The sequence below is a fragment of the Maylandia zebra genome, linkage group LG6, assembly GCF_041146795.1.
Source record: "Maylandia zebra isolate NMK-2024a linkage group LG6, Mzebra_GT3a, whole genome shotgun sequence".
NCBI classification, from domain to species: Eukaryota; Metazoa; Chordata; class Actinopteri; order Cichliformes; family Cichlidae; genus Maylandia; species Maylandia zebra.
This window is the reverse complement of record NC_135172.1, coordinates 26,462,182-26,534,270: the sequence shown is the minus strand read 5'-3', so window position 1 is coordinate 26,534,270 and position 72,089 is coordinate 26,462,182. Positions and strand designations below refer to the sequence as shown.

General features: G+C 39.8%; 1 protein-coding gene across 1 annotated transcript; it reads right to left on the bottom strand.

Moving 5' to 3' along the window:
* Positions 1-36,186: 36,186 nt before the first annotated feature.
* On the bottom strand, positions 36,187-42,398 carry LOC143419187 (uncharacterized). The gene is made up of 5 exons (XM_076885472.1): positions 42,347-42,398; positions 41,788-42,225; positions 37,864-38,007; positions 37,575-37,636; positions 36,187-36,443 (listed from the first exon to the last, which is right to left on the bottom strand). Exons 1-5 carry the CDS (start codon positions 42,381-42,383, stop codon positions 36,321-36,323), a joined length of 804 nt encoding a protein of 267 aa, XP_076741587.1. The 5' UTR covers positions 42,384-42,398; the 3' UTR covers positions 36,187-36,320.
* Positions 42,399-72,089: the final 29,691 nt, after the last annotated feature.

Below are 72,089 nucleotides of genomic sequence, written 5' to 3'. Positions count from 1 at the left end.
TTCATGGATTTTTTTTTTTTTTTTCACATTCTGTCTCTCACAGTTGAAGTGTACCTCTGGTGCAAATTACTGACCTCTGTCATCAAGGTTCAAGGTTCAAGGTTCAAGGTTCTTTATTTGTGACATAGGGGGGGGGGGGGGGGGTGTAGAGGAAGAACATTATATATATATATATATACATACATATAGTATATACACTGGGTGAATGTGCAGTAGTAGCAGCAAGCAGGTGAATTCTGTACATTAATATGAATAGACATCTGACTATTTTACAGGATAGACAATATAAACATATTTAAAATTAAAGGAATTGAAATGTACATTGTGCCTTGGTTTAGAGTGTCTGGAAGAGTCCTGTCTCAGTCAGTTATAGATGATGTGAGAGGGCGGGTGTGTGTGTTTAGGGCACGGATGGCTTGGGGATAGAAGCTCCTCTTGAGTCTCTCTGTCCTTGCCCGGAAGATGCGGAACCTTCTACCAGATTGCAGAAGTTGGAACAGTTTGTTGCCAGGATGGGACGGGTCCTTCAGTATCTGCGCTGCTCTAGTCCGGCATCTCCTGGTGTAGGTGTCCTGAAGCGGGGGGAGAGCAATCCTGCAGCAGCGTTCTGCTGTACGGATCACTCTCTGGAGAGCTTTTTGGTCCTTCACACAGCTGTTCCCAAACCACGATGTCATGTTCTGTGTGAGGATGCTCTCCACAGCGCCTGTATAGAAAATCCTGAGGATCTTTGGAGAGACCCTGAACTTCCTCAGTTGTCGTAGGTGATACAGGCTCTGCCTAGCCTTTTTGGCAGCGCCTGTCATCATTTTAGGTGGGGGAACTTGCACAATCGGTGGCTGACTAAATACTTGTTTGCCCCACTGTACATACAGTGCCTTGTCTTAGAACCATGTGGGTGTTGCTTTTGCTGTGATGTGTATTGTGTGAACTGTTTTCCCAATAAAAGGCAGCGAGAGGAGGCCGTCATTGGGGTCATTGTGCGGTAGACACCGACGAGGCCTCCCTTGCAAGTAAATCGATCGATCGCTGACTGTCTTGTTTTCTTCATGATGAATAAGTCTCTAAACCAGCGGGGCTTGTGGAAACACAGACCCAACATACTGTTTATAACGTTGGGGAAACCTGCAGTCAACTGAGACTGAAGAAGTCACTTGGATGAGTGACGAAACGTTTCTCCCACTGAAAACGTTACGTACAGATGAACAGAATCAACTTTTGGAAATTCAGATAAGACAGTTACTGATAGATGATGAGCAGGTAGACACAGAGTAGACGTTGAGTAATCCAGAGATTGTGCCAAAAATTAGGCCAGCTTACATGAGAAAGAGGAATCAAGGTTTTTCCTGATTACCACACTTAGGAGGTAGATTATCTGGCAGAGACTGGAAGGCGCAGCTGGTCCATTTGTACTGAGGATGATGTTGTACATGACAAACAGCTTGTCTGGCTGAAGAATGGAAAAAATCAGAACTCCGACCCAAAAGGGTGCTTTTAGAGTTTAACATTTTAGTTTTGTTTGATATTCTGTTCTTAACTTAGTCTTTTTTGGTTCTTCTGAGAGTTTCATATTCTTTTTTTCATTCATGTTTGAATTTCCATTCCTTTAATTTGAGCTTAGATTGCGGTTTCTTTCACATTTTGTAACTACTTTATGAATTGTCGTTAAGCCCCCCGAGTTTCAGTTTTCCCTACCCTGATATCCCCACTTTAGTTACTTCATGTTTTATTTTGTTAGTCTCATGTCTGGTGTGTGTTGCAGTTTTCCTTCCCCATCTGGTTTTCCCCCATTAGATTTAGACATGTTCCCTAGTGTTGTAAGGGATCACATGCGTATTTAATAGGGCTGGGTATTAATAATAATAATAATAATAATAATAGTGGTTTTTTTTGTTGTTTTTTTTTACTTGAGTGTGAACTTATACAAAAAGCAGCAAAATATTAAAAAAAAACATTTTATTGATTAAAAAACACTATAGCGGTTTCATATCGGTATCGACCGATATCCAAATTTATGATATCGGTATCGGACATAAAAAAAAAGTGGTATCGTGCCATCTCTAATTTATTTATTTAATTTTCGAGACCCTCAAATCGCTTTACAATTCCACTATTCATTCACTCTCACATTCACACACTGGTGGAGGCAAGCTACAGTTGTAGCCACAGCTGCCCTGGGGCAGACTGACAGAAGCGAAGCTGCCATATTGCGCCATCGGCCCCTCTGGTCAACACCAGTAGGTGGTAGGTGAAGTGTCTTGCCCAAGGACACAACGACCGAGACTGTCCGAGCTGGGGCTCAAACCGACAACCTTCTGATTACAGGACGAACTCCCAACTCTTGAGCCACGATCGTATTGTCACTGATTTCTGTAATTGATTTGATTCCAATTCACAAGGTTCTGATTCGATCCCGATTTGATTACATTTTGACTCAGACAGTCAGAAATATTATAATTCTGATCATTTATCAGTACTGACACTTCTGAGACTTTAGAGGTTTAAGCATCACAGCAGATGCCAATGTGTCAAAGTAACTGAGGATAAAACACAAAAAAAAACATGAAAGAGATTTTCCTGGCCTGGGTCTTTAGAAGATAACTTTAAAATATCCTGCAATAGTACAAAAACTGAAGAAAGCCTGATTCTGATGCGTCGTGTACACGCTTTGTGTTTGTGTGTTTTTGCGGAATCCCTGTACTTGCTCTCATTTGCTGTTTTTAGGTGTTTGGTGGCTGTTGAAAGAAAAAAAAAGATATCTATCCATCCATCCTAAATTTTAGGCCAACAGCACTTTGGCACATGCACTTTTTAGGCAACAATGCTATTTATGCCTTTTAAACTACTGTATCCTTTGCAATTTTTGTATGTTTAACAAAAGAAATGTGAACAAATAGGTGTTTTTGTCATGGTCCTGGGTCACTGACCCTGTGTTTTGTGGCTGTTTTATTTGTGTTTATTTGTTATTCTGGGTTGTCACTGTTAATATTTTGGTTTCTGTCCTAGTATTTGTATTTCTCAGGTGATATATAGATAGGTCTATCTTTTTTTTTTTTTGTGCCTGTCCTGTTTGGTTCTTTAGCCGTCAGAATTGTTGTCTGAAGGCCAACAAGTATATCCAATGGATTTACTTTACCAAGTGTTTACCAAGTGGATCATCATGGCTTTGCCGTATTGGTCCATTTGATCGACCTTTGTTGTTATTAGTTATTTTATTTTATTTTCAGTTGTTACAGATGGGACAGACATGGCTGGGAGATAGGAAAAGGAGAAAGAAAGACGAAGGAAAAGAAAAACAGAGGGGAAGAGCGACAGTGAGAAAGGTCTCCCAGATCACCTGTTGAGAGGAAAAAAGAGAGAGCAACATAATAAACACAACACCATTGCATTAATCTAGCTAAGTGTAAATAACAGTAAATATTGAATGTTGTTGTGCAGCACACAGGACTGACAGTGCACAATGTGCTTTGAGATCGCAGCCAAGAAATGTGTAGTTTGTGTTTATGAACAGTGAACACCAGCGTGCACACCTGTGTGGATGAGAGTGCTTGTATTCAAAAGGTTTCTCTATGTAACGGTCTGCTAGAGGGTGTAGGAGGCCATAGCCCTGTCCCCCAGGGCATGAAGCAGGCATGGAGGAGATCCAGGCCCTAGACATCCAGAGGTCCCAGAGTGTAAGAGCCCAAGGAGGTACACCGGAGGGGCATCAGTGCCACCCTCCTGGGAAGAGCTGAGGAGAGCCCCAGATGAGGGGTCACCCAGCAGCCACAGAGCAGAAGCCAGAGGGGGCTGCAGTGGCATGCCCACGGGCTCTGCCGGCAGCCAGCTGTGCACCGAGCCACTGGCCCAGAGGCCTGAGGGCCCCCCACCCCCAGGAAGAGGCCCGAACGAGCAACGGGCAGCAGGCCCCGCCAAGCAGCCATCAGAAGTGAGCCGGTACATACCTGAGTGCCCAGGCCCGGACACCAAGAACCACCAACACACCAACCCCTGAGGGCATCAGCCACCGGCAGAGAGTGTGGTGAAGGGAGATAGGCCTCCAGGTTTTGTATTTTGAGCTCCTTCTGTTCTGTGCCTCTGTGCCTGCCCTGGTCCCACATCTCTGAGTTCCTTCCCTGCTGCCATGTCTGATATCTTAGTGTTAAGCTCGTGTAACCCCTGACTCACTTTAAATAGTTTAGAACAGACAAAAGTACAGACCAGTTGCTATGTTCGGCAAGATTACAATAGAAAGTGAGGTGAATGCGAAATGAAATGGCTGTACATACCTGTTGTATTTCCTGTTTTACTTTGATAGCCCCTGTCCTTTGTGTAGTGTGTTTGGTTTTGCTTCACCTTGTCTCATCAGGTCTGATTTCTCCCAGCTGTGTTTTTCTCCTGTCTCCCATTCCTTGATTCCTCCTGTGTGTATTTAAGCCCTGTGTTTTCTTCTGCTTGTTACTGGTCCGTCCTTGTTACCTCTTCTTGTTATATTGTGTTTCACCCTGCGCATTATCCTGCATATCAATCTGCAAGTCATGGTTTCAAGTTTGTTTAATTAGTTTTTCCGAGTTTAGGTTTATCTTAGTTTCTGTCATTCCCATCTCTGCTCAGTCTGTTTTCTCACCATTTTGAAAATAAAGCTCATTTTCATCAAAGCCAGTGCCTGCATTTGGGTCTCTTGTTCAACACTCTACATGTCTGCTGCCGCAGCCGTGATTGAGCTCACTTCACCCACTCGTCTGGATTTCTTCCTCAATGAATTACATCTTCACCCAGCTGCTACTGCTTACCTGCGGAGCCCAGCAGAGGATGTTCCACCTAGCCCACCGGATTTGGTGTTGCCCGGCCCGTCAGAGCCATCTCAGAGGTGTCATGGATCGCTGTGTGGCAGGCAGGAGGAGGACCCAAAATGCAAAACTCACAGACACGGGGATGAACTCAAAAATTACAGCTTTAATGCTGGAGAGGCAGAACGTAGGAAATACGAAACTAAACTGGGAAAACTAAATACAAAGCTCGCCAAGAAACACAGGGAGGAACACACACAACATGAGGGAGAACGCGACGCCGAACAGAGGGAGACGCAGACAGAAATACACAGAGGGTTAACGAGGAAAGTGGGAACACACGGGGAACACAGCTGACACAGATAACCATAACGAGACAGGGCGGGGTGAACATAACACTGACGGGAGATGGGCAGAGTCAAACAGGAAGTACAGAGGTTCAGACAGGAGGAGAGAGAGCACGGGGAAAACACAGACATAACGGGCAGGGGAAACATGGAATAAAACATAAGGAGAGACGAGGGCTCACAGATACATAGAGGGGCACACAGGGGGTAAAAGCCACGAAGGGAAAACACACAGGGAACAACATAACAGGGCAACTCAGGAAACAGAACCTAAACAGGGAACTAAATACAAAAATACAAGAGAACTAAGAATACTGGGCCAACACGGACCATGACATCACCCCCCCCCCATAAGGGCTGGCTCCAGACAGCCCAAACACAGGAAAACAAAAACCAAACAGAAAACGACCCAGGGCGGGCAGCGTGGGCCCAGGACGGAGGGCTCGGAACAGAAAACAAAAACGAACAACAGAAAACACAGGAGCACAAGACCATAGTTCAAATAAAGTTCAGGGGGCCGACCCAGAGCCCACCGGCATAAAAGTTCACGGGTCACACGGTCGGGGGGCCGACCGGGCGGGTGGCACAGGTGACAGAGCTGGTCCGGAGGCCGGCCGCGCGGAAGGCAACGGCGGCGGCGAAGGAGACGACTGAGCAGTTCAGGAGGCCGGCCGCGCGGAAGGCAGCGGCGGCGGCGGCGAAGGAGACGACTGAGCAGTTCAGGAGGCCGGCCGCGCGGAAGGCAGCGGCGGCTCTCCAGTGCCAGGCGTACTGGCCGAGGCCCGGTGGGCACAGGACCAGTCGAGGCTGGGCCAGACGAGGACGAAGACTCCGAGGCGGCTGGGCCAGACGAGGACGAAGACTCCGAGGCTGGACCAGGCGATGCTGCAGAGGCTGAGGCTGGACCAGGCGATGCTGCAGAGGCCGACGCCGGACCGGCCGACGTTGAAGGCGATGCAGAGGCCGGACCGGGCGTGGGAGATGCGGGGGCCGGACCAGGCGATGACGGGGCCGGACCAGGCGAAGCACAGGCTGAAGGTGGACTAGGCGAAGACGTGGACAGAGACACGGAGGCCGCAGCTAGCGTGGGTGAAGACACGGCTGCTGCAAACGTGGACGAGGCTGCCGGTGAAGCAGCTGGTGGCTGAACGGGCCCCTCGGACCCTCCAGCGGAGACGAGGAGGTGCTGGCCGGGCTGACCTGAGCCGCCAGCGGAGACAAGGAGGTGCTGGCCGGGCTGGGCAGAGCCGCCAGCGGAGACGAGGAGGTGCTGGCCGGGCTGGGCAGAGCCGCCAGGGGAGACGAGGAGGTGCTGGCCGGGCTGGGCAGAGCCGCCAGGGGAGACGAGGAGGTGCTGGCCGGGCTGGGCAGAGCCGCCAGCGGAGACGAGGAGCTGCTGGAGGGGTCCTCCTGAACCCCCAGCGGAGACAGATGCAGAGCCAGCTGGTGCGGAGACCTTTGGCTCAGCGGACGCTAACTGTAGCTGCACAGGGCACACAGTCGGCTCGGGATGCAACGGCTGGGGCTGTGCAGGGCAAACAGTCTGTCCAACGTTTGTCAGTACCATGCAGTCCACAGCTGGCGGAGAAAGTTCACAAAGGCTCCCAGCTGAGGTTGGCAGTAACTGAACAGGTTGCTGAGCTACTAACTGTGCTGGTGACAGAGTTAATGACTGAGCTGATAACCAAACAGGCACTGGAGCAAGAAACTGAGGTGGTAACAGAACGGGTAATGGAGCTGCGAACTGTGATAAAGACTGGACTGGTGACAAAACAAGAAACTGTGCTAATAACTGAGCTACTGACTGCGTTATGGACAGAAATGGCAGTTGTAGTGGTAGTTGCGCTTGTGGTTGAGCAGGTGTCTGACTCTGGGTTGCTTTCCTTCTGGGAACAGGAACGGGTGCTAGGCCTGGCCGAACACCAGCCATCCCCACCCGAGAAACAGATACGGGTGCAGGGACGAGCTGGGTTCTGGCTGCCTTTACCCTGGGGGCCGGTGTGGGTGCAGGAGCTAGCTGGACCTCTGTCGCTCCCACCCGAGGAACTGAGATGGGTGCAGGAGTCGGCAGGGTCACGGCTGACCTCACCCGGGGAACCGGAACAGGCACAGGCGACGGCTGGGTGTCCATCAACCCCACCCGAGGGGTAGGTACGGGTGCCGGGATGAACGGAGCCTCTGCCAGGCTGGGGATAGAAGCAGGGACCGGCTGGACCTCAGCCACCCTCTCCCGAGGAACTGATACGGGAGCAAGGGAAAGCTGGGCCCGCGCTGCCCTGGTTACAGGAACTGGAGTTTGAGAGCAGAGTTCAGGAGCAGCAACAGACACTGGGAAAACCAAGTTATTGACGCCAAACTCAGTTTTAGGAGATCTAGGTTTAAAGCAAGCAGGTCCTAGGAAATCCACTGCTATAACACTCTCCAGGTTAACGCTAGCAGTCCTGGAGGAGGTTAGCTCAGGGACAGTCACCGAAGCAGTTTCAAAACAGACAACATCAACAACTGTCTCTTGAGGAACGGTGTGCTGTCTAACACAGGTCAGAGAAGGAAGAACGCCAGAGACAGTTCTTTTCAGAATCGAGGCTGGAAGGACAAACACAGGTTGAGAAACAAAGTCAATTTTCATGTAGTCCATAGGTGAACCAACTCGGCAGGCTGACTCAGATCGAACTGGATGGGGAGCCACACAGTCCAGGGACGAAGTAACACCCACAACAGTTTTCACAGCAACAGGTTCAGAGGAGTAGCGAACAGGATCAAGCATGCGTTGCCGTGGGTCACAAAACTTGACCTGATCAAGCAACTCTTTAACGCTTAACCTTAGTCTTTCAGTTAGCTTAGCAAAGGAAGCGACCATCTTGTTACCGCTCACTCGAGAAACTGAATGATTAAACACTGGTTGTGGACCTGACTGGGCACCACTGGACATGTCAAAAGACAGAACGGGTTGGCACATGAAACAGTTACTAGAAGGAGCATCAGTTACAGAACACTCAGTCTCAGATGGTTTGGCTGATGATGGTGGTGGTGTGTGGCTGAGTTCAGACTGGAAAACCCCAGAGTGTACAGGCTGGTTAAAACAGTTCTGTGGGGCTGCAATGCTGGTAGCAGTGTATGGGTGAGTCTGGTGTAGGATAGCTGTCTTAGGTTCAGCTGTCTCTACATGTAACACATTCATATCGGTTAAATCAAAGGACATACTGCGAGCTTTACAAAAATCAGAGGGCTCAAAAACACAAAGGTTGCTAGCAGCTGGTGAATGATCCGACACCGAGGTGCCTCGATGTATAGTGTCTCTAGAGTCCAAACACACAGTGGTGGAGTTATCCGTTTCAGGAAACACAATGGCGGGCAAAACAGAGTTACTCACAGTGGTGGAAAAGTCATGAAGTCCGGGTCCAGAAAACTTGGGCTGAGAGTGTGACGCACAGTCACTCTCACCCAGGGATGAAAACTGCTCCGCTGCTCGGGAACGCCGGCGACGTGAACGCCGTTTTCTCCGGGAAGGGGGAGGAGACGAGCCGGACCGCGAATCCTCCAGCGGACCAGGCTGAACGTCCTCCGACTCTTCACACCGGAGAGGCAGCTCCGGGCGGATGCCTACGGTGGAAACGAGGAAGTCCCGGATGTGGGGGTGCAGCGCGCCGAACAGCCACGGGAGTCCGGACACCATCCGCTGTAGACGGACGGCTACGACCTCCCGGTGTTCGTCTCCTGGCAGCACTTCCCACTCCTGACAGTGATATTCCACCGTGTAGATTAAATCCTCCCGGAGCTCAGCGGAGGGGTTGTGAGTTGCTGGGTCCATGTCGTGGTCGCGTTCTTCTGTCATGGATCGCTGTGTGGCAGGCAGGAGGAGGACCCAAAATGCAAAACTCACAGACACGGGGATGAACTCAAAAATTACAGCTTTAATGCTGGAGAGGCAGAACGTAGGAAATACGAAACTAAACTGGGAAAACTAAATACAAAGCTCGCCAAGAAACACAGGGAGGAACACACACAACATGAGGGAGAACGCGACGCCGAACAGAGGGAGACGCAGACAGAAATACACAGAGGGTTAACGAGGAAAGTGGGAACACACGGGGAACACAGCTGACACAGATAACCATAACGAGACAGGGCGGGGTGAACATAACACTGACGGGAGATGGGCAGAGTCAAACAGGAAGTACAGAGGTTCAGACAGGAGGAGAGAGAGCACGGGGAAAACACAGACATAACGGGCAGGGGAAACATGGAATAAAACATAAGGAGAGACGAGGGCTCACAGATACACAGAGGGGCACACAGGGGGTAAAAGCCACGAAGGGAAAACACACAGGGAACAACATAACAGGGCAACTCAGGAAACAGAACCTAAACAGGGAACTAAATACAAAAATACAAGAGAACTAAGAATACTGGGCCAACACGGCCCAGGACCATGACAAGAGGAGGAAGCATTGGCCACTCCACTGACATTTCACTGCACAGCCAGGCTTCGGGACCTCAGCAGCCAGCTGTGCTGAGTAAAAAGGACACCTTTTGTTGTTTTGGACAATGGGACTGTTTATTCTGGGGTTGTTACCTGTGTGGCAAATGAGGCTAGCGGCGGTGTCCCTGCTTCATCTATGTCTCTTGTCACAAAGGGTGCCTTTTCTGAGCCTACATTGAGTGTGAAGGACTATATTCACTCTGCTCCTTCCAGGTCTGGAGTTAAAATTACCAGGACTATTAATTTTAAAACTGAGAATGATAAGGACGGTTTTTCATCTGGCCCTGCTTTTCTCCCATTACAAACACCACCCATTCATGCTTCAGCCCTGTCATCCGTTCAGCCTTCAGCCCAGCCGTTAGCTCAGCCTGCAGCCCAGCCTCTAGCACTGTTGCCTGCTGCCCAACCATTAGCACTGTTGCCTGCTGCCCAACCATTAGCACTGTTGCCTGCTGCCCAGCCATTAGCTCTGTTGCCTGCTGCCCAGCCTCTAGCTCTGTTGCCTGCTGCCCAGTCGGCAGTTCAGTTACCTGCTCATTTTGTAACTCCACCACCTTTACCACCACCACCACAACAACCTGAGGCTCAGTTCAGTTTAGTTCAACCACCTATTCAGCCACCACCTTCACCAACTCTTTCTGTGCTTGGAACTATGTCTACATAACTGTAATTCCCTACTCTGAAAGAATAAGCACATTATGAATTTGCGGCTTGATCTTTTGCAGTCACAGTGAAGAGAGATGTTATCGCCAGATCTGACTCTTAGCACTAACTCTGGTCCAGACAGCTTGCCATGACTACAGAAGATAACTCCTGAAAGACAAACACAAAACACAAAAATTAAACTATTTCAATGGAATTGACATTACAAGAAAGTTTAAACACTCAGAAACTAAATATGGAAATTTAAATAATATAATACATTTTAATAATATATTAAATAATATACCTAAGAGAGTAGTGAGACGAAAAAGCATCCTGACGTGTTTGTTGATGACCTCTAGATACTGTAAACTAGTGATGGGTCGGTCGCGAACGAAATGGCTCTTAGAGACGGATCTTTGAAGTGAACGGTGCGAGCCGTGTTATGTTTTTTTCTTTTGTTTTTTTTCTTTCTCCTGCCCTCTCTTTCACTTTTTTTTTGCTTCACGCTGCAAGTCACCCTTGTGTTTGCGCTGAACAGAGACGGCAAACAGAGCCTTGCGTTTGCACCCCTCCCCCCTCTGCTCAGCACTGAGCTGAGGGGGCGGGGCGGTAGTTACACTTGCAACAGCAGTAGCACACAACAAGAGCAGGAGGGAGAGGGAAAGAAAGAGAGCTGGGAGCAACAACAAGAGACAACACCGTCACATTGGAAAGGTACAGTAAAGAAAACGAGTGACACCAAGAAAAGAAGCAAAGTCTGGAACCATTTCAATCTTATTGACAAAACAAAGGCAGAGTGTAGAGTCTACAAGAAAAGGATATCATATAGAGCCGGCTCCACAAACAACATGCACAGGCACCTAAGAACTGTCCACCCATCAGTGCAATGGGAAGATAAAACACAGTTAGTTGAGTGTGATATTAATATTTCTAAATGCCACAATTTCCCTTAATTAAAGATTTGGGCGTTCTCCCCCCCCCCCACCCCCCACCCCCCTTTTTTCCCATATTTTAATTTATATTTAATTGTGTTGTGGTTTGCAGTGTTTTGTGTTGTTTCACTCTAAATTTGTTTAAAAGGAAAAAGCTGAAAATTTAAGTAGTTAAAAGTTGAAATGTAAATAGTTGGTTTCTGTATTTTATAATTTATTTATTACATTTTATGTGGAGTGAATAAATAAAAGTATATTTACAGTGGCCCCTAGAGACAAAGCACAAACAAACTTCAAAACACAACGGAAGTGCTCCAGGATGCTAGGGGCCGTGTTGAGCTTTTGCTACCTTGTGGCTACACAAGCCAGGAAGTACCAACAATCGGATTGGGTGTGTGTTAGTAACAGGTAAATTAAGTTTGTTTTTTCTAAATTATTTGAATATATATATATGAGTGTTTGTGTATTAATACAAAAACAATAAACATATGAATTCGATTGTGTAATTTAAGTGATCTAGGTAGCTCTGTCTTGGAAGTTCAGTTAATGCTAGAAATGTGTTTTGGAGTTTGTACGTGTTTCGTCTCTAGGGGCCCCCATAAATATTTATATATAAACATACATAAAGAAAACCACATTTTTTTTTACATTACTAATTCCTTTTGTGCATAATTTTATATTGTTGTTGATAATTAATTAATTAAAGCAACAAAACAACCTGAAGAGCCGGTTGGGAGCCGAAAGAGCCGGCTCTTTTTAGTGAGCCAAGCCGAAAGAGCTGGTTCTTTAAAAAGAGCCGGAAATCCCATCACTACTGTAAACTATGCAAAGCTTACTGCCGGCTATCATGAAAGGAGAGGATTTTTCCATTAAAGGAAATGCATGTTGTGATTGGTTAGTTGAGCGTAACATTTCCTTTCGTGGTCGTGTGTCTCTTTTTGTATTGATGTAAAAACGAGATAAAGTTTCTTCAAACTACCTGGCCAACATTTAAACTGTTCCAGCTGAACCTCAATTATTAACCGTACTTTTGTATCTGAGGTTTTTGATATAGAAAAAACATAAGTGATATTATAAAACAAATAAAACATTAGCATTGTATTGAATGGGTATTGTTTTTGTTAAACACAATAGAGGAAAAGAGTAGTTGGACAAGTTCCATCTTACAATGATGATATATCTCCTCCTTAACCAGTGGGCCAATTTCAGCCAAACTTTGTACAAAAATCCCTATACATAGAGCAATCCTTAGCATATTTTTAAATATTTTAAAGTATGTTCTGTATGCAGTTATATTTAACTTCTTTGTAATCAACAAACTAGTCTTTAAAGACCAATTAGCTTTGGAAGCAGCGGGACCTTTGGAACCTCTACTAAAGGGGAGGGCCTTCAATGACAGGCAGGGTGACATGCCAAACAGAGCCCCTAATGGTTGCATCTCATGGCAACATGAATTCAAAATTTGGGAAGAACTATGATGCATCCCATTGGCAAGATATCATTGATGCATGTCTTTGTTGAAAATCATTCAGATTATGCCCAGTCAGTTTCGTCAAAGGGTGATTTCAACATTGCATGGGGAGATGGAGAGAAAATATATCCATTTATCCAGGGTGTTTCTCATTAATAGTTCTTTTTTTTTCTTTCCATGTGGGATATTAGTATATGAATACAGGAATTTCAACAAAACAGTCAAGATGTACATTGTTGGAGAGTTGAAGGCCAAGCCAAGACGATGAAGGAGGTTAATTTGAATCAAAAAGTGTTTGCAGAGTCCCAGCTCACTCAGTCCTTAACTCACAAGTATCAAATATTCGATAGCAGACAATGGGCTAGTCCTCTGCCGCCTGCTCCCGCTGGGTGGCCTCCATTTCAGCCACTATCTGGGCCAGCTCCTCCCTTCCCTTGTTCGGGTGTGGACCCGTCATGCCACTTCCTGGGTTTCGGTACCACTGTGGCAAGGATGACGCGTGACGGGTTCAGAGGTTTGATTTGAGAGCCAACTTTATTCACACAGTGCGATTGCAGCTCTCAGCTAGTGTTATGGCCTGACAGAGAATCCCTAAGACAATCTTTGCTATATGCATTTCAGAACAGCAGCTTTGAGAAGACTGTTTGCATCATGGATTGTTTAGAAATATATCTAGAGAAACTGAGTAGATTGCTAGCCAGTGCTCAGTGTTACTTCTCGTACAAGTCGAATGGGGAGGTCGCACAAGTGATAAGTTTATTACAGAACAAAGTCATTTTTTTTATCTCATTTGCTCCCAGGTGATGCAGTAGATTCCAGCATTTACTTGTGGAAAGAAACAGTTGGATCCTGTTGATTTGGAGAACACCAGATGTCTTGCTTCTCTCAGGATACATATAAAAGAGTAATAGGAGTTCTCCGTCAAAAGTACACAATCTTGCAAAGCACTGTCCCCATAACTTTCACAGACAGACAGAGAAAATGATGTGACCTGTCTTGACAAGATTGTGGGTGTATGTTGTGAGCTTACAAATGTATCTGAATCTGTGGTGCCCTTCCAGTGATGTAAATGAAAATGATGTGACTGATGTGCTCAACCAACAAATACACTCTCACTTTTTGTTTGCTTATTGTGACTTGACTTTTGAAGGGAAAGCTTTCTTACTTGTCCTACAAATATCAGAATAAGAGAATGGCAGACCTGGGCTCACTATTTTTGGATCTTCACATCCATCTCAAATGATTTCCACTAACTGCGTTTCATATTCCTGATTGACAGATACAGATCAGAATCAAAATCAGAAAAAAATTTATTGCCTTTGTCAGTGAACAAAAATCTACAAACTAGCCACTTGCTTCATAACAAAAATAGCATTAATTTAGAATTTTAATTTAGCTTTGATGATCTTCCCCTCTTGTGTGCGGCATTGGGAGAGGTTGTGATACAGTTGGTCTTGCTCAGCAGCAGTCAGAGGTGGGAAAGCTGGGAGGCCAGGATGATCTTTTGCAGATTTCTCTTTTTTATTTTGTTTAGAGTTGTTAAAAATGATGTCCTTGCATTGCTAATACTCCACTTTCTTTAAAGACTCCTCACTTGGAATGGCCCCTTGCACTTCTTAGATGTAACAGCTATCTCTTCTTTTTTTTTCCACTGGTATGCTGCCATGTCCTGAACAAAGCAGCTGACACATGTGAGCAGCTCTCACCAAGGCCAGCTGTGCAGTTACAGTGTGCTCCCAAGACAACCCCGTCTTTTCTCACTACTACCCATGGCTTTAACAGCGGGTCATTAAGCCTTTGGGAATGTTGAACCTATAAATACAATTACAAATGTTAAGTACACCAAAAACACAAAATAGCTACTGACAACCAGACGTGTTTTAGCAAACGACAACGCTAACGATGTCACACCGCCTTGGATAATATGACACTTACCTTTCCAGTGATGATGCAGAATTTTTTTTTGCTTGAAGATTCCACAGCTGTTGCAAAGCCAGATTGAGTCCATTTGTAACCCTCCAGGCTTTTGTAAGCTTTTAAAGAGTCCCCCGAGTAGTAGGATGGGAAGTTTATAAGGTAGTTATGTATGTCCAGATAGCATAGATCTGGGACGCTGAAATACTTTTGCTCTGTTCTCAAAATATATTTTCAATATAAAATGTCAAGCAAATCAAACTGTACATTATAATGCATGTCAAACTCTCTGCAAGGGAATTTTTGTAACTCTGTAAGGGGCTTTTTGATGTTGTGGGTTTCCTGTTTGACGGCTGATGAGGAGGCTGAAGTTGACTTTACTGTCAGAGTTGTATTGTTGTAGCTTCAAGACAGAGAAAGTATTATTTATTCTTTGTATTATGTCCTTGAAACAAACTTTGCTCATTATAAACTTAGCTACAGTGTTTCATTCTGTTAAAGATAATAGCTGATTGGTAACATGAGACAAAACACAGAAAATTAGTTAAAAATAGGCATCATGAATTGTTGTAAACAAAAAGCCATCCTAACCACTGTTTTAGATGGATTTAAGTAATATATTCATATATATCTTGCTGCCAAGGATGGCACAACCAGTTATTAGGTTAAGGGGAAAATGACTTTTTGAGTTAGGGCCTGATAGTATTTGAATAACTTTTTCACATTGCATTTTGACTGTAGACTGACGAAACGTTTCTCCCACTGAAAATGTTACATCCAGATGAACAGAATCAACTTTTGGAGATTTACTTACCTGGATGATTGAGCATGCATCAAGACATTGCATTTTGAATTCACTCGTGCTAGCTTTCTGTAGTATTCAAATGGATTTGATCATCTGAAATATGTGTTGACATAAGTTTTAGTCTGTTTTTGTAAAGCACACATAAAAATACTTGAAAAACTAATACTATAACATTGTCCTGTAATCGTTATTATAATAAAATGTCCTTTGTTCCTATGTGGTAGGTCTGTAATGTTAAACTCACTTCAGGGCCACATAACCTGCAATTTCCAAACCTACTTTGCATTTCCCTGATGAATCATGAGACATATAAATTCTTAAAAAACAACTTAATTTTTACATTTTTTAACATTACTGTTGGCTGAAAGCAATTTTAAAAACAATTTTATTGTTCTATAACCATAAATATAGGATCCTAAAACAGAGGAGCTATTTTTACTTGCTGACTTTACATCAAATTTACATGCAGACTAAGCATACATTTGTTTTTATAATAATATTAATCAATATGTGCTCTCAGACCAACAAAGAGCAGTGAGGTTGACGCTGAAAGAATAACAACTAAGCCTGTCTTTTAAATATTAATTTAACAAAATATTAATTATAGTGCTTCAGAATTTCTTGTGTCTTAATGATAGAGTTGTTGTTATTAAATGTTACAGTATGTTTTTCTTGCTATCAATCCTAAATTAGCTAAACTTCATCAATATACCAACTCTTTTCCAGTCTGCAACATACACTCAAGTCACTAATTTATCTACAGCAGCAGTGCTAATTTAAATTGGTGTTATGTGCTTCATATTTTTCTCATAGTATAGTTTTATCTTTCTTTGTAAAATCAGCCACTTTGTTGCCAGTACACTTATCAACACCACCTATTTCATGTGAATGTGTATGGGAAACCCTGGGTTAAGTTAACGAGTTATTAAACTGCTTCATGTGACCAGTTATCCTGACTGCCAATATCAGGGTAAGTGAATCCAGAAAACGAAAAAATAACTTAGCTGTGCTGAACTTCCTTTCTAGTACATGGTTCTGGAGCAGCATGTTTGAGATTAGACTAAGAGCAAGATCTTATAACTTTGGATGTCCTATCAGCTTAACTGTCCATCTCCCTATCCTTGTTAGTCTAGAGGATGTTGTGTTCATGTTTTCCAATTGCAAACTTTGATTCATCTGACTATAGAAGAATTTTGCATCAGTTAATATTAAATGAGCTTTGATATAGAGAAGATGGTGGCATTTCTGCATCATGTTCACATTTGGCTTTTTCTTGTAATGATAAAGTTTATTCTGCATTTGTGGATGGCACTGCGAATTGTGCTAATAAATGCTAAAGATCATTGGCAATCAATATTTATTTTAAGCCTTTTCATGTGTGTATAGAACTTTCCACATATTCTTAGACTCTCTGGGTGATATTATGGACTTGTGCACAATTTAACATTGAGGAAATTGTTCCACAATTTGTAGATGCAGATTTTTTTTAGATTGGTGAACCTCCCCCAGTCATTACTTCTGAGAAGCTCTGCCTTTCAAAGTTAGTTGACAATCAAATGTTATTGCTTTGCACAACATTTGACTGAAAGTGCTTGAAAAACTATTTCATCTAGAGTACAGATCTTGCTATCATACTATGACCATTTAAGACATAATGTTTGTAGTTGAACCATGTTTGCCAAGGGCCATCCTGTCCCCAACCACATCATAACCACAAGGTAGGCCAACAAAGCCACTTGGACAAATCTTAAAGCAACACTATCAAGCAGATAGGTGCGGATGAGGACAGATGTGGTGCTTAATGCAGTGCAAGATGGTGGTTCAGCACATCTCCCTCTATACGCACAGCACCAAATGGTAGAGTTGGATATGAAATGTTAAATTAACATATCGATATCTATTAGTCTTCAAAATGACACAAAAATGTCCAAAAACTGTAGGTTTTCTGAGTAGTATATATGAATCTGTAAAAGAACCATTTAGAAATTAATACAACTGGTATGATAGTATGTTAAATTGCTTTTGGCCTGGGCCTTTTTGTTTTATACTCTTTTTTGTGTGAGTCAAACCATTCACCGTAGGCTGTCGATCAGTAAGGGGAATGCAAAATATTCACAATTAAAATAGGTTACATTTTAATGAACTTTATTAGGTTTAAAAAATATTGTAGCCTACAGTGTATCTGAAAATTCACTGTTTTAAAGCACAGCACACAGATGTATTACAATGATCACATAAATACTAAGGGTTTGTTATAGGAGGATTAAGAAGTTAAAATGATATTTCCAAGTTAAGGTGACTTTAACACCAAGTCGCAATTTTAAAAACTTTGCTAACACAGTAAATATTTATTATTTTTAAATATCTAAGCATTCTTGTGGAGGTAATCACTTCCTTACATTGATTTTTTTGGGGGAAAAAAGACCATAATCTTACATAATCTTTCCTTATCAGATCTGGTAGCACAGACTACTTATCAACAATACTTAGTAACCATACTGAGGGGAAAAAAAAGTTCATTACATGTGAAAACTATTCATGGTTGTGTTGGCACTGAAATCTGAACTCTGGGCAATCCTCTTCTTTGGTCTCTGAGATACTGGCTGGATTTCCAGTGCTGCATAACACACATCTTCATTCTAAAATTTCATAATTATTTAGAATTATCATCAAGCACTGACAAATGATAAATGCATTTTAGAGCTAAATAGCTTTGTGTCATTACTATTAAAAAATCAAGCTGTAGCAAAGACAATAAATATGATATATGACCTGATTTCTTCTCATCTGGTCTCTGCTCTCATATCTTTTCTCATCAGCCGGAGATTTCTTAGCTACGAACATTTAAAACATTTTTTAAATGTACAAAGGCTCTTTTCTTTTACTAGACAAAACTCTGTGATGGTCAAATGATCATGGAACTAAAGTGATGAAAAATCTTGTTGTACAAATGAAACAGAGCGGTTACCTGTCTTGTGATGGTAATATATCAAAAGAGAACATAGCAGAGATGAGAGGGCCACAAAAGCTGGACACAGAGAGAAGAGAAGCATCCAGCATATACCACAGTCTTTTTGCGTGGTTTGAGGCTCACGGGGGTCTGAGTAAAAAAAGCTTTGAAATTAGTCTTTTTTCCCCCTAAATTATTCAGGTAAAAGATCTGGGGATAATTTTAAGTATGATGTTGTTAGTTGCATTACAAAGACCAACCTGTACCAGAATGACAAACATGTGAAACATATAGCAATGAACTTTCTGCTCAGATTCAGCCAAAGGTAGTACAGAAGGAAAATGAACCATAACATATAATAATAGGCACCCAGTAGTTTTTGAAAATTAAGAAAAAGAATATCCTGCAGTGTCTGTTTCAGTCACCTGAATACCTATTTTGCTTACAATAAAGCAAGCAAAATAGATGAAGCTGTAGTAAAAGCCTGGCAAATTATTCTGAAGGAAGAATATATCTTAAAAAATTATTAAACATAAACATTTGTTTTATTTCTATGTTTATTTATTTCTGTATTTGTATTTTTACCATTATATTCATGTCAAATTGTTGTAATAAGCAGACAGATCATTTATTGATGACTCACACTAGAATACTTACGAAGTAGGATCTTTGTGGTGAGGTTTCCATATCTATAAAGGCATTCAAGATTAATTGTTTCTTTGTCCTTCACCTTAGATTGTTCAGTTCCACAGTAGTAGAAGCCCTCATCTGAATCAGTGATGTTTGTGATCAGCAGGTCATAGGATTGAGAGGAATGATTTTTCACAAGATGGAAATTAGGGAGTGGATTCAGAAGGTTTTGGTAATCAATACCTGGTTTATATTGTCTTTGCTCAAGCTTTGTTTTTAGAACAAGAGAAGGTTGTTTCTCATGAGAGCAATTCCTGTACCACACTATGAATTCTCCAGTTGAAGTTTTACAGTCACAGTAGAGAGTTATGTTTTCTCCTGGTCTGACCATCATCTCCAACACTGTTCCACTGGTCAAATTATGACTAGAAGTTAAAGCTCCTACGGGACCTATACACAAAAACATTAGAAGAGGTTAAAACACGCACAGCTTTATACAAAATCACAATAAAACAGATATTTTTTTACAACATTAGTTCAATGTCAAATAGGACGAAATATCAATAAATCTTGAAAATGATCACAATAATTACCGAAAAGAACAATGAGAAAAACATGCATCATATCCGTGTGTGATAATGAACAGGAGTTAAAAGGCAGCTCAACAAGTCTTACTGACAGATGCAACGACCCAAGCAGATTTTTCCATTAAAGGAAGTGGAAGTTATGATTGGTCGACTGAATGGAACATTTTCTTTGTGGTTGTTTTCTATTGGTGCAATAACAAGTGATGTTTTTGGAATGAATGTAAAAGATAATTTTGACAGATAGTACAGAAAGTGCACTTCAAATATAATTTTCCGAGCCTTGCATAAAATAATTTTTCTGCTTTGCTCAAAACCATTACAGACATGCATGTTAGGATATATAAAAGACCGTTGAGTTAAGCACAAGTATTATATAATTTTGTTTGAATTGCTTAAAGTATGTAGAAAACCATACAGATGTAATCCACCATAAAAGACAAAAGCAAATAGAAACTCTTCTAACAAGGAGCATTTGCATCTGTGCTGATTTTGGTTGTTCTGTTCATGGCAGGAGATGATGATTGCCTCTCCATGATCTCAACGTTCTGTATAAAGCCTTCTCTTTGCTAACATTTTGTCTTTTTTCCCCCTGCACTCTAATGCCTTTGCATCAAACACATTGATCAGGCTGATTAGACAGTGAAGGCCTTAGTCACACCGGCCATGAAATCTGTCAGGTGAAATGTGTATTCCCCCATCTGGTCGATGAGTGGGTGCTGACTGTTGCTAGGTGAAATCAGTCACAAAGAGGTGTTTCTCCAGAGACTTCTTCGTGATTGCTTTACTTACACGCAAATTGCCGCAAACCTTTGTACTTTGCATGGAAGATGCAGACTTGCAAACATTTACCAACTATTCATTAAGTAGTGGTAACTGTGAAAAGGAAAATGAAAGGAAATGGAGAACATTTAGGTTTCCATTTTGTGGTCCACTCTTATCAGTTTCACCACCACTTGGGGATTTCTTTTCCCATAAAGAGGGCATCTTTCACAGCAACCTACAAGCAACCAAAGTAAGGAGGTTTTTGGTTTTAGATCAGCTAGCAACTACTCAGCAACCAGTTGGGATTCAATAAATGGACCCCAGGCCTCTATGACTGGAGATTAAGATAATAAATTGGTGTGTTGTATTAAGTGCTTTGAATACTCAGGGAGAGTAAAAAAGCGCTATATAAGAATCAGTCCATTTACCATTAATCCCTTTAAGACCTAGCATAGAACCAAGTCCGCCAGAGCATTTCAAGTCGCTATACATCAATACAACTGTTATAGCCCAAATTTTAATAATATGTATGCATTAAGTCTATAGTAACTACATAAATTGCAAAAAAGCGCAATAAACTACAAAAAATTGAAAATCGTTTTTGTTTTTTTTTACATATATTTCTACTTAGAGACATTTCAGAGGTTTATCCCTCAAAACTTTAAATATAAAAAAGTTGCAAAAAAGAGTTTACAACAACAAATTTATTTTGAGTGTCGTCATAATTTTATTTTTGAGATACACCAATTTTTATATACAGCAGAAAAAACTAAATAAATTCTATAATGCAAATTTGCAAAGAAAACAGCATGTGCATCAAAATAAACTATGTAAAGTAGTGCAATTTGAGTTCTGAGTATCCCAGAAACTATTCAGAAAACCATGAAGTCAAACATGACTTTTAAAAACACCAGTATAGGCTTATAAGGCCTATAAGTAAAAAAAAAAAAACTACATTGGTCCTGGGTGAGGGACCAGATGAAGAGTGATTCAGGAGACCCTTATGAGAAAAACATTGAGGGAACAGTTTACTCTGCCCTGGACAGGGTGGCAGGTTACCGGGGCCCCACCCTGGAGCCAGGCCCGGGGAGGGTGCCCGAGGTCGAGCGTCTGGTGGCCGGGCTTAGTCCAAGGGGCCTGGCCGGGCACAGCCCGAAAAGGGGACATGGGCCCATCCTCCCACAGGCCCACCACCTGCAGGAGGCGCCGTAGGGGTCAGGTGGATTGTGTGCCGGGCGGCGGCTAGAAGCGGAGGCCCTGGAGGACTCCCCAGCTACAAAGACTGGCAATTGGGACATGGAATGTCACTTCTCTGGTGGGGAAGGAGCCTGAGTTAGTGCGTGAGGTTGTGAGGTACCGGCTAGATATAGTCAGGCTCACCTCTACGCATGGCTTGGGCTCTGGAACCAGTCTCCTGGAGAGGGGCTGGAATCTGTCTCAGTCTGGAGTTACTCCTGGTGAGAGGCAGCGGGCTGGGGTGGGTATTCTAATATCCCCTCGGGTTGCTGCCAGTACATTGAGGTTCTTCCAGGTGGATGAGAGGGTTTGTTCCCTGCGCCCTGCGTTCCCCGACCCAGGGTGTCCTGACTGTCATCTGCGCTCATGCGCCGAGTGGCAGTTCAGAGTACTGATTGGTTATTGGACTTCTGTGCAAATCACAGTTTGGCCATAACGAACACCTTGTTTGAATGTGGCACCAGGACGCTCTAGGCCGGAGGTCAATGATCGATTTTGTAATCGTATCACCAGACCTGCGACCATATGTTCTGGACACCACCAGGCTGCAGAAGGAGTCCTATTGGGCTTGGTTAGCCTGTGGGACTTTGGAGGTAGCTGACAGGTAATGACAGGCCAAGCGGAATGCGGCTCGGGCAGTGGCTGAAGCAAAAACCCGGGTGTGGGAGGAATTTGGAGAGGCCATAGAAAAAGACTTTTGGACTGCCTTGAAGAGATTCTGGCAAACCGTTAGGCGTCTCAGGAGGGGAAAGCAGTGCTCTTCCTGCACTGTGTGTAGTGCTGGCGGAATGCTGCTAATTTCGACTGAGAAAACTGTCGGGCGGTGGAAGGAATACTTTGAGGACCTCCTTAATCCCACTGACATGTCTTTCGAGGAGGAAGCAGAGTCTGGGGATGAGGGGGATGACCCGCCAATTTCCAGGGGCGAGGTCACTGAGGCAGTTAAACAACTCCTTGGTGGCAGAACCTCTGGTGTGGATGAGGTCCGCCCCGAGTTCCTGAAGGCTCTGGACATTGTAGGGCTGTCCTGGTTGACACGCCTCTACAATGTTGCGTGGAGATCAGGGGCAGTACCCCTGGACTGGCAGACTGGGGTGGTGGTCCCCATCTTTAAGAAGGGGGACTGGAGGGTGTGTAACAACTACAGGGGGATCACACTCCCAACCAGTTTGCTCAACCAGTCTACATGTGTTTTGTGGACTTGGAGAAGGCATTCGACCGTGTCCCTCAGGGTGTCCTGTGGGAGGTGCTGCGGGAGTATGGGGAGTCTGGCCCATTGCTACGGGCCATTCGATCCCTATACAACCGTTGCAAGAGCTTGGTTCGCAATAAGTCGGACTCGTTCCCGGTGGGTGATGAAGCCAAAACAGGAGAAATATGCTCTCTCTTTCTAGTCCCTGTCAGTACTCTTGCTGCAGCATTTTGGATTAGCTGAAGGCTTTTCAGTGAGTTTTTTGGACATCCTGATAATAATGAATTACAGTAGTCCAGCCTGGAAGTAATAAATGCATGAACTAGTTTTTCAGCGTCACTCTGAGACAGGATATTTCTAATTTTAGAGATGTTGCGCAAATGGAAGAAAGCAGTCTTACATATTTGTTTAATATGTGCGTTGAAGGACATGTCCTGGTCAAAAATGACTCCAAGGTTCCTCACAGCGTTACTGGAGGCCAAGGTAATGCCATCCAGAGTACGAATCTGGCTAGATACCATATTTCTAAGATTCTCAGGGCCGAGTACAATAACCTCAGTTTTATCTGAATTAAGAAGCAGAAAGTTAGCGGCCATCCAGGTCTTTATGTCTTTAAGACATTCATGCAGATTAACTAATTGGTGTGTGTTATCTGGCTTCATGGACAGATAGAGCTGGGTGTCATCAGCATAGCAGTGAAAATGTATGCTATATCTTGTAATGATGCTGCCTACGGAAGCATGTATAATGTAAACAGAATTGGTCCTAGCACTGAACCCTGTGGAACTCCATAATTAACCTCAGTGTGTGAAGAGGACTCTCCATTTACATGCACAAATTGGAGTCTATTAGATAGATATGATACAAACCACTGCAGTGCAGTACCTGTAATACCTACAGCATGTTCTAATCGCTCTAATAGGATATTATGGTCAACAGTATCGAATGCTGCACTAAGGTCTAGCAGGACAAGCACAGAGATGAGTCCACTGTCAGAGGCCATAAGAAGATAATTTGTAACCTTCACTAAAGCTGTTTCTGTGCTGTGATGAGCTCTGAAACCTGACTGAAACTCTTCAAATAAACCATTCCTCTGCAGATGATCTGTTAGCTGTTTGACAACTACTCTTTCAAGGATTTTTGATATTAAAGCTGAAACTTTAATTGAGCTTCTGCACTTAGTAAAATTTATGGCAGACACATTTACTTGTGACAGTAGGGATCTATCATATCTTCCACCCCACATTAACTTGGTTAACTGTTAAGACAGTTACTACACGATGCAAGTTTGTTACAGTCAGGATGCAAGAAGAAAAAATTCCAAATATTTTAACTGACATTTTATTTGATTATTAGTGAATTGATTATTACATTATTTTCAGATAAGACAGCTGCTAAATTGAAATCCAGAAAATGGAAACATTTCCAAAACTCAGATGAAAACTGTTATTCAGAGTTTACAAAATACTTTGGAAAACAATGATACAAATCAACAATTAAAGACAAAAGCTATATATTTTACAAAGGATATTGTATATAGACCTGTAGTATGATCACCCCCCCCCCCCCACCCCCACAATCTTTTGAAAAACTGTGACAAGAAAACAACTGCTGCTTCAAATAATAAACACTGTAATTCCTATAATAATCAAACACAGAAAAATCACAGAAGGTTTTATAATATAGATACTATTGTTTAACCAAAGTTTAACCTGACTTTAAAATGCTAAAAATCATTTGAAATAATTGAAAAAAAAGAAATCAATTTACATGAGAACATCTTAACTACCACAAAAACTTTAATATCATGTAGAAGCAAACATTATAAAAAGGGAAAAAGTAATAACTAACATTGACTTTATTTTTAAGCGAATATATGAATAAAGACTGTTTTCAAAATCTATTTACTAATTACTATATATGTCCTTACTAAAAAAATCAATACATTACTTTAAAGAAAATGTAACGTGGAATGCATTACTTTTTTAGTAATCACCCAAACAAAAAAATGTACGCACATCTGCTTCCAAAAACATCTCATAATGAAGCTTATATATAAGTTCAATAGGGAAGCTCTGTAGTCACACTTTTGTCTGCTTCACAGGTGTTTGGTAGATAATCTAAGCATTACATCATTTCCACTTTCACACACTCTCAAACTCATTTTGACATCACTGGTCTAATCCTATCATGCCACATTCTTCGAGCCAATCAGCCTCCACCCCAAGTACTTTAAATCTGTCTGTTCATCTGTAATTCTCCGTTGCAGACGCCATCATGCAACCCATCTCTCTCCATCTCCACCTCTCCCTTGTTACTCTCCTCCATTCAAGCCAATCTTCATCTCCACCACTGTCTAGACTAGTCCTTCCCTAATCCCTATCACTGCTGAGATTCCGTTCTTCCAAATACCTTAATTAATTACAACATCACCAGATCCTATGATACAGACTATAACATATTTCCTATTAAAATCATGGTCTAAACCATAGGGCACCATCAGAGGTCTTCTACAGTCTGCAGTTTTACATGTTAGATTTCTTTCTGAGGCACATGATGGGCAAAAAGTGAAACAGGCTGGAATTACTGTAAATATTTCAGCTGATCAATGTAAATACTGTGTGCACAGTCACTTCAAAAGTTCACATAATTATTAAATCTAATATTTCTCTAATATTTGGCAATGGGGTTATTGGTCTCTCAATATTCCTATAAGATTCATTGTATATTGTAATCACAAGTTTAGATACCAAATGGTAACATATCATCAGCTATAAATTAGCACTTGGGGACTAAAGATGCGTACTATTTTTATTCTTTGTGTTTACACTTAGAAATGAAGTCTGCTCTGACCTGTGAAACCAGACACGCTTCGAAGAGGGAAGGGGTAACTATCTTTGTCAATTTTCTAAGACCTCAATACCACCAAAACAAAAGAACTGGTAGTTGACTTCAGAAGGAGGAAGTCCGAGCTGCAGCCTGTCAGCATCAACGGGGAGTGCGTGGAAAGGGTCTCCAGTTTCAAGTTTCTGGGTGTGCACATAGACACAGACCTCCAATGGAGCTCTAACACCTCTGCGGTCTTAAAGAAGGCCCAACAGTGTCTCCACTTTCTGAGAATCCTCAGAAAAATGGACCTGAAGAAGGAGCTGCTGACCGTCTTCTACCGCTGCTCCATTGAAAGTGTGCTGACATATTGCATCGGTGTGTGGTTCTCCAGCTGCACCACAGCACACAGAAAGGCACTCCAGAGGGTCATCAACATGGCCCAAAAAATCATTGGACATCCTCTTCCCTCCCTGAAGGACCTGTACAGCACTCGCTGTCTCAAGAGGGCACGCAGCATCCTACGGGACTGCACACACCCAGGACACCGGGTGTTTAAGCTGCTGCCGTCTGGCAGGAGGTTCAGGCTGCTGAGGTCCCGAACAAATAGACTCAAGGACAGCTTTTACAACAGGGCAATAGCCCTGATCAATGTAAATAGCTGACCTGACTGGATACCTCCCTGGACTTTTTAGGGGGAGTTTACAATGTTTAAAACGATAACAATAATATTTATATTTATAACAAGGTGCAATAATAATTAATGTGCAATAATAACAGTGTGCAATACACATACACTTATTCTTCTTTTTTATACTAAGTTAATATACTGTGTTGTGTTGTTTGTTACGTTGTGATGTGTCATATCGTGTCGTGTTGTGTTATATGTAGTGCCGACGTAGGACAGTTTTTCCAATTTCATTGTACTACTGTACTATGTATGACTGTGCAATGACAATAAAGAGTTATCTTATCTTATCTTATCTTATCTTATCTTATCTTATCTTATCTTATCTTATCTTATCTTATGAAGGTCAATTTAAGTTAAAATTCTGAAGTGCCCCCATATATGTTTAATCTTAAAAAAACATATTTATTTATTATTCTCACCCTTACTCCATACACTTAATGATATGGAGGAGTCTGTACTAAGCATTTATGTATCTGTAGCAACTGGGATACTGATACGGTAACTTATCAACACAAGAATGCAACAGAATTACTACAGCATTTATTCAGTGAATTGATTAAAAGCAAAGGCCTGTTATAAATCCCTGTGTTAAAGCTAACAACTCTGGTAATGTCACATCATTAACCCATTGTTGTATACATCTTAAATGTAACCTCAACCAGTTTAAAGTTCATTGAGAAGAGAAACTTTTAAATTTAGTCACTGCTCAACTTTGTGTGGTGAACAATACAAAAATTTCTCAAACAATTTTGACCTTTTTATATCTAAACTTTGGAGGTATTGATGGCAGAATAAGTACAGAATTCAGAACTATAGGTTATCTTCTTCTTTGGTCTTTGTGTTGCTTGACCCGTTTTCACTGTAGCGTAAAACACATCTTCATCCTGTGAATGTGCATTTTAATTAAGGATTAATTAATGATTGCAATGACTTTGACTTTCTGTAAGTCACTGTTAAACATAATTCTGTATATTGGTGCATAAAGAAAGTATAAGCACTGTAAATGGTGAAACCTGTATTCGTTCTTAAGAATAAAGATAGAAAAATGGCTGCACTAAGAGATGGAAATATATGCCTATTATTAAGAAAACAAACCATAATTTTGATTCGCCACTGCATGGTGTTGAGTAATTGTTAGAAATTACTAACAATAAATTTGCTGTGTGTATAAAATTTGTATGTAAAAATGTCAGCATCTATAGTCGCTACTGACTTTAATCCATTAAAAACTTTTTTGAAAGTTTTTGTTTTGTAGAATTAATTATGAAAAAAAAAAACTGAAAATATAACAGAAATTGGATACTAATGCAATTTACCTGATTTCTCCTTGCTTTTCCACTCATTTCAGGTTTTTGCTGATCAACTTTCAATCCCAGAAATAAATACAACATCATTACAAAAACATCCAACAACACACAATGTTAGAAACCGCAAGTGACCAATACAGGCACATTCATTCATGCAATACTTAAATATAGCATCTATTTTCCAACAATTTGTAATATGATTACAAATATTTGAAGTTTTTGGAGAACGTTATGATAACAGATTGAATCAGTTATAAAAGTGGTTGAAAGAACTGAAGGATGGATTGAATAAAAGTGCTATATTTAGCAGTTACCGTTTTTCTGGCAGATGTGATGAACAAGAAGAGAGACAAAAAAGGAGAAAACAGCAGATGCTGGACACAGGATGAATAGCAGTTTCCAACACATGCTACAGGCTGGTGTAGTCAGGCAATCCGTTGAAGTTGAGTAGTGTTGGTTACTCGAATCTAAATTGTTCACAAATATTTTTCAGTTAGGTCTGTGCTGTGTTTTTTGTTAATATTTTCATATTACATAAGTCTTTCTAAACATCATTATCCTTTAAAGGCTATTTTAAAGAGAATCAAATATAATTACATATCAAACATAAACTGAACACAAAGAACTACTACTAATACTAAACTACTACTTTTTCTACTACTACTACTAATACTAATACTAATAATAAAAATAATAATAATGATAAATCACACCACAGCACTTACTAATTAGGATCCTTGTTATAATGCTGCCGTATCTGTAAATATACTTGAGACTAATTACTGAAGTCTGTTCCACCTTGAGCGTCCCAATTCCACAGTAGTAGAGGCCCTCATCAGAATAAGAAATATTTATGATCAGCAGATCATAGGATCCAGACGACTGGTTCTTTACAAAGTGGAACCGAGATAGGGAATTCACCAAAGTTGCTTGGTCAGTGGTGGATTTCCATGAATCCTCTTCTAGTTTTAGAACAAGAGAAGGTTGATTATCATGGGTGCAGTTTCTGTACCACACAAGAAATTCCTTACTTGATGTTTTACAGTTACAGTACAGAGTAATATTGTCTCCTGATCTCACCACCCTCTCCACCACTGATCCAGAAATGTAATTGCCTCCTGAAAAATAAACACAGTACAAATGTCTTTTGGACAAAAGTCTTCTAATCAAGTATGTAAGTTGATGTAAATCGTAAAACAGAATTAGTAGTTCAAATTTCCTTCAGAATTTCAGTTCAACAGAGTTTAACAAAGTTTACCCATCCAAAATATTACCTAAAAGAAGGACAAGAATTATGTGAAGTCTGTCCATGTGTGACGATGACCTGTAGTTAAAAGACACTAAAACTGGTTTGACTCTTGGATCTTATGACCTGCTCATATTTTTCCATTAAAGGAAACGTAAGTTGTGATTGGCTTGTTGAAAGGAACTGTATTCTGTGGTTGTTTTCTATTGGTGTAATGTTATGTGATGGTCTAGATGTAAAGATGAAAGTTCTTCTCAAGATGACACTTGAAGGAAAGCTTTTTTACAATCAAATAAAAGACAGTTTGCAATATAACTTACAATGACTGAGCCTTGACCATTATTTAACTTCTTTTTCCATTTAAAAAAAAAAAGACTGTTTTAACAAATTTTGTTGAGAGAGCTGAGGAGAGGAGGTACAACTCCAGATGAGTCTGAAACCCTTGAAGGAGAAACAAAGAGTGAGGTGCAACTTTGTCCTACTCACCTCTCTTTGGTGGAACACCTGAGACAGAATGGCCAGTGAGTAATAATATTATGGCAAGAAAGCTACTTAATTGATTTCTGCTCCTGCTCCATGTGCTTTCTTTTTATCTGCAGATCACAATTATAGCATGTGAGATTAGGAACTTCTGGTGGTCAAGATGGCCTTGGAGGACTGGCACCACTGCCTAGAGAGGGCTGAACACCCATTGTCTGGACAAACCGCAAGAACCTCCTCTTCTTTGCTCAATTCAATTTTGCTATTACTTATAAAAGCAGTTCCCAGAACGTGAAACCCAACACCGTGTCCTGCTAATTCTAATTTTCTGACGCCATGGCAGAGGAACCCACAATCATGACGCCCTCCTTTATCATTATGTCACTATCCTGGAAGATTGAGTCTCTGGTCTCAAATGCTGAGCATTGTAAACCACACCCAGGTACTATCTTCTTTTTGTACCTTCCCCAGTTCAGTGCCAAGTCATCCAATGGGGACATACTGTGAAGTCCATGTGCCATCCTGGTAAAGACTGCACTATAACCTTCCTCTAACACTTGTTCTGGTGGCCTACTCTTGTAAAAGACATCCATGAATATGTGTCAGCCTGTCAAGTTTGTGCCCAGAATAAATATGTCAGTTCTCCACCTGCAGTACTCCTCTGGCCACTTCTGATTGCCAGGCAGCTTTGGTCTCACATAGACTTGCATTTCATCACTGGCCTCCCATGCTTGAAAGGAAACGTGATTATTCTAACTATTATTGATTGCTTCTCTAAGGTTACCCACTTGGTTAAACCAGCCAAACTGCCATCTGCACTGGAACCAGCCCAGCTAATCCCTGATCATGTGTTCCGGCTGCATGTTTCTTCATTACTGTAGGGTCTTTACCTTACAATAAAGCACCTTGAGGAAATGTTGTGATTTGGCGCTACGTAAATAAGACTGAAGTGAATCAAATGAAGTTTTTGATTTTTGGTTTTGGCCATTTGATGCAAAGAAGGTGGACAGGAAGAAGGTGCTATATGTAGATGTGGGTGGGGGGTAGGTAGGTGATTTTGTTGACAATGCTTCTGGGAATTTATTCAGAAACAGTTAACCAGCATGATACATGATACTTTGCAAAGTAACAATGATACTTTGCAGTGCCTGCAGTGCCTCTGTTGTGGTATAAGCTTAGTGTGATACTAAACAACATGTCCAGTGACAGCATACTAGATCAGATGATTTGCACTACTTTGCAGTGCATTAAGGCAAAGTGGTGGTTTTCCTGTAAGCTTTACTCGGCCAAACCTTGTGGGTTCCACCTTCGTATTGTCCTTTAACTTCTTTCAGTGAGATATTTGAACATTGTTATTATTTGAGTATTATACATTGAGCACATTAATATTTACTGTATGTTGAAGAAAATATGACTAATGATTGATTAGAGAAAAAACAACAACAACAACAACAACAACAACTGGAAATTATCTGAGTGTAGCTGTAATTTTTTGTCACACATAAACAATACATTTTTAATTCTATTTTAAAACATATATAAAAACTCAGTCTTTTCAAATATGAAAATGTAAAAATTGATTTTCAAGTGAGTTTTTTAAAAGTCCAGTTTGGTGATAAGATCGCATGCTCCATGCAAAGGCTCCATTCACTCTGTACTTTAACCTCTTTCTTCCTCTCTGTCTCTCCACTTTGAGGTCCTTGCTGGTGTTTCCTCTGCCTCAGGGATTCCTTTAGTCGTGCCACTGCAGCTGGCAGGATTGACAGATTTGCCAATCTCCTCATCATGCTGCCCATTAAGTCACCCCTTCATCTTCCAATCTTTGCCACATTGTTATGGTACTGTGTTTCATTATTCTTGTAACAGTGACAATAAAGATCTGTTCTTTTCTATTCTATTACAGCTATCTCAGTGGTAACTAGTCATGCCAGCTTTTGATTCTTTTCTTTTGATTCTTCCCAAGTTATCCTCCTTGTGTTTGCCTATGGCTGTTGGGTCAAAGAGTGGAGAAGACAGAGTCAACTCTGCTGATTGTTGCACTGATAAGGTAACAGCTTTTGGTGGAGAAATTGTGAGGGTTTGGGGTGTCATCATTGCTGGCAATCTCAATGAAGAAAGATATTGAGATGAAATTTTCTAACTCGTGGCAATCCCTTGTTGGACCGAACTGTGGCAAGATCTGAAAACTGCTGTTCACAACCGCTGTCCATCTAATCTGACTGAGCTGGAGCTGTTTTGCAAAGAAGAATGGGCAAGGATGTCAGTTGCTAGATGTGCAAAGCTGGTGGAGACATACCCTAAAAGCCTGGCAGCTGTAATTGCAGCAAAAGGTGGTTCTACAAAGTATTGACTCAGGGGGCTGAATAATTACGCACACCCCACTTTGCAGTTATTTATTTGTAAAAAATGTTTGGAATCCTGTATGATTTTCGTTCCACTTCTCACGTGTACACCACTTTTTATTGGTCTTTCACGTGGAATTCTAATAAAATTGATTCATGTTTGGCTGTAATGTGACAAAATGTGGGAAAGTTCAAGGGGGCCGAATACTTTTGCAAGCCACTGCATACAGTATTTGGAGTGAAGATGATGGGATGGCTGACTGTGGTCCTGCCCTTAACCTGATTAAACACTTGTGGGATCAGCTGGATTGTATACATGTACAGTATGTTCATTGTTTTCATTTTTTCTAGACTTGGTTTTGTTTATTTCTTTGAAATTACAAAACAGTTTAGCTTCAAAATAGTCTCTATGTACAGTATCTCATAACAGTAATGACATCCCACCACCATACTTCACTGTAGGCAAAACACACTTGGCTTTATACTCCTCACCTGGTTGCCCCCACATACCCTTGATACCATCTGAACCAAATAAATTTTCTTGGTCTCATCAGACCACAAGTAATCCATGTCCTTAGTCTCTTCAGCAAACTTTTTGCAGGCTTTCTTGTGCATTATCTTTAGAAAAGGCTTTCTTCTGGGACACGATGCAGCGTGAGGCGTATGATCTGAGCACTGACAGGCTGACCCTCCACGCCTTCAACCTCTGCAGCAATGCTGGCAGCACTCATACATCTATTTTCAAAAGAAAAACTCTGGATATGATGCTGAGCACATGCACTCAACTTCTTTGGTTCTGTTATGAGTGGAACCTGTCCAGTTAAACTGCTGTATGGTCTTAACCACCGTGCTGTAGCTCATTTTCATGGTGTTGGCAATATTTTTATAGCCTAGGCCATCTTTATGTAGAGTAACAATTCTTTCTTTCATATCTTCAGAGAATACTTTCCTATGATGTGACATGTTAAACTTTCAGTGACCACTGTGAAAGTGTCATGGTCCGGAGTCTGCGACTCCATGTTTATGTTTAGTTTATTAGTATTCTGTGGTTTTGGTTACCTTGGGTGTTTGTACTCTTCTGTTTCATGGTTCATGTTCCTATGTTCTGTGTCCCCCAGTCTGTGTTAAGTTGGTGTGTTATGTCATTGCGTGTATGTGTTTCCTGTTTTATTGTGAAGGTCTGCGTCTTATGTGAGTGTTTTCAGTTTGCCTCCCTAGTCTCGTCACGTTAATCACTCCCAGCTGTGTTCCCCACCTGTGTGTAATCTCCCTGTGTTCTCTGAGTGTATTTAAGTTGTGTCTTCTGTCATGGTAGTTGCTGGTTCGTCTGTGTGACGTCTCCATGTGTATTTCCATGGACCTCCCTGCATCTTCGTTTCTGGTTTGTTTTGTTAGTTTTATCCAGTTTAGGTTCCAGTTTCATGTTCCCAGTGTCTTTGTTGTTTGTTTTTCCCTTCGTTAATAAATACTCACCTGCACCAGAGCTGCCGCGTCCTGGTCCTAAATATTCCACACGGCTTGCCCCGGCAAACCGTGACAGAGAGAGTATGAGAGCAATAACATCAAATTCAAGACACCTGTTGTCCCACAAGAAGATATAATAAAATATTTACAAAAATGTGAAGGCTCACTTTTGTGAGATACTGTATATTATTCTCTTGTGCTTCTGAGTTTAGTTAGTTCTTGGTTCATGTCTTGTAATGTTAGTCCTTAGTCATGTCTCTATATTTTTTACCCTTTCCTTGTGTCTAGTTGTATGTCTTGAGTCTGGGTTTCGTCTCTGTGTTTATGTTTCCCGTTATATTTTAATAGTCGCTCGTCCCATGTGTGTCCTATGTTTAAAAGTGGAGGGAGGGGGCAGTATCTTACTTCTTTGACAAAAGTCGAATCCTCTGGAAAGAGAACAAAGACACTTGGTGGTATAGTGAAGGTCAGAAGGACTTATATTGTGTCTTTGTGGATCTAGTGAAATGATACCATAACATAGGGACGTCAGGACTGGCAGAGAAATATGTGATATGTGGTACAGGACATGTATGAGGACAGGAAAACAGTGGTAAGGTGTGTGGTAAGAGTAGCAAATGCAAATGCCAGGCAGTGACACAATAGTCCATGCCACCATCACTAAGGAAAGTGCAAAATAGTCACAAACAATAAAATAGGTGAAATATTTTATTAACTGGTGTTGGCCAGAGGGGCCGATGGCACGATATGGCAGCCTCGCTTCTGTCAGTCTGCCCCAGGGCAGCTGTGGCTACAACTGTAGCTTGCCTCCACCAGTGTGTGAATGTGAGAGTGAATGAATAGTGGAATTGTAAAGCGCTTTGGGTGCCTTGAAAAGCGCTATATAAATCCAATCCATTATTCTTATTATTATTAACTATATTTTAATAACAGACATATTACACTTGCTACATGAAAATGTTTAAAGAGAAACTGATAATACCTCTCTGTTAAGACTATAGCATTAAGCCAGTTTTAAAAAGATATACAGTGTTGGAGATTATCATTTGATCGCCTGCTGAATTTGTAACTTTGTTCATTTACAAAGAAATGAACAGTCTTAAAATCTTATGGTAGTTTCATTTTAATGGAGAGAGACTGAATACCAACCCAAACCCAGGAAAAAAATCCACATTAAATAAAACTTATAACCTGATTTGCAGGTCGAGATGCTGTAAACTGACCAAACTTCAGTCAGGAGAAGTTGACTGAAGTTGTCAACTTCTCCTGAGAAAGAAGAGGCGCTGCTGTGCCTTCTTCACTGTCTTGTCTATGTGTCCTGACCACGTAAGATCCTCAGCCAGATGTACACCAAGGAACCGGAAGCTGCTCACTCTCTCCACAGCAGCGCCGTTGATGGTGATGAGGGTGTGTACTTCTCTGCACCTCCGGAAGTCCACTATCAACTCCTTTGTCTTTGCAATGTTGAGTGTAAGATAGTTGTCTTGACCTCCTCCCTGTAGGCAGGCTCATCACCTTTGGTGATAAGACCCACCACTGTAGTGCCGTCCGCAAACTTCACAATGATGTTGGAGTTGCTAGTGGTCGTACAGTCATAGGTGTAATAGGTGTAGAGTGAGTACAGGAGAGGGCTCAGTACACACCCCTGTGGAGCACCAGTGTTCATTGTGACGGGGATGAGGTGATGCTGCCCAGTCTGACCACCTGGCGTCTGTCAGACAGGAAGCTAAGGATCCAGCTGCAGAGGGAGCTGCTCAGTCCTAGATCCTGCAGTTTCCTGTCCAGCTTCGAGGGAACGATGGTATTGAATGCTGAGCTGTAATCTACAAACAGCATTCTCACATATGTGTCTCTCTTCTCCAGGTGCGAGAGGGCAGTATGTAGTGTCAGGGCTATGGCATCATCAGTGGACCTGTTGTGGCGGTATGCGAATTATAGAGGGTCCAGTGAGTCGGGTAGTGCAGAGCAGATGAAGTCCCTGACCAGCTTCTCGAAGCATTTGCTCACGATGGGGGTCAGGGCTACAGGTCGCCAGTCATTCAGTGAGGAGATGGTGGAGGATTTGGGTACAGGGACGATGGTGGCCATTCTGAAGCAGGCTGGGACCACAGACAGAGAGAGGGAAAGGTTGAAGATGTATGTAAACACTCCAGCTAGCTGAGCCACGCATAACTTGAGGACGCGGCCGGGAATCGCGTCCGGACCAGTAGCTTTGCGTCCGTTCACCTTCCGCTTCCACTTCCGCACATCCTCCTCAGACACAGTGTGCGCACTGACGTCATCCGCAGTGCGCACACTGTCCAGTTTCACGGTGTTAGCTGTGTCTAATCTAACGTAGAATACATTTAGATCCTCACACAGAGAGGCCATGGTCTGCGGTGTGCTTGTTTTTTTCCCTCTAAAGTCTGTGATTGTGTTTAGTGCCTGCCACATACTCTGAGGGTTGTCAAACTGTTGTTCCACCCTGTCCCTGTACTCACGTTTGGCTGCTTTGATCGTCTTCCAGAGTTGGTAATGTGCATGTTTGGAGTCCGATGTGTTCGCGGAAGCAAAAGCGGTGTTCCGTGCTGCCAGTGCCGTGCGAACATCTCTGTTAATCCACGGTTTTTGATTTGGGGAAGGATTTAACTGTTCTGGATGGGACGACATCTACTCATCATACTCAGGTTGAGTGTGGTGTTTAAATGCCTCAGTTCGTACTAACGGGCTGAAAATGTGCCAAGCAAACATCTCCTACACATTTACTCTACACCAGCCTGAAAGTTTACACAACATTCTAAACATGATGCGTGAATTTCGCAGCAGAAATTAAGATATGAGACTCAAACCAGGCAACATTTTTCCAATCTTCTATTGTCCAATTTCTGTAAGTGCAGAATTTTTTGGCTGAATAATACACAGTAGTTCTCAAGACCAACAGTAAGAAAAATGAAGAATAATCACAAACAATGGAAACAAGTGAAATGTTTTTAATAAACTTTACAGATGTATTACATTGCTTGCATAAAAAGTAAAGTGAAACTGTTTCACATATCTAACTTAAAGACTATAGCATAATCCACTTGGCAAACAAAGTAAATATATTTTTACTTTCACAGATCTAAGCAATTCTGTGGGATGTAATAAATCCCGTTGTGATAACACTGTTGTGAACAAAACATGAATTAATAAGTACAAACACCAAAAGTATCAAATATAAGTATAGAGTATAGAATTCATTATACAGCCTTTTGCACTGATGGGTTCATTGCATGCTGTCAGTATTAATGGCAGAGTAAGTGCTGAAATCTGAGCTCTGGGCTATCGTCTTCTTTGGTCTCTGTGACGACTGGCGGAATTCCAGTGCAGCATAACACAGTTCTTCATCCTAAAGATATATTTATTTAGAATTATCATCATCTATTGATTTAATATGCTAAAAGTAATTCACTGCTAAACATTAATGAGGAACAGCAGAAAATAAATGCTAGCATTATCGTAGTTTTCGGACCATAGGCGCACTGAATTATAAGGCGGACTGTCGATGAACGGTCTGTTTTCATACATAAGGCACACCGGATTATAGGGCGCAGTAAGCGAAACAAAACATTCAGATAAGTCAAACTTTACTCAACTCATTCTTCTTGCTTCCTCCACTTCCGTACCATTGATTCATTAATGTTGAATCCTCTCGCAGCTGCTCTATTCCAGTGTTGTTGGAGTATATTAATGACTAACCTCGTATTGTGGATGGATTATTCCAGTTGTTCTCCTGACTGAAGTTTGGTCAGTTTACAGCATCGATTGCATTTGTCCCTCATCATCGGGAACCCTCATGTTAACTTTTATGGAGTGGAAAAAGTTAGCGTTCATCCTCCAGCTTCATTGTGTTTGTTAGGCTAACATAGCTGTGTCGCTAGCGATCACGTAGCAGATCATTATATATCAGCTAGTCCAACTTCAGTAACCCTACAAACGTCACTGCTGTTTAGTTTTCTGTCTTCATTTATGTTGGAAGTGATAGCAGAGCTGTATGTTTTAAATTTTTCAGAAATCTCTCAGTCAGAACATGATATATCATGTTTAGATTGAAACTAGCGAGCTAACTTACTGCTAACTTCTAACTCCGTTGAATTTAATAAATTCTGTTTTCATGGATGCCTGGATGTTAAACTTAATTGTTACACCTGGTAAAGCAGCAATGCTGATTATTTTATTAAAGTTGAAATAATTTAGACAGTTTTTAACTCTCAGTGATGCTGCAGTGTTCGTTAGACTTTGGGAACTGAAGCGGACGGAGTTTTGGACCCAGATTACTCCGAGTCCACAAGGCTCCTGACTACGGTAACCGTAATGGTCCGACAATCCAGAATTCATACATAAGGCGCACCGGATTATAAGGCGCACTGTCGATTTTTGAGAAAATTAGGATTTTAAGTGCGCCTTATAGTGCAGAAAATACAGTATTATAAATATTAAATATCAGTACATATAAAGACTGATGAAAGTTCTTAATTACCTCATTCCATCTTTTCTGTACTCTTTTGCTGTATCTTTTCTTGTCATCCTGAGGCGTCTTAGCTATAGAAATTAACATAGTGTTACTATAATTCAGTACACCAAAAGAAAATAACTAGAACCAGATTAAAGGAAAAATTATAGTAAAATTATAATATCAGAATTATAGAGAAACTGAAAATATTTCAATTTTAGAGACAAAAACTTAATTTAATCATGATGGCAAAATGATCACGGTAATAAAGAGATGAAAAATAATTTGGTAGACAAATTAAACGTTGAGGACTTACTTGTCTTCTGACAGTAATAAATCAAAAGAGAAGAGAGAAGTGATGAGATAACAGCAAAAGCTGGACACAAGGAATAAAGTAGCATCCAACAAGTTTCATGATGGTGCTCACTTGAAGCTGTAAAACAGCGGTTCTCACTTGAACCTGAAAAACAAAAGTTATCGAGGTTAGCTCATTGTGTAGACTGATGATAACATACAGTGGGGCAAAAAAGTATTTAGTCAGCCACCGATTGTGCAAGTTCCCCCACCTAAAATGATGACAGAGGTCAGTAATTTGCACCAGAGGTACACTTTAACTGTGAGAGACAGAATGTGAAAAAAAAATCCATGAATCCACATGGTAGGATTTGTAAAGAATTTATTCGTAAATCAGGGTGGAAAATAAGTATTTGGTCAATAACAAAAATACAACTCAATACTTTGTAACATAACCTTTGTTGGCAATAACAGAGGTCAAACGTTTACTATAGGTCTTTACCAGGTTTGCACACACAGTAGCTGGTATTTTGGCCCATTCCTCCATGCAGATCTTCTCGAGAGCAGTGATGTTTTGGGGCTGTCGCCGAGCAACACGGACTTTCAACTCCCGCCACAGATTTTCTATGGGGTTGAGGTCTGGAGACTGGCTAGGCCACTCCAGGACTTTCAAATGCTTCTTACGGAGCCACTCCTTTGTTGCCCGGGCGGTGTGTTTTGGATCATTGTCATGTTGGAAGACCCAGCCTCGTTTCATCTTCAAAGTTCTCACTGATGGAAGGAGGTTTTGGCTCAAAATCTCACGATACATGGCCCCATTCATTCTGTCCTTAACACGGATCAGTCGTCCTGTCCCCTTGGCAGAAAAACAGCCCCATAGCATGATGTTTCCACCCCCATGCTTCACAGTAGGTATGGTGTTCTTGGGATGCAACTCAGTATTCTTCTTCCTCCAAACACGACGAGTTGAGTTTATACCAAAAAGTTCTACTTTGGTTTCATCTGACCACATGACATTCTCCCAATCCTCTGCTGTATCATCCATGTGCTCTCTGGCAAACTTCAGACGGGCCTGGACATGCCCTGGCTTCAGCAGCGGAACACGTCTGGCACTGCGGGATTTGATTCCCTGCCGTTGTAGTGTGTTACTGATGGTGACCTTTGTTACTTTGGTCCCAGCTCTCTGCAGGTCATTCACCAGGTCCCCCCGTGTGGTTCTGGGATCTTTGCTCACCGTTCTCATGATCATTTTGACCCCACGGGATGAGATCTTGCGTGGAGCCCCAGATCGAGGGAGATTATCAGTGGTCTTGTATGTCTTCCATTTTCTGATGACCGCTCCCACAGTTGATTTTTTCACACCAAGCTGCTTGCCTATTGTAGATTCACTCTTCCCAGTCTTTTACTCCTCTAAATATACCTCTCAATATTGTAGCCAAATAGTTCAGTCTTTTTCATGTCTGACTTTTATCCATTACGTATTTGGCTCGTCTGTGTGGGCAGCTGCATATGTCAGTCGAGCTTGAAGATGTCGATTTTGGAGCAGGGACTTCTTTACTGGTCAACACCCTCTCAGTCCATGGCAATGTAAAACTCAATTCACTGTGGGCAGTGATGCTGGCATTTGAGGAGTTTTCAGTTCATGGCATGTTTGAGCACTGAATTGTCCCTGAACATCTTAACCAGATTCCTCCTATTTCAGGGTTTGTCTGAGTCTTCTTCCTTGGCAAAATGGCAACATCCAAATAAGTTGCACTTATTTATAATTGTCTCAACTGATAATCTTGGACTCTACAGTCATTTAGAAAGGTCTCCAAGAGACCTTCCCAACTTATACAATTCTCTTTCTTAGGTCTTCACTTAGTTCCTTGGGGTTTCCCATTGTTCTGAGTATTGGTCAATCCAAAGATTGCTAACAAATAAATTATTATGGTTATAATTATTGTACAAATTGATATGTTTGCAAAAAGAAACTACCAAATGTAGTCAGTTGTGATCACTAATGAGACATTAATATGCCTTGACTTTGTCTGGTTCAAAGACATTGTAGAACCTTCAGCACCTCCTTTTAATACATTACTTGTTACTTTACTTAAAAGTAATGCTATGCTTTGCATAATTACTTGCCAGGAAAAATTATTTGTTACACTACTCATATGTTACATTAAGTTAGTCATTACTCCATAAAATGACCTGAAACACATCGTTTGATAATAACCAGCTAATGTAGGCTACAGCCTCATGTACCAACACAAATCTCGATCTTAATGGGGACACACGTACAATATTTCTTTCAGTTTTTAGATAGGAACATTAACCTGACAACACAAAGCAAAGATTAAAACCAGCTCAAAGAAACTTGAAAATGATCGACACAGTCATTCTACTTTAGAAACATGAACAGGTAGAAATGGTGACTATTAGCCTCAATGCTCATCACTGTTTTTTGTCCCTGTTGAAGATTAGTCAGTTTGTTCTCAGCTTTAAAATTTCTCTCAGTTCTTGTCTAGCTTTGTGTTAGCATGTTGTGTATGTAGATGCTTGCAAAGAGTTAATGTTGTGTTAGCAGTATAATGTGGTTGTTTCTGTCCTGGAAGCTGTTTCCGCTTGACCATCGTGCTTGTGTCCTTTTGTGCAATAAAAATGTAATTAATGTCCACTCCTCAAAAGCTGTATTGCTGTACTGCTCCACCAATTTTCTCCTCTCAGACATGAACTGAAATCACCTGATTTTAAAAATGTGCAAATTGTTTCTGTCTGCCGCACAGCAAATGAATGAACCTTTGTAACGCAAGTGACAACATAATTGTAACTGTAATGTGCTGCATTATTGAATTTGTACAGTAAAATGTTACTGGAAAATATAATGTGATTACAGTAATGTGTTATTTTTTAATGTGTCACAGCCACCACTATACATATTTGAACCTGTACATATAATTTTGACCCTGTGTGAATGAGTGAAAATCCAAACAAATGCAGGAACCCTCTGTGAATTTTTGCATCAGACCTCACCAAAATCTCAACTGCTTTCAGCTCAGATTAAGCCAAATGCTATTTAGGTTGTGGACAGTGAATCACAACACAAAATACAACTTTTAAATATAGGAGCAAGTGATATAAAATTTTTATGTTCGAAATAAACATATTAGCTCCTCTAAAAAATTGCAACCAAAGTTGCAAGAAAAACAGTTTTTAAGTAATCTCAAAATCTGAAGCTCAAGTTTATTTTTTATTCTATTGCTCTAATGCCAGCATTGAACATTACTATATATGATAGTTTCAATAGTAAAACTAATTGTCTATGAATTATCATAACAAAGTAGAAATTAGAGTACAAAAGATCATATAACCTTGCAAGATATGTGCTTTAAAACTTCAGACGAAGTTGTACAGTATAAATGTTCTCATTTTTACCTACATTCTGACACCAGGCTCATCTTTTAGCCACAAAGATGAGGGCTTTTTACAGATGTAGTTGATATTATAGAGGATAACCCAGAATGTGCTGTAACAGCATCTAGCTTGTTTTAAAGAAGTAAAATGAATAAATAAATAAATAAAATATTTAGTAACGGCCACGTCATTGACTTGATTTCAGTTTAGAATGCAGTTTGCTTACTGGCAAAAGCTTAAGACAGCTTTATTTAAGGCCAAGCAAAGCATTCTGAGGGACGGAAAGTGTTAAAACACCACAAAGAAAACATAAAAAATTTGCATTTCATTTACAACTCCGTTTGTCAAAAAATTAAAAAAAATTGCATCTTTCTTGTTTCATTTTAAATTTATTCTGGTGGCATGCAAATCATCATAATCATTCACCTACTATCTACTAAACAATCAAACTGTCCATTTTAAAATGCATCATAATGTAGGATCATATCTTCTTACTGTGGTTAGTTTTTCAAAGGGCTAAAAAACAGTGCACAGATAATGCAAGACTCACCAGAATCCTTATGAAGCAGGATCTTTGTTGTGATATTACTATATGTGTGCACATATCTTTGGATAATTTTTTCTTCATCCTTAACCTTGAGCTCTTCAGTTCCGCAGTAGTAAAGGCCTTCATCAGTCTCAGTGATGTTTGTGATCAGCAGGTCATAAGATTGAGAGAAATTGTTCTTTACCAGATGAAAATCAGGAAATGGATTCAGGAGATGGAAGAAAGTAGACTCATAATCTGAGTGTGGGGCACCATATCTCCGATCCAGCCAGGTTTTTAATACCAGGGAAGGCTGCTTCTCATGAGAACAATTCCTGTACCACACTATGTATACTCCAACTGATGATTTACAATCACAGTAGAGAGTGATGTTTTCTCCTGGTCTCACTCTCATCTCTATCACTGATTCATTTCTCAGATCTTGACTCGAAGATAAAGCTCCTGGAAGACACAAACAAACAAAAATTAAAGTATGTTCACATATGCACAATTTTTAAACATTCAGAATGAGAAAAATGTTTATTGTTAAAATGGGATATTGAAAAACATTTAGATGATTTACCTAAAAGAACAACCAGAAATGCATGCACCCCGTCCATGTCTAATGACGATAACCTGGAGTTAGAAGACAACAACACTTCCTATTAACAGATGTCATGACCTATGCACATTTTTCCATTAAAGGAAATGTAAGTTGTGATTGGCCTGCTGAATGGAACATTTCTTTGTGGTTGTTTTCTATAGGTGCAACACCAAGTGATGTTATGATGGTAACCAGAAAGATCATTTTCCAAAAATGAACAAAAAAAGAAAGAAAAGAAGGAAAAACAACAAAAAACACACACACTGTAAAAAAAAAAAAAATCAATAATCAATTACACTTTATTGAAAGCTTTTATTAAAATCAATTTATACATGCATTTTAAATATGTATACATACCTAGACCTTCTAGTCATGCACAATTATTGTTTAACCACGTTTTATATCACTGGAATCTGAAGAAGTTGCCCTCTGTTGGGTTATAAATAAAGAAAATATGTCCACATTAACAACGATGGAGGACACAAACAGAATCAAAAATTAATATTAAAATTTCTTGATTTAAGATCCTCCTCTAAACAGACCATCTATCGTTATGTTATTGGTTCCCTTTAGGTGGTGATCTCAGTGTTAAAATTTGGCAGCAATAATGAGCAGCGCATAATTGATATTATCTATGCAAGATACCAGGGGACCATGGGCAGTGTAAATAACTTGGGTGGAGCCCGAATAAAAAAAACCCTTCAAAACACTGCAGTATGAAAAGTAATGCTGAGGTTTCTTGATGATGCTGTAGTTCACTTGGTGTTGATTATATTGTTTTTTTTATATAATACCACACTGGATGATCAGTCCTCTGTCATTCTGCAGCATGAGACAGAGCCTGTATGGTGACCAACCTTGACTTTAAGGACACAAGGAAAATGATTACAATTTGTTTCAAATATCATTTCTTGGAAAAACAAAAAAGGTAATCTTGAAAGTGCTGTCACAAATAACACTTCCTAATATTATTATTTTCTGAATTGTGCTGATTCTCCCTCTCTCTCTCTCTCGCTATATATATATATATATATATATATATATATATATATATATATGTTTTTTTTTTCTGAAAATACATTCTAAACTACTGACAATAAAACAAATCACATTCTGCACTTAATACTGGTTCAACAGCCTGAAGGTTTGTGCATGCTTGTGAGGGACTGTTTATCATTGTGGGTTTCCTGTGACTTTCACAGAACAGGGGGTTGTTAACGTTGGGTTTACTGTCAACTTATATTGTTGTAACTTCTTGTAGACTACATAGCTAGGTTGAAAGTGAAAGTGCTTTCACAAAAATACATTCTAATCTTATTAGTTTCTGAATTTCCTTGAAGAAAAATGAATAAAACCACTGTCATTAGTATTAACATGAGTTACATTTCTACTAAATCTGTTTATCCTTTAAGTAAAGTTTTGTAATTAAATGAGTTAATCAGATTAACCTGTAGATAAAGCACATCTGTACACAGCAACAGGAAGAGGAAGTCATCCAATAACAGTCATCCCATAGCAAGTCATCTACTAGTTTCTTCACAACTGGTGGTTGCCAGATCAGAATGGTCTCTAAACCTGTGAGACTGGGACCTTGTTGACTTGATCCTACATTGTCGCCATGTTCCTCAAACTTGGGTCCTCTATCAAGTTTGAGGGTTCTGCACAGTATTTTAACTATTCTTAGAACCTCTTCTGGACGGAGACCTTTGATGTTGTGTCTGCAATGTACTGGAATCTTACAGTTTGGGTTTACTGGTTTTATTGCCCCTAATACCACTGCAACTACTATGTGAAATACAGTGTTCCACATTTGATTCAGTTGTTCCTTGTGCCCCGGTACATTACAGTTTTCTTATATGCCTTCTTCCTGATTCTGCTGTTTAATAGGACTGCCACATCTTTCACAACCTAGTGGTGTTTTGTCACCACTAGGGTTTGACAGGTTGTGCTCTCTTGTCCTCAGCCGTTGGTGCCTTAGGAAACCAACGGCAGTTACTGAGCTATATAAACAAATCAATATGCTACACAGATGTTCATGTACACTATCTCGTTGTAGAGTCTTTACAATATATAGCACCTTGAGTTGATTGGTGTTGGGATTTGATGCAATATAAATTGAACTGAATTGTTGTGCTCAGGAGTTAAAGTGTGCAGATTTGACAGATGGGGTAACTCTAAGATTGGATGTTGTGTGGACAAAAAAAACCCAAAAACATTTTGTTGCTCTGAAATTCACTACCCTTTGTGGATTTAACCAATAGTTGCAGAAGCAGGTATTACATGGGCTATCATCACTGTTTTTCAACCCCAGAGAATGTAAAGGCAATATAAAATATTAAATTGACTGAGTGAATCTAAATCTAGTCAATTTAAATTAATGTTTACTAGCCTTGATGATTCTCGTTGGTCTATAGGATATACATGTATTCGTCGCTATCCTGTATGTATACTATTCTGCTCCTGGCAGCTACGCCCCTTTTATTTGGATCAGCTTTCCTCCCTTTAACTTTATTCATCCACATTTATTGCCAATATGAGTAACCAACAAACAAAAATCTAGACAATTATATCAAAATTAATTGCTTGTTTTTGCCATTGAAACTAACTTTTGTGATCAAATCACACACTGAGCTGCTGTGTCGCAATTTTTTTTTTCTCATTTGCCTGAACAGTGTGTTTATCCATGTGGACATTTGCATATCCAGTGTCCATTACAAATAGAATAGAATAGAAAAATCTCAAATCTTGTTTCCAGGTAATGAACTTCACCAAGATTTCCCACATTGTCCAGTTTACTTCTCACAAATATTCATGTGTAGTTATTTTGGTAAACTAAAATCCATATTCACTTGTCAATTTGGAAATACGCTAGCTGGAGGACTCAAATCAGTTTAAACTAAGTAAAATGACATGCATACAATCTGTACTGGAAGCTAATGAGCTTCAGGATGATGTTTTTCAATAATACCCTCATCTCCCTTTATGTGAGAAAACTTTAGCAAATTTAAGGATTTTCTGTTGTACCAATCACCATTGCTAAGTTACTGTACATGTATGTTGATGAGAAAAATACTTTTGAAATAGTTATATTACTCTATTAGAAATGAGGAGAATAACTATTTTAATTGAGTCAAAACTCAAATTTTTAGATGCTGCTGTATTTGTTTATGTGATTTTTTCATGTGGCTGTTTTCTGTTCTAAATCAAATCAAATCACTTTCATTGTCACGTCACATGAGCAGGTACACTGGTACAGTACATGCGAGTGAAATTCTTGTGTGCGAGCTTCACAAGCAACAGAGGTGTGCAAAAATACAATAACATAAAACAAGCAAAATATAAGAATGGCTAAATCTTAGAGTAATAAATATATGTACAATATAAGAGTGCATGCATTACTGGATGTGTATACTAAATATGTTTTTCTACGTGTGTGTGTGTATATACATATTTTACAAATTAAATAGAGTAAACAATAAAATAAAATATATAAAATATACAGAGGTTGGTAGTTGGACATGTGCAAAACAAGTGGCATTTATATACAGTGTGGAGTGCATAATGTTGAAGTTCCAGTAGTGAAGGTGAGGTGTCTATGAAGTGTTCAGCAGTCTGATGACCTGGTGGAAAAAGCTGTCTCTCAGTCTGCTGGTAAGGGACTGGATGCTGCAGAACCTCCTTCCTGATGGAAGTAGTCTGAACAGTTTATGGCTGGGGTGACTGGAGTCCTTGATGATCCTCCCCACTTTCCTCAGGCACCGCTTCCTGTTGATGTCCTGGAGGGAGGGAAGCTCACCTCCAATTATCCGTTCAGAGCACCGCACTACTCTCTGGAGAGCTTTGTGGTTGTAAGCGGTGCTGTTGCCATACCAGGTGGTGATGCATCCAGTGAGGATGCTCTCAATGGCACAGCGATAGAAGGTCCTGAGGATGCGGGGGTTCATGCCAAATCTTTTCAGTCTCCTGAGAAAGAAGAGGCGCTGCTGCGCCTTCTTCACTGTTTTGTTTGTGTGTACTGACCACGTAAGATCCTCAGCCAGATGTACACCAAGGAACCGGAAACTGCTCACTCAGCGCCGTTGATGGTGATGGGGGTGTGTACTTCTCTGCACCTCCGGAAGTCCACTATCAACTCCTTTGTCTTTGCGATGTTGAGGGTGAGATGGTTGTCTTGACACCAGTGGGTCAGGGCGCTGACCTCCTCCCTGTAAGCCGTCTCATCACCGTTGGTGATAAGACCCACCACTGTAGTGTCGTCCGCAAACAATGATGTTGGAGTTGTTAGTGGCCGTACAGTCATAGGTGTAGAGTGAGTACAGGAGAGGGCTCAGTACACACCCCTGTGGAGCACCAGTGTTCAGTGTGATGGGGGATGAGGTGATGCTGCCCAGTCTGACCACTTGGCGTCTGTCAGACAGGAAGCTAAGGATCCAGCTGCAGAGGGAGCTGCTCAATCCTAGATCCTGCAGTTTCCTGTCCAGCTTCGAGGGAACGATGGTATTGAATGCTGAGCTGTAATCTACAAACAGCATTCTCACATACGTGTCTCTCTTCTCCAGGTGTGACAGGGCAGTATGTAGTGTCAGGGCTATGGCATCATCAGTGGACCTGTTGTCGCAGTATGCGAATTGTAGAGGGTCCAGTGAGTTGGGTAGTGAAGAGCAAACGAATTCCCTGACCAGCTTCTCGAAGCATTTGCTCACGATGGGGGTCAGGGCTACAGGTCGCCAGTCGTTCAGTGATGAGATGGTGGAGGATTTGGGCCATTTTGAAGCAGGCTGGGACTACAGACAGAGAGAGGGAAAGGTTGAAGATGTGTGTAAACACTCCAGCCAGCTGAGCCGCGCATGACTTGAGGATGCGGCTGGGAATCCCGTCCGGACCAGTAGCTTTGCGTGCGTTCACCTTCCTGAAACACTTCCGCACATCCTCCTCAGACACAGTGTGCGCGCTGACGTCATCCGCGGTGCGCACACTGTCCGGTCTCATGGTGTTCGCTTTTCTAATCTAGCGTAGAATATGTTTACATCCTCACACAGAGAGGCTGTGGTCTGCAGTGTGCAGGAATTAACCTTCCTAAGCTATGATGTTTGTTCTCAGGTTTGACAATAATTCCCAGAAAAATATTGTATAGCGCTGGTTTGTACTACAGTGATTGCTTTATATTATCTTTTTGTCCAATACCACAAACAAAACATTTTGATTGTGAGCTGAATGAGAAATATCACCTGAGAATTACACCGCAAAAAGTTGTTTTTTCAACCCATTAAGTTATCCTACAGGGTTTGGCCGCAAGAGCATTTATAACGCTGACTTAGAGGATAAATAGACATTATATGACAGTTGAGGCAAGTTCATAAACATTGAGGTAAAAATAAATGATGCTGAATTAGATAACTGATATAAATATATCTAATATAATAACTAATATAACCCAACAGCCAAACAACCCAAACACAGATTTGCGCGTTAATGCAGCTATGGCGTTAGCGAGATTAACCCTGACATCACTAATATATATGTATATATTATATATATATATATATATGTGTGTGTGTGTGTGTGTGTGTGTGTGTGTGTGTGTGTGTAATAAAACACACTTATTAACTATAAAGAACAACAACAACAAAAAGCTAGTAATTTTAACAATTTTTTTTTCATGTTGTCAAATCGTATATATTAGTTTTGTTCATGTCAGAGCAATTGTTAATATCTGTAAGTTAAAGATGGTAGGTTTTTATTTCCACTGTATAACAATAACCAGACATAAATATTTCTTTGTCATTTCTGTGGGAGGAAAAAACATAATTATTATTATTACATGGTGCAAGTGTTGATAGCAGAGATGCTGAAATCAGAAATCTGGGCTGTCCTCTTCTTCTTTGGTCTCTGTGATGCCTGACGGATTTCCAAAGGAGCATAATACACTTCGTCATCCTAAAATGTCATAATAATTTAGATGTATCATGATATACTTGTGTAATATGATAAATGTATTTTACTGTTCAATATCTTGATCATCATGACTACAGAAAATAAGTAGTAGCTGTAGTATACATATATCATATCACTGATGTGAAGACTGATGAAAGCCATTAATTACCTGATTTCTTGTAGTCTGGTCTCTTCTCTCATACTGTTTTTCATCAACTTGAGGTTCCTTAGCTACAGAAATGAACAACATGTAATTAAAATGAATATAAAATAAATATTAAAATATATCACAATATTAATTATGGTAATACATTAAAAGATACATTCATTTTAATCAGCCACTTTTCCCCCAGTTTTTTTTTCTTCCAAAAACTCAATTTAATAGTGATGGTCAAATGACCAGAGGAATAAAGTGATAAAAAGTAACTGGCTGGACAAAATGAAACATTGAGGAGTTACCTGTCTTCTGACAGTAATAAATCAAAAGGGAGGAGAGGAGAGATGAGAGGATAGCAAAAGCTTAACAGAGAGAATAGAAGAGCATCCAGCAAAGAGCACAGTCGGGCTGAGTCTCACGGTGATAAGGTTCACTGGAATCTGAATGAAAAAAAACCAACACACCAGATATCTAGAAATTGTGAAAATTTAGACACTGTGACATTACAGATGAACATGATTGATGTGCTCAGTTTCATCTTTAATTCTAGGGATGGAACAAAAATCCAAGCATCTTACATCATGCATGCATGGGTTTCAATAGTGGAAATTCAGTTTCTCTTTCAATCCATAATCTTGCCGCCACTTTGACCATTAAACAAGTACGGGGTTATGTAAGACCTGATTTTCTTTCTGTGCTTAGTTTGTCAGATCCTTTAAACAATTCACAGAAAATGTATTAATGATACACAGATTACTTACAAAAGAAAATCCTCGTTGTGATGTTACCATATGTGCGTACATATCCAGGAGTAATTAGTTTCTTATCCGTAAGCGCAAGCTTTTCAGTTCCACAGTAGTAGAGACCCTCATTGGAATCAGTGATGTTTGTGATCAGCAGCTCGTAAGATTGAGAGGACTCATTCTTCGCCAGGTGAAAATCAGGGAATGGATTCAGAATGTTTCTGTAAGCAGCCCCATCATTTGAACTTTGGTCCCCATTTCCTATACCACACTATGTAAACTCCAACTGACGATTTACAATCACAGTGTAGAGTGATATTTTCTCCTGGTCTGATTGCCATCTCTATCAGTGAGTCATATCTGAGATCTTGACTGGAAGTTAAAGATCCTGGAGAAACCCCCCCCAAACAAAATTAAAGGTTGTTTGCATCTCCATGGCATTACAAAAATGAACATCAATAAAGATGGAATAAATATGATTTACCTAAATGAACAATCAGAAATACATGCAGCCCGTCCATGTGTGATGATGATGACATCCTGGAGTTAGAAGGCAACACCATGACCTACTAACAGATGTCATGAGCCATGCAGATTTTTCCATTCAAGGAAATGTTAGTTGTGATTGGTTGCTGAGCGAAATTCTTTGTGGTTGCTTTCTATAGGCTTTTTAAGTTATCTTTTACTGATGTAAAAGATAACTTTCAAAAAACAAAAAAAGCGTAAACAAATTGCACATTCAAGTTTATAAGCCCTAGATTTCGTCCAGAGCTTTGATTTATTTCTTCATGTCTTCATTTCAGAAAAGATATTCATAATACAAAGAAGACTTTCTAGTTGTCCACAAGTTTTATTTAATTATATTTGGAACGCCTATGTGAAAGATTTTATAGTCCTAGCCCAATCTAAAACAAAAAAAACAAACAAACAAATAAACAAAAAAAATCTTTCTTCCCCAGTAAATTTGCATAGTGCAAAAGCAATCCAAATATGTTCTTCAAAGACCATGCAGTCGCTTAACTGACTTGACCCACCTGTAAATCGTAGCAGTTAGAAGTCAAGAAAATGAAGAAAGTGCCCATTAGAGGTTATATATTATTACCGTAATGTATGTTAATGTATGGTAATATATTAAGCAGAAAGTCAGGCAAAGTAAAATATTTATATAGAGACACAATACTGCTGTCTTTACTGGCGTAAGTTAATTACAAAGATGGAGCTTGATCAATCCTTTTAATTAAGGTCAAATCCAGTAACTAGTTTATATTAAAACCTGTACAAAGTCAGCATGTGATACAGAAACTGATTTTTATCAATAACACAGCCTGAAACACACATGCTTAATGATTATATGATTATATGCATGCCTTAGTGTGTACACCTGAAGTGGGAGCCACCTGGCTACACTCATAAAAGAGTTTAAATATTAAGTTTACATGTTAATAAATTCATGAATAAATGAGATACACTTTTACTGTAACCATATGAACAAATGGATTATTTTACTTACTCCCAGTAAGTGTGAAAGCATTGAGCAATTACATGATTGTCTCAGTGCACCAAATGCTCAAAACTAAAACTATAAAATCTCTTTTTTTCTCTCTATTTTTTTCTTTACAATCTATGCAGAGTGGGAAAGATGTAATTTTTGATTATGGCATGGTTCCCTTTGGGATACCCCTGTGAACAAAAGATTGTTAGGGGATGGTAGAGTTTCAATTTCAAGAAAGTACGGTATCTTGCATTGGTGCCACATTTACATACTGTGATCTTTCCAGAAAATACAGGGTTGTTATCTTTCAGTACATACACTTTCAAACTGAACTTTATTTGCACTAAATATCAAGTGATAAGTATTCATAAGTGTTTAAATAATAAATTGTCCATGAAAGTATTTGGGTGGATGCTAACAGAAGTGTGGGAAGCAGAGGCATCTGTTATGAAGTGGGTCCTCTACTGTGTGGAAGGTTGGTGGTTTGATCCCTTGTTGCTCCAGTCTGCATACCAAAAACCCTTGAAGAAGTTACTAACCTCAAGTTGCTCTCCTATTCATCTGTCGGAGTATGATTGGTAGACAGGAAGCCCTTAAGCATAGAAGAAAGTGAATGAGACATGTCATATAAAATGATTTGAGTGCTCTAGGACAGCGGTACCCAACCACCGGTCTGGGAGTCATTTGGTACCGGGTTGCGAGAGTTGAGACTCGGGTGTGAAATTTATGGTTTTCAGGGTTTTTACCAGTTTTTATCATTATTTATTTTTTATCCTTAACTCGCTTTCACTGGGTGTTTTCCTGTGTGTTATGAATAAATCTTCTTCTTTTTTGGTACCAGCACTGATTTTATTTTGTTGTATTTATCCACGACACCTTAAAGGCCGGTCTTTGGCGCAAAAAAGGTTGGCGAATAGGAGAGTAGAAAAGTAGAATAGAGTAGAGTAGAGCTCTAGGAGAGTAGATAAGTGGTTCAAGGTTCTTTATTTGTCACATGCATAGTTATACAAGTATAACACACAGTGAAATAACACACAGTGAAATGTAGCCTGACACGCTCCTCGACATGTGCAACAAAATTGGGGGGGGGGGGGGGGGGTGTAGAGGAAGAACATATATATATACATATACAGTATATATATATATATATATATATATATATATATATATATATATATATATATATATATATATATATATATATGTAGTATATACATTGGGTGAATGTGCAGTAGTAGCAGCAAGCAGGTGAATTCTGTACATTAATATGAATAGACATCTGACTATTTTACAGGATAGACAATATAAACATATTTAAAATTAAAAGAATTGAAATGTACATTGTGCCTTGGTTTAGTGTCTGGAAGAGTCCTGTCTCAGTCAATTATAGATGATGTGAGAGGGCGGGTGTGTGTGTTTAGGGCACGGATGGCTTGGGGATAGAAGCTCCTCTTGAGTCTCTCTGTCCTTGCCTGGAAGATGCGGAACCTTCTACCAGATTGCAGAAGTTGGAACAGTTTGTTGCCAGGATGGGACGGGTCCTTCAGTATCTGCGCTGCTCTAGTCCGGCATCTCCTGGTGTAGGTGTCCTGAAGCGGGGGGAGAGCAATCCTGCAGCAGCGTTCTGCTGTACGGATCACTCTCTGGAGAGCTTTTTGGTCCTTCACACAGCTGTTCCCAAACCATGATGTCATGTTCTGTGTGAGGATGCTCTCCACAGCGCCTGTATAGAAAATCCTGAGGATCTTTGGAGAGACCCTGAACTTCCTCAGTTGTCGTAGGTGATACAGGCGCTGCCTAGCCTTTTTGGTCTGGACCTGAATGTGGGCAGCCCATGTCAGGTCTGAGGAGATGTGGACACCAAGATACTTGAAGGACTGCACCCTCTCCACTGGAGCTCCATTGATGATAATGGGCTTGTAGTCTCTGTGCTGACTCCTTCTGAAGTCCACCACCAGCTCCTTGGTCTTGCCAACGTTCAGCTGGAGGTGGTTGTCCTGGCACCACGATGCCAGATTCTTCACTTCATCCATGTAGGCCGCCTCATCGTTGTTGGAGATGGCACCCAACACCACTGTGTCGTCAGCAAACTTCACAATGGTGTTGGAGCCATGGGTGGCCACACAGTCTGAAGTGTAGAGGGAGTAGAGCAGTGGCGACAGGACACATCCCTGCGGTGCTCCTGTGTTGATGGTGATGCTGTTGGAGAAGCACCTGCCCACCCTCACCACCTGAGTTCTGCCAGTGAGGAAGTCCAACACCCATGCACACAGACGGCTGTTAAGTCCCAGATCCCTCAGCTTTGTGAACAGTCTGCAGGGCACTATTGTGTTAAACGCTGAACCGTAATCAACAAACAGCATTCGCACATAGTTACCCTGTTTCTTGTCCACGTGGCTGAGAGTGGTGTGTAGGACGTGGGCGATGGCATCCTCTGTGGATCTGTTGGATCTGTAGGCGAACTGCAGCGGATCTGTGGTGTCTGGGATGGAGGAGGAGATGATGTTCTTCAGCAGCCTCTCAAACACCTTCATTACTACCGAGGTCAGTGCGACTGGCCGGTAATCGTTCAGGGATGAGGGTTTGCTGTTCTTGGGCACAGGGATGATGGTGGATCTTTTGAAGCATGTGGGGACCACAGACTTCGCCAGGGACTCGTTGAAGATGTAAGTGAACACACCTGCTAGCTGGTCAGCACAGCAGCGCAGCAGACGGCCGGTGATGCCGTCTGGCCCCGCCGCTTTCCTTGTGTTCACTCTCCTCAGTGCCGCTCGGACGTCATGCTCCGCGATGCTGGTCACCGGTCTCTCGCTGATGACGTCACTGTCCTCGGTAGTCAGGCGGTAGATAGCATTAGCCGCCTGGCTAACCTCGAAACAGGCGTAGAACTGATTCAGCTCGTTGGTGAATGCAGAGTCAGCGTTGATCAGCGCAGTGTCCCTGGCTTTGTAGTCCGTAATGGTGCGTAGTCCGTGCCACATACTCCGTGTGTCGCCCTGGTGGAAGCGGGACTCCACACGTTCCCGGTACCGGCGTTTGGCATCTCTCACCGCACGCCGTATGAGGCGGCTTTGTAGGCGCTCATATCGCCAGTGGCAAGACCCGCGTTGTAGGAGGCGGTCCTGGCGTTTACTGCAGTGCGGATCGATCTGTCCATCCACGGTTTCATGGTTTGGGAATGTGGTGACTCTCGCAGTGGGGATAATCTCCTCCGCTAGCATATTGAAGAAGTGCTATATAAGAATCAGACCATTTAATGTCTGGACACATTACATGTTTATTAAAAAGTAAATCACTTTGTTTATTCAGAAGAGCTGCTAATTTTTGGCTTGTGTACACTTTAATATAATATTGTATGTGTTTATTTTAAACTGTTGGAAGTAAAACTAATCACACTATGTGCTAATCTGGTGGTTTAAACAGTGTACAGGCCAAGGTGTTTAGTTACATGAGCTGTTTGTCATTGTGGGTTTCCTGTGAGTTTCACATATCACAAGGCTTGTTGAGGCTACCTTTATTGTCATTTTTGGGTTGTTGTAACTTTATGTGGCTGACCTGTCATTAAGCAAAGGATGAGCCTTTTTTTTTTGCCTTTTTTGTGACGTGTCCTAAAACAAATTTAGTATGTTGAGTTGCATTTGCATGTAGAAAAAGCCACTCTAACCTATCAAATGCTCTGAACTACTACAGTACAGGCATTGTTAGTTATAACTAGAGATGGCACGATACCACTTTTTTATGTCCGATACCGATATAATAAATTTGGATATCAGCCGATACCGATATGAATCCGATATAGTGTATTTTTTAATCAATAAAACTGTTTTTATAATATCTTGCTGCATTTTGTATAAGTTCAAACTCAAGTTTAAAAAAACAACAACACTAAAGCTATTCTGTTATACATGTATGCAAAAAATACACTGCCCTCAAAAAATTTCATAGTTTAGCAATACTGATCAATCTAGTAAACTTAAACCTACTCCATCCTCCCTATCCGATTGTTCAGTCTGACGTCACTAGCCATGTCTGGGTCTAAACTCCGCTGCAGGTCCATATATCAAATGATCACTATGACATTACTGAGAGTTGAAAAACTATCTAAAGTCTTTCATCTTTAATAAAATGATCAGCGTTCTGCTCTACCAGGTGTAACAATTGAGTTTAACATCCAGGCATCCATGAAAACGGAATTTCTGACATTTAACGGAGTTAGAAGTTAGCAGGGAGTTAGCTCGCTAGCTTCTATCTAAATACAATATAGCATGTCCTGACTGCGGGGTTTTGGAAACAAATTAAAACGTACAGCTCTGCTATCACTTCCAGCATAAATGAAGACAGAAAACTAAACAGCAGTGACGTTTGTAGGGTTACTGAAGTTGGGCTAGCTGGTATATAATGATGTGCTATGTGACCGCTAGCGACACAGCTACGTTAGCATAATATAAACAAGCTAACTTTTTTCCCCACTCGATAAAAGTTAACGTGAGTGTTCTCGGTGGTCAGGAACAAATGTAATCGCATGGCAGGATGCTGTAAAAGGACCAAACTTCAGCCAGGAGAACAACTGAGATAATCCATCCACAATACGAGGTTAGTCATTCATATACTGCTGCATGGGCTGGGCTGTAGTTACATCCTAAGGTTTTAAAAACTGAGCTTAAATAAATGATTAGTGGTAATAAAAGCAGAGGGAGGACAACAGGGATCACTGACTGTTTTAGGAGCTTTTTGAGATCAAATAGAAGAAAATACATAACATTAAACATGTTAACAACACAAAAGCCATATTAAACGCAGACTACTTTAGACCCGGAAGTAGGATTCGTCGCGTCATCACTGAACAACCGGATTATGGTATTTTAAAGAGTAAGCAACCGGGTTGCAAACTCCCAGCAAAAAAAAAAAAAAAAAAAAATAGGGAACCACCCCCACCTCATGATGCTTAATCGACGTAATCAACTTTAATTTGATACAGTGTGAAAAAAAATGCACAGAAATAAATTATTTTTCAAGAATAATTAAATAGATTCAACATCTTTCTTCAACAGAACTGCAGACTGCACAGTTAGTACCTTCCCAAAGGAAAAAGTACTATAGCTTACTAGGGTATATTAAACTTAATAGTTACTATATACAGTAATGGACTTCTATAGTTTTTACATCAGATTAAAACTTTGGGTGTAAGATTCAGATAATTAATTATTAAAAGCTCGACATTTTGAATGAGAATAAGAAAGAAAAGTATGTCATAACTAACCAATAATACACCAGGCATAGTAGGCACAAGTTTCTCCAGGTCCTTACGTGGTAAGTAGGGCTTGGCCTTAGAGATTAGACGTAGTTGATTGAAACTCGATTTAACTACAGAGGACACATGTTTGTCCAACTTGATAGATTCAACATCTTTTTTCAACAGAACTGCAGACTGCACCAACCCGTTCTCACTCCCAAAGCGTAACATTTTACGCTAGGTGACAAATCGTCACCATATTACGCTTTCGGCTACCCACCACGTTCCTAAATGACGACCTCGGAAAAAAGAGGACATATGAGAACCGTCTGGACTGAATCTACACATGTTCGCTCTTTTTCTTCAAATCGCTTAGAAACACGCTATTTAACATCATTAAAGACCTGGATAAGGTCAGGAATAAGGTTATGGTTAGGGCTAGGGATAAGGTTAGGTTTAGGGCTGGAATACAGGGCTGGAACGTCTATTACCGCGGGAGTGTCATTCACTGGATTCCAGCCATAACCCGCCGCGTACCATAAGAACGCCGAAGGTCTCCTTTCGCGTTCCTCAGGAACGCCGCGGGACGTGACAAAACGTCGACATGTTACGCCTCGGGAGTGAGAACGCTCTGACTGCACAGTTAGTACCTTCCCAAAGGAAAAAGTACTATAGCTTACTAGGGTATATTAGACTTAATAGTTACTATATACAGTAATGGAATTCTATAGTTTTTACATCAGATTAAAACTTTGGGTGTAAGATTCAGATAATTAATTATTAAAAGCTAGACATTTTAAATGAGAATAAGAAAGAAAAGTATGTCATAACTAACCAATAATACACCAGGCATAGTAGGCACAAGTTTCTCCAGGTCCTTACGTGGTAAGTAGGGCTTGGCTTTAGAGATTAGACATAGTTGATTGAAACTCGATTTAACTACAGAGGACACATGTTTGTCCAACTTGAAGGAACTGTCCAAGACAACACCCAGGTTCCTCACAGTGTCAGAAAGGGAGTCAGCAAAGGGCCCAAAAATACCAATTAGTTCAGCCCGAGAGAAGGGAGTATCAAAGATTACAATTTCATTCTTCTTATCATTTAGAATGAGGGAATTGCTCAGTAGCCAGATTTTAACTTCATTCATATAATCGGAGAAGTGTTGCAATGACGACGTGACAGCTAGTTCAAAATAGATTTGAATGTCATCCGCATAGAAGTGGAAATAAATATTGTATTTATCAAAGATTCGGCCCAAGAGTAACAAGTATAAAGAGAACAGCATGGGACCCAACACAGACCCCCTGGGGGACACCAGAGGTAACAGGGGCAATGGAGGAGGTGTAGGTACCCATGGTGACAGAAAAGGACCTTTCTGAGAGATAGGATTTAAACCAGCTAAGGGCACTGCCCGTGATGCCCACCAGATCCTCAAGCCTCATTAAAAGGACATTATGGTCCACCAAATCAAAAGCAGAGGACAAATCAAGAAAATTTAACACCACAGGGCGCCCTGAGTCAGCAATTGGGAGAAGATCATTAAAGACTCTCAGTAATGCAGTTTCCGTGCTATGACGTGGCTTAAACCCTGACTGAAAATTTTCCCCGATATTATTTGCATCCAAATAAGTTTGAAGTTGGGAATGAACAATCTTCTCTAGGATTTTAGACAGAAACGGGAGTTTGGAAATGGGTCTAAAGTTAGCGAGGTCATCCTGATCAAGGGAGCTCTTTTTAAGTATAGGTTGCACTACAGCGTGTTTAAAAGCAGCCGGAACACAACCCGATAACAGTGACAGGTTAATTAATGATACAGGGCCCAATAATGTTAAACCCATCTTTAATAATGCGAGATGGAAGGATGTCATGAGCAGCGTTTGAGTTTTTTAGGTGATCAATTATACCCTTAAGAGTAGGGAGCGAAACTGGATCAAACTGATTGAGGTTAGTAGAGCATCGTAATGCTGGGGCCTGACTCATCACAGGGGGGTGTGAGACTCTTAGAGATATCACGTGATGCATACTGCTCCGACGTGCTACGGTTATGAGCCGAGTTATGCCATGTCGCAAGTTTTGTGAGGTGCTTTTTTGATATTTAATGGATCGGATTATATTTTTTATTTCTCTCCGATATCCGATCCACTAATTTAGGTCAGTATCGGACCGATACCGATACGTAATATCGGATCGGTCCATCTCTAGTTATAACAATAGTTTTTACTGGTTATACCAGTAAAAACCACTCTACCAGTAAAAAGTAACAACTGATAAAACAGAAAACAGAGCAAAAGAGCTTTTCTAAAACCTGTGAAAAGGTACTTTGAACTAAGCCCTTTCCAAGTTCTAAGTATTTCCAGCCCCTCCCAAGTATTTTGCATTGACTGAACCTAACCAGAGAAAAATAAGAATAAAATGGACATTAAAATAATCCCAGTAAGACTCAAAAGACTCTCTGTTAACAGTCATGTGTCAGACAAGTCGATAGAAAACGTAACTACCATTATAGTTCTTTTTGTTAGTTTTTATGGTTTAAGGCAGCACCGTCAGTCAAGCTTTATGTAATAGATTTATTCCAATTTAATTTCTAGTTGGCCAGCCCAGTAAAAAAGCACATAGCAACCTACCTTTCTGTTAATTTTAAAAAGTGCAAGCATATTCTAAAAACATCTAAAAAACGCCAAGTAATTAACAATTCACTTACAAACCAGATGACATGTAGCCTGAAACATCGTAATAAAAACAATTTCAATTGAAAAATATATATTTTTGTGTACATTTCGGTTCAGAGTGAAGCTACAAAAACACAAAACCTTCACATGCAGAGTATTTTAGAACCAAAATGTCCCTTTTTGAACCACAAAAATATCCATTACTCACACCGATTCAAGAAAATTACTGAAATAAAAATGTATTTTCTGTACATTTTCAACCATTTGCAGTAAAGGTTGGCATCACCAGAAACAGAGGAGCTTGCAGCAAAATATTTATAATATTAACAAATCATATTTGAAAAGTTTTCACACTTTCACACAAAACAGCTTCACACTTAGGTGTAGAATTTTCTACACCTTAGAAATATTGATAGCAGAATATGTGCAGAAGTCAGAACTCTGTGTTTTCTTCTTTTGCCTCTGCGATGCCTGACGGATTTCCAGGGCAGCGTAACACATATCTTCATCCTAAGAGGTCACGTTTGTTGTTAGAAGCTCCATTTTGTTCTACTGTAATGCTATTACTGTAGTATAATATAAAGTTAAAACATTCTGTAAATTACCTTTATTCTTGTTAGACGTCTTGTTTTAGGATGTATCTGGTCAACTTCAGGTTCTTCAGCTTTGAAAAAAAATTACGTTACAAAATCAAAACAATGGACTGAAATTAGAAATGTTTTGATTCTGAGTTTCTTGATTTAAACGAACGGCATATGAATAGTAATACTTACAGTTAATAAATCTTTTCCTACATAGATGATAAACCAGAAGTGAGGAGAAGAGTGAGGAGATGCCAGCAAAAACTGGACAAAGAGAGAGTAGCAGCATCCAACATAGGTCACAGTTCTGAGGAGGTTGGTGATGTTTGCTGAAACCTGGATCAAACAAAAAGCTCTAATAAGTAGGTTAATTGTATTTTAATCTCATAAAGGAATTTCATGATTTCTTTGACCATGATCATAAAATGGATGCTGTTATCAATCTTCTGTTACAACCCATGCTAAGTTTTATTTGCAGAATGAATAGACATTTTTTGAAAATTGTTACTGCTATACAATTGTGGCTTTTTCCTTTGATTTCTTGACATGGGTTGATTGATTTTGATAACTGCACTGCGCTACTGTTTTTTTCAAATTGGAAACTTTTTTTTTCAGAAATGAAGTGTAAAAAGAAAAAACAACCCAGGGGTTTGTGATACTGTGATTATATGAAAAATAAATGTATACCAAATGGTTTGCATGTAAGTAGCAAGGGGTCTCTGATTTTGTAAGAATTCTTTGAAAAATATTAAAAAACAATATTTCCTTGAGTGTTCTGGTAAACTATGATGCACAACATCACTCAAATTCCATATCAATTAAGATCACATGAAATATCATACAAAAGAAAAACCTGACAAAAACACTCACCTATTATGATTCTTGTTGTGGCATTGCCATATGTGTAAATAAATCTGGGCACGATGAATTCTTTATCCTCCAGCCGTTGTTGTTCTGTTCCACAGTAGTAGAGGCCTTCATCAGAATCAGTGACGTTTAAAATCATAAGGTCATAGGACTCAGAGGAAAAATTCCTCACAAATTGAAAATGCGATAAGGGGTTCAGTAGGTCAAATGTGTTATTTCCCCATGAATTATATTTCAGTTTTAAAACAAGAGATGGCTGGTTCTCATGAGAACAATCCCTGTACCATACTATATATACTCCAGAGGATAATTTGCAGTCACAATAGAGGGTGATATTGTGTCCTGCATGGATTATCACTTCTGATGCAGAAATCCAATTCTGACAGGAGACCACTCCTGGAATACAAACAGATTGGTATAAGAAAATGAAATGTGAAGCAGTTTACTTGAATTCCCATCTGGTAAAAACAAATTCCCTCAACAACAACAATAAGAATGACAATGCAGACACTGATTATTCTTAAAAAACATCAAATTCTCTTATCTTAAGAATTACCCAAGAGAACAACCACAAACACATGCAGCCCAGCCATCTGTGATGATAGTTGAGAGCTCAAAGACAGATAGTGTATATATCATGCACATGGCGTTTCCATTTAAGGAAGTCAAAGCGGTGATTGGCTTGTCATGCAGAAATTTCTCATCTGTGATACTCGTCTTGATATCTCTTTGAACTCTGGTGCATATTACAAGTTTATTAGTGTTCTTTAATATCTTTAGATTGCTATTGAATTAAATCAGACGTCTGATTCAATTCAATCTTTTAAATCTCCATTAAAAACGTATTTATTTAGCCTTTTATGTGTACTGTAACTTGTGTTTTTTGCTTTGATTAATGTTTATAATGATTTAACCTTCAGCCTTTCGGCTTGTGCCTACTACTATGCCTGGTTTACTATTGATTAGTTATCTCTCCCACCTGTCAGTATATTATTTTATTTTTATTATTTTATTTATTTCTATTTATTATTGCTCTTAATTGGTTCTGTGAATCACTTTGCCATACCTCTGGTTTTTAAATGTGCTATATAAATAAAATTGTATTGTATTGTATTGTATTAGATTGGGTGAAACACAAAAAAACAAGCCTTAAAAAATGTGCTAAATACTGTAAAAGGGTCTGTTTTGAGCCAAACCATGATCTTTTCCTAGCCTTATCAAGTTATTTTATTGCCTGAGTCTAACAAAACTGGAGAAAACGAAAAAGAAACCAAAAACTAATGCTATTAAGAATCAAAAATGTTTTTTTTTATTTCACTTCTGACCTCTCAAATTCAAATTCAAATTTTATTTGTCACATACACAGTCATACACAGTACGATATGCAGTGACGATATGCTTAGACAACTGCTCGTGACCTATGAATAGGATAGGAAATAAATATGAAAATTAAAATAAAGGGATATTTTGTGGTCCTTAAACCACAATGGTAATATAACAGAAGAACAAATGACTTGTATGACTGCCTAGTTGAGATAAACTGATAAATAAATCTAATAAATAATAGAAACCTCAAGAACTCAGTTTGATTTGTATTAATAAATTAAATCACATTGATTACTCATAAGTTCCAGTCACTTAAGTGACCAACTTAAGTTTCTCCTATTTTAGATTGAATGCACTGAGTAAACAGTTTTGTTTAAATGTATGTGTGTGTGTTTCTAGGGTTGGAGTTTTGGTAAAAGTCATAATAAACACGTCATTTTCAAAACTTTAGAATTTTCTGGCAATTATTTAAAGGTTCAGGCTTTGAAAGATTGAGAGAAAGGAATTGCCAGCAAACCTAAGTAGGTAAGAACAGTAGCACTTGTTCCTGTTTTACACATAGCATTTATCCAGAGAGGAAACGTTTACCTGAACTATAGTGAGTATGCAGGGAAGCATATCACATTAATAAAGACCAGAATCCAACAATATCACTGATATTTTAATAGGTTGTTCATCCTCTGGTTTATTTGTTAAAGGCAAATTCCTCAAGTCTTCATGCTGACTATTTAGTGGGCTAAATGGTTTCTATTAACCCCACCCATGTTGTCTGCTTGCTGTCATTTGATGTGCTTGTGCTTTAAGGCTAAACACTCAGAAACAGCATGACCCTTTTTATGAACATTGCATTCCCATTCAACCTTTGGAACAGAGGAGTTATCACAAACCCACTCTTATGGGTAAAAGCTAATTAATCTGCTGCTGCTGTAGGAGCTTTCAAAGTTGTTGAAGAGTCAAATCAGCAAAAAGAAAAAAAAACCCCAAACCAAAAGCCTTTAGTTAAAACGCACGCAAAACACACACACAAAAAAACGTTTTAAACTTACAAATGAGCTCCTAGCAACTCAAGGAAAAACATGACAAAGGGGTGGTGATTAAACAAAAATGGGTTGTCTCCTCTACAGGCTTTTTTTCACAAACTTAACACAAAACAATGAAACTGATCATTTACTGAGAAACAAGCAAAACAACAAGCTAACATAAACTTAATATAAACAATAGCATAGCATAGACAAGCTCTCAAAAACTTGTGGTGCTTTGATTGGAAACCAAAATGGCCACAGACTCTGAAGTGCAGCTTCAAACCCTGTATATAGCCCCCTGTGACTCAGCCTACAACCAGTGAGTTTAAAAAGTAGCCAAAAAGAGGAAAAAGGAGGAAATCCAGAGACTGGGATGCAGAAGCAGCTTAGCATGCACTAACCCTTTAAATTTTACATTCTATATAGACTTTGCTCTCAAGCACTATCAGATTGGACAAGGACTATCTGATCATGTGATCTGCCATCTTTATTTTTATGCTTGCTGTGGTCCTATGGTATTTTTTCTAGGTCAGCCTGTTTGAAAAACTGTGACACTTTCTAGATGTCAGTAATGAGGTCAGTGCCCCCGCACCACAGCCACCACCCCCACTTCCACCCCACCCTCTAAAGCAATTCAGTACATGAAGTATTATAACAAGGGAACTGACATTTGCAATTGATATATAATACAGAAAAAATATGTAAATATTTTTTCTAACCAAGTTTCTGTAATTAATTTTAAAGATCTATTAATCCAGAATCAGTTATTTCATTTCAAATTTATAATGACAAACTATCACTAATGCTTTTTACATTCAGTCAGAAGCACTTGTTCTAGTTGTTCCAAAAATATGATGATTGAAGGAATGATCTGTAGGTTTATGACCCTATTACAAAGATAGCTGAAAAGTTTTAGTTTTAATTAAGCAATACATCAAACAGTTCAGCTAACTGAGCTGGGTTTTGAAATCCTTCCAATATCAATTTGCTTGGGTTCTACTGGCATTTGGAGTTGATGAACTGACACTGTCCACCAGAGGGTGCCATTTCTTTTGGAACAGATATTTATTGGGACAGCCTTCCACAGATTTAGTATATTGTTAATATAATGTTAAAAACAATGCTTTAGTTAAAAAATATTTTTAACTAAAACAATTATTACTAATAAACAATATTTACCAATGATCAGTAATGTTAAAATGTACAATATGCCTATGCCATAAATTGGTGCACTAAAAATTATTATTCAGTGTCAAAGCTGCGGGTGTCTCAGAGACTGGTGTATTTCTTGATGCATGTGATGCAACAATAGTGAGAAGGCTCTGGGTCATGAGCTGACTTGTTTCAATCTAGACCACAATTCTTTCCTAAACCTAAACTTTTCTGAGAATCGCTGGCCAACCAAACAGCTTGTGCAAATGAAAGTAAAAAAGTAAAAACAAAACTATTCAGTGTGAGAAACAAGACACAAAGATTCACAGTTGTGTGAATACTCCACCCTTTTTTCCATCTGCCTTCTTATAATGTCTTTTAAACAAGTATAAAAATCACCTACAAACATCTGGATGGTTTTTGTAAAGTTACAGCTTGTTTGCATATATAAATCTGTTTACAATTTACTTCTTAATTTGATCATTTTAGCAGTAATAAGTGTTAAGTAAAGGCTAATTCTCTATCAGTTTGCTAATTATGGCTATGCACAGTATTACCTATAATGAATTATACCAGAAAATCTCATTCAGTCAGCAAAAGAGGGTTAAGAAAGCTCTTTCCTACCAGTCAAACATGTTATACAATTGAATTTGATATACAATGGACATATGATGAAAGTAGTTGTCATTTGTTGGTAATAATATCTTTTTTGTCATCCACCCTAACCATTACAAATATTTTTACATGTTATTCAAGTACTTAAAACTTTGTGTACAGAATAAAAATGTGATCAAACATAACAAATGTAAATGTTATCTTAATCAGATAAGTGGCAAAATCATTTATAAATGTATTATTAAGGCATTTAGGTTGACAGCCTGTAGTGGGACTTGAGCACAAGCAGTTTTATTTAGGTTTCTGTCTATTTACAAAAACTAATTTTGACAGGTTGAATAATAATTCCAAAAACTCCAACAGTGTCAAATTCAAACTCATTCAACCAGTCTGTTATGACATCCCCTTGGATTAATACATTAATAGGAGAAGTATTACTATACTATTCCTCATCACCCAGATGCAAAAGACTTTAAACCGGCTCACAATAGAGAACCAGAGATATGTACTCACAGCTTAACTTTGTTATGAGTTCTGGTAAAATATTTTTCAAGAAAATGGAAACAAGCCAAGGCTATTTCCTGGACATTTTTTATAAAGCTGAAAACTAAAAATGCTTTTGAATATCAAGGTTTTGTTTTAAACTTAAATAATAGTTTGCTTTTATTGGTCTTTGTCCCTGAAAGCGAGGTAGATCCAAATTTTTTGTTTAACTCTACGTCAGCCAGCAGAAAAATGTCAATGTGACCACTTTTTTCATGGCATGCTCACAGAAGTGATAACTAATAAAATAATGTCTGAATATTTAAATAGGTTTGTAAATTCTGACTGTTCTTTGACTTCTAGAATGATTTTCACATGATAAGATAAAATAATCTTTACTAGTCCCACACGTGGCAAATTTTTTGGTCATGGCAGTAAGTACGAGTTTAAGAGCAGTAAAAGTTAACAAAAACACAATAGGATAGGGTAAGCAATAATACAATAGTAAACTATACAAAAGGAATAAAATACTATATACAATAGAATAAAGTACAATATAAATAAGATTAAAAGATACTGTACAAAGAGCTCTGTTGTAGTAGGGAAAAAAATGCATGATGCCATGCTGCATATATTTCAAAAATTGAAACTTAAATTGCCGCCCATCAGAGTGGTAAACAGAAATGGTGTGGCAGAGCAGTCCCTGAAGAGGTTAAACTAGGCTGAACATTTATCACAACTTAAATGCGGGGCAGGCTGAAATGAAGCTATTTATATTTCACAACCTATTTGCAAATGTTAGTTGTGGTTGTATGTTAGTGCAACTATGAGTTGACTTTCGCAACAGTGTTTGCAGTGCAAGCATTGTCAGCATCGCAGCTTACAGCTACCCCTCTGCAACATCAAGCAAGAAGCATAGACCTGCAGAAACCACAACTGCTCCCACCTCTGTAAATGTCAACAGCATGGTCAACATCTTCAGCCCCCATTTTAGTGTATGCACTCGTACAGGACAGGAAGCGGTTTGTGCAGAGTTTCATAACTGTGTGGAAACTTTGATGTCAGTATAAAAAGATTTTTTTTCAGTGTAACAATGTTGCATTTCACATTGTGTTTAATTAATCTCATTTAACTATTACTTAACCACATCTTGGACAAGCTGTCGGCACAGTGATATTACAGGAAAAACTGTTATTTAAAATACATATAAAACAAATAACTTGCTCAGTTTTATCATCAGAAGAATATTATCTTGTTACTTACTTGTCTATAGGTTAGCTTTGTACAAACAAGAGTGCCAGGGAGTACTACAACTGCAAACTGTAGTATACATACTGGCAGTGAAAATATATAGGATGTAAGATATGTTGTGGGTGGCTAATGTATACCTTTAAATATAAAGATTTGAGTAAGGGTCAGGGGGGAGGTCAAGTATTTTTAAATGTAAAACAGCATTTTTTTACAATCAAAACTCAGGCTTAGTGTCTGATTCTGTACACACAAGCATTGAAGGCCTTAGAGGTTAGCCACTTTATAACAGTACAACAGCTTTAACCAAAATGAGTTTTAAAATGTTTTTGTTGTAGAGGTAAACAACAAACAAACATGAAAACAAACACAAAAAAGGGTTTATGCAAGCTCCTATTTTTGTTTACCCACATGTTTTTATCTGGCTAACTTTATGCAGCACATTAATATCAATATAAGTTTTTTGGCTCTGCAAGTACCATCCGTGTGCTTTCTTTGACTAAGTGTGATTTCTGTGGACAAAAGCTGCAGTTCATACTCTGTGTACAAAGTCACTTTTAAGTAGATATTTGGAACTTATGTGTGTTGGTGTGTGTATTTTTGTGAGTGTCTGGGAGAAAGAACAAGATAGATATGTGCATTTGTTTGTACACCTTGTCTGTGTGTAGAATACCTGAATGGATGTTTATATCCCCAATGACATACACAAGGTCAGCACTATACTGCACAAAGCAGCTGCAAGTATGACTTCAAATGCCAGTTTTGAAGCTCATATTCCCTCTAAATGTCACTAGATGGCGATGTGGCTATTTATTGACACCATTAAAGAGAAAGTGCCTGTTTAGTACATCTATTATGTTGACTCACTGTTCTCGTCTCTTTTTAGCCCTGTGCAGTGTTATTTGCAGCTCTGTAAACACTGGTTTGTAGGATATTAATTGTTTCTGAATGAAAACTAGTTATGGGATGGAAAAAAAGTACAAGATTATTGTGGGGAATACATAAAATAGAAACGTTCACTTTATTAGGGTAACAAAAAGGAAGGCTTAATTCTAGTGTTCATGTTGTAGTTCATTTTTGTTTTATGCTTTTTTAATCTTATGAAATACGAATAATATCATTTGTTCAGTTACAGACAGGACACTGTTATCACATTATCTCTAATAAAGATGGTTGGATTGAAAAGCTTTGACTTACAGGGCTCTAAAGTAGGAAGAATAATAGCAACTCCTCACAGTTCAGCACAATCAGCATCACTAGCTTTGGCTTTAGAAATTCCCATAGACTTGAATTGATCAGTTGTACTCAAATCTTTGAAACAGTTTTAATCAAAAAAGGAGAATAGAATCAAACAAATATATACACATCAGTGCAGTTAAACCTGATTGACAGTGAGGGTGCCATAATAAGCACTAGCATGACTAAATGCAATAAAATTAACTCTGAAAAAGTTACAAGATGACTAAGACAGATAAACATATGGCCAAAACATTCATTTGTAACTTAATGTTCTGTTCATACAGTCAGTCAAAAGTAGATATAATATATTATTATAATATATTATAAAAAATATATAAATAAACATTGTACACCACCAGACATATCTATGGACTTTCATGTCTTCACCCATCGATGAATCAATGACAAAACACACCAATGTTTGTCATCTGCTTGTTACAAGAACTCACATTACATTTCAACAGCAGCTTCGTCAATGAACATAGTCATATCATTTAAAGGTAAATTGAACCAAATATTAAATTATTAAATATTCACAGTTTGCAATATTAGAAACATATTTACTCATTTTTGTTACCACAGATAACATTTACTGATTTTTCTTTCTTCTCTCCCTGAGCTGTTTCTCCCACATATCTGTTCAGTACTGTTCCACCAAATCTATGAAAACTGACGTAACCATGACTACAAGACACAGTCAACCCAGAAAAAATGGGAGTCCTTGTTTCTAAACTTCACAATTTAAGACATGTACTGTACTCTTAAAATTAATTTGAAATCTTCAATGGAAAAGTGCTACCATGACAACAAAGGGTGTACTATTACCCTAAATAACATTTCTGCACATGTGGAATTCCATTTTCAAAATGTGACCTGCAAATCCCCTATCTGTGTGTACAAGCATGACCCATTAAGTTTATTTTTTCTTCTATAAACAAATGGATTCCAAATAGCCACCGCTGCTTTTTTTTTCCAGCCAAAAAATTGAAACAAAACATTCAGATGGGCAACATTGCACACACTTTGCTTTTGTCCAGTAATTTATGGATACATGTTGTTAATTGGTCACTTACTGTTGTTTCCTGTTTGCTTCCTTTTAGTTGAATCAAACAACTGCGTTACTTTAATCTGACTTGCAGTTAAATCTTCGCTCTCAAGATCTGTTCAAAGATACAAGACACATGTTGTATCTTTGAACAGTTGCTTCCTAATTAGTTCAAAACTTGTAACTTAATTTCTTTTTTAACTTTTTAACTTTAACTGATCTGACTGCACTGTCCTCTTTCTCTTGCCGTCTTATATAAAACTCTGGACCACAGATCCACAGTTTATCTTGAAAAATGTAGCAGCTTTTCCTAATTATTTTGATCATTAAACACCACAATTCATCAAAGCATTAATCCATAATAAAATACATGGTCTCAAATTATATGGCATGTAAATCCATTATTATTAGGCAGCTGCATAACAGCATTTCTTTCCTACCCCTATATCAATTGAAGAAAAAAAAGGGATGGTACATCAGGCAACATTATTTATGAATTATATTTACAATTATTAAAGTTTTTGCAAAAGCTGGCACCTATTAGATGAACAAACAACACCTTTAAGACGTTGACTGCACAGTTTGTGAGGCTGCAGTGAGGACTGAAAGTGCTGTAAAAATTGCTAGAGAAAATATGAGTCAGCCACAAAACATCTTGAGACATACATCATTTCAATGTCCAGTAACATCGATAACTATGACTTCAGGAATTAAAAGTATAACAGCGGCCATTACTACTCCGGGGCGAAAGATAAAAGAAAATGGCCAAAATCCACTTCTCTCACCACGACATCCCATCAAGGTCAATTTGTGCCGCTTTTTCGTCTTGCCTGAAGCGCCCTGCACGCCTCATCTTGTGAATACACATTTTAACAACGGGGAATCAGTCTGTCACTAAGACACATTCAGTCCTCATGCAACCCCCCTCGCTCCCCGCACCCCCACCCCCCGCTCAACAGTCCAGTGAAGAGGACAGAAAAGCTCTGCAGCAGCTACGTCACCGTGGAGCTGAAGAGACATGAGACGATTTGTTCAAATCATTCCCTAGGTGACTCGTACTTAGCGCCTTTCACGCCGAGCCCGTTTTGAACATACACATACAGTCACACATACAGAGCAGCATAGACCCAGTGAGATATAATGCATATGAGCAGCCACACATATGCAGGCATTCCAACTCTCATTCATGCAGCTTACTCTCACTGCATGCCAAAACTGGGGTCACAGCCACTCATGGTGAATGAGTGCCAAACAGACTTGAAAAGATGAGGCGAATCCAAACACACACTTTCTCACTCAGCGCCATCCTTTGTGTGCACCCACCCACCCCCACCCCATTTCCCCCATCCATCCTGTGTCTGCTTGTGTCACTGCTTCAATCTAAACTGATGCTGCTTTTTACCCATTAGCCTTATTAATCTTTTTAATCATCAGAGTGTTAACACTCGTTAGCATCACTGTTAGTTGCATTCCAATCCAGTGAGGATTAACATCCAGCAGGTTAGTCATGATGTCAACGACAGCCTCAGGAGCTAAACATGCACCATAAGCAGTCAATAGGTGAGTTGTTCTCAATTACTGACCAATGCAAGATAATTACACTTTTTGACACTTCAAAAAGCGTGGCACGCGCACACACAGATGTTTAAGTGTTTGTACACACAAGCACACAATCACTCTCATATGCACACACATGCACACACACAAATACACAAAGTGAAGAAGTGGAGCAGCTTAATGAAGCAAAGCAGACAAGGAGGGACGAGTTAAATGAAGGGGAGAAAAGGAGCTTTCCCTTCCACCTCATTCTAATCTGTTGTGATTGTATCCATAGTCAGGTCTGTCTATGGCCAGATGGTCCACAACACTACAACGCATGCACACACGCACACACACACACACACACACACACACACACACACACACACACACACACACACACACACACACACACACACACACAAGGATGACCAGAAACCCAGATCCTCATGAGAAAGCAAAATCAAATACCCTATATTTGCTAAAATGTCAACCTCCCATTACCTATAAATTGATGGAAAAAAGAGAAAATTACTATATCATGTTCAGTATAAAATAAGTGGAAAAGGGAAAAAAATTTAAATGTATGACGAAACAAAATAAAAATCAGAGAAAGGCTTGTATGAAGATAGATTAGAGGGAAAAATGAAGGACAAAATAAGGCTTCTCCTTTTTTTATCTTCTCTTGTGTTGTTGTAGTGTGTGACTGTTTTGACCCACTGGCGAAAGGGTTTGTGTTCAATCACACTTTCCTCTGAGACGGAAATTAAAGTGCTCTTTTTGGAGCCTTACGGCACACACATTCACACAAATGCACAAAGGCTCTGACTTGCATTCATACACAAAGAGACACACATTTCTGCTCTTACCACATGGACTCACATGCACACACTGTGCTTGTCTTTCCCTGAATAACCAGCGCCTGCCTGCCTAGCTGGCTGGCTGGATGCTCTGGGGCAAGTCTGACATGAATCCCGTCTGATGCCTGTTTTTGCACTCCGATAATTCAATTAGGAGACAGGATGGCCCGTGCCCTGCTGCACACACCGATCAGAAGTTGTGCCAAAACCCCAGGCCATTGGGTTATAGTGAGAGGAGGGATACATTACATGATGTTACCTGCATGCACTGACAAGAAGAGACAAGGCGTGACCTATGGGGCATCTTAAACGGCTCAGTGGCAATTTGACCAGACCAACTCTGCAGGGAGGCTGTTTAGATCCACTAAACCATGAACACATACACAGAACACAGTTTCTATGCAAAAAAATAAGCGTGTGTGAAAGATGAAAACAATTTGCATGTATGCAGTATCTACGGTGCACAGTCTGCATTCAGTTTCCAACAGTAGTCACAGAGAGGCAACAAGTTAAAAGGGAAAAATGAATAATTTAGAGGAGAAACATTACAGTTGCCCCTTTTAGTGACAAAAAGAATCACTGAATGGGTTACTGAGCATAAATGTGATGTGAATCATGTTTTAGCTGTCAGTATTACCAGATCCCAAGCTACTTCAACATCTGTGAAAGATTTTGAGCATGTTGGCAAGAGTTCTCCAACACCATCATCAGATTGCCAAAGGAAGAAATTTATTTTAGAAGACTGGCATGAAATTCTCCACTAATATTCCACACAACAGCAGAACCAAGGCCAAAAACAGAGGCACTGAAAATGTTTTGTGAACTCATGGTGGTCCAGCACTTTAGCATATGTATAGCACCATGCTACAACAAGGCAACTCAAAGTGACACTAGAGATAAAATGCAACACAATATAAAAGAAACATCAGACAGTACAGATGCTAAATAACACACAGAATAGCTACGTAAAATAAAAAATATCTCTTTGAAATTGAGCCAGTGCTGCATTGCACCAGTGTTTGTTTATTTAAATGCCAGTTTTTACAGATTTAAAGGTGAAAAGGGGCAAAAAAATGCAGACAGAGGTGGGATGGGGTGCAGCAGAGGCAGCACAGAGCCGATCATGGATTTTGCAAATACACAATTTAACTCATAGACTTCTAGGGTGCTTCCATTTAAAAAGAAAAGGATATTGGCTCTCAGCAAAATGAAATCTCTAATGGCCATTTGCTTATATTAAAGTAATACAAGTAAAAAAATGCAAAATGATTCAATCCAAACTGAGCTGGAATGAAATACAATATGTACAATACACACAGAACTCATACACAGTAAAAGACACACATTCTCAGCTTCACTAGTAAGAAACACAGAAAACTCACTCACCCATAACACCCACCCTCCACCCCCATCCCACCACGCACACACACACACACACTTACACACAATCACATGCACAAATGCATTGCATTTCTTGCCCTCCTTCTACTTCACTGCTCTGCTAATGTCATTCTTGA

Excerpts from the sequence above, each read along its gene's own strand:
- LOC143419187 (XM_076885472.1), bottom strand. The coding sequence starts at position 42,383 with ATGGACGGGGTGCATGCATTTCTGGTTGTTCTTTTAG. Across the intron at positions 42,226-42,346 it reads ATTTCTGGTTGTTCTTTTAG|GAGCTTTATCTTCGAGTCAA; the intron begins GTAAATCATCTA and ends TGTGTCTTCCAG. Across the intron at positions 36,444-37,574 it reads TACAGAAAAGATGGAATGAG|GATGAAGAACTGTGTTATGC; the intron begins GTAATTAAGAAC and ends ATATATCTTTAG.